This window comes from Narcine bancroftii, chromosome 2 (genome assembly GCF_036971445.1).
Source record: "Narcine bancroftii isolate sNarBan1 chromosome 2, sNarBan1.hap1, whole genome shotgun sequence".
NCBI classification, from domain to species: Eukaryota; Metazoa; Chordata; class Chondrichthyes; order Torpediniformes; family Narcinidae; genus Narcine; species Narcine bancroftii.
This window is the reverse complement of record NC_091470.1, coordinates 268006378-268078466: the sequence shown is the minus strand read 5'-3', so window position 1 is coordinate 268078466 and position 72089 is coordinate 268006378.

The following is a 72089-nucleotide window of genomic DNA, read 5'->3' as shown; positions in this document are numbered from 1 at the left end:
CTGATTCCCGGCCTCTGATTCCCCGCCTCTGATTCCCCGCCTCTGATTCCCTGCCTCTGATTCCCCATCTCCGATTCCCTGCCTCTGATTCCCAACCTCTGATTCCCCACCTCTGATTCCCCATATCTGATTCCCCGCCTCTGTTTCCCCGCCTCTGATTCCCCGCCTCTGATTCCCAACTCTGATTCCCCGCCTCTGATTCCCCAGCTCTGATTCCCCGTGTTTGATTCCCTGCCTCTGATTCCCTGCCTGATTCCCCATCTCTGTTTCACCGCCTTTGATTCGCCACCTCTGATTCCACATATCTGATTCCCTGCCTCTGATTACCCGCCTCTGATTCCAGGCCTCTGATTCCCTTCATCTGATTCCGGCCTCTGATTCCCGGCCTCTGATTCCCTGCTTCTGATTCTGATTCCCTGCCTCTGATTCCCCATCTCTGATTCCGCACATCTGATTCCCTGCCTCTGATTCCCCACCTCTGATTCCCCATATCTGATTCCCCGCCTCTGTTTCCCCGCCTCTGATTCCCCGCCTCTGTTTCCCAATATCTAAGTCCCCACCTCTGATTCCCCAAATCTGATTCCCCACCTCTGATTCCCCAGCTCTGATTCCCCGCCTCTGATTCCCCGCATCTGATTCCCTGCATCTGATTCCAAGCCTCTGATTCCCTGCCTCTGATTCCCAACCTCTGATTCCCCACCTCTGATTCCCCATATCTGATTCCCCGCCTCTGTTTCCCCGCCTCGGATTCCCCGCCTCAGTTTCCCCATATCTGATTCCCCACCTCTGATTCCCTGCCTCTGATTCCCTGCCTCTGATTCCCCATCTCCGATTCCCTTCCTCTGATTCCCAACCTCTGATTCCCCACCTCTGATTCCCCATATCTGATTCCCCGCCTCTGTTTCCCCGCCTCTGATTCCCCGCCTCTGATTCCCAACTCTGATTCCCCGCCTCTGATTCCCCAGCTCTGATTCCCCGTGTTTGATTCCCTGCCTCTGATTCCCTGCCCTGATTCCCCATCTCTGTTTCACCGCCTTTGATTCGCCACCTCTGATTCCACATATCTGATTCCCCGCCTCTGTTTCCCCGACTCTGATTCCCTTCCTCTGATTCCCAACCTCTGATTCCCCGCCTCTGATTCCCCGCCTCTGATTCCCCGTGTCTGATTCCCTGCCTCTGATTCCCCGCCTCTGATTCCCCGCCTCTGATTCCCTGACACTGAATCCCTGCCCCTGATTCCCCACCTCTGATTCCCCGCCTCTGATTCCCTGCCTCTGTTTCCCCATATCTGATTCCCCGCCTCTGATTCCCAACTATGATTCCCCGCCTCTGATTCCCCAGCTCTGATTCCCTGCGTCTGATTCCCTGCGTTCTATTCCCTGCCTCTGATTCCCCACCTGTGATTCCCCATCACTGATTCACCACCTCTGATTCCCCACCTCTGATTCCCCATATCTAATTCCCCGCCTCTGTTTGCCCGCCTCTGATTCCCCGCCTCTGTTTCCCCATATCTGATTCCCCGTCTCTGAATCCCCAACTCTGATTCCCTGCCTCTGATTCCCCAGCTCTGATTCCCCGCCTTTGATTCCCCCCGTCTGATTCCCAGCCTCTGAATCCCCGTGTCTGATTTCCTGCCTCTGATTCCCAGCCTCTGACTCCCCATCTCTGATTCCTCTGATTCCCCACATCTGATTCCCCATCTCTGATTCCGCACATCCGATTCCCTGCCTCTGATTCCCCAACTCTGATTCCCCACCTCTGATTCCCCAGCTCTGATTCCCCGCCTCAGATTCCCCGCGTCTGATTCCCTGCCTCTGATTCACCGCCTCTGATTCCCCATCTCTGATTCCCCACCTCTGATTCCCCGTTTCTGATTCCCTGCCTCTGATTCCCCGCCTCTGAATCCCAGCCTCTGATTTCCCATATCTGATTCCCCGCCTCTGATTCCCTGCCTCTGATTCCCCAGCTCTGATTCCCCGCCTTTGATTCCCCCCATCTGATTCCCAGCCTCTGAATCCCCGTGTCTGATTTCCTGCCTCTGATTCCCCATCTCTGATTCACCACCTCTGATTCCCCATCTCTGATTCCCCACCTCTGATTCCCCGTGTCTGATTCCCTGCCTCTGATTCCCCGCCTCTGAATCCCAGCCTCTGATTCCCCGCCTCTGTTTCCCCGCCTCTGATTCCCCGCCTCTGATTCCCCATATCTGATTCCCTGCCTCTGATTCCCCAACTCTGATTCACCGCCTCTGATTCCCCAGCTCTGAATCCCCGCCTCTGATTCCCCGCGTCTGATTCCCTGCCTCTGATTCCCCGCCTTGATTCCCCAGCTCTGATTCCCCGCCTCTGATTCCCCGCATCTGATTTCCTGCCTCTGATTCCCCGCCTCTGATTCCAGGCCTCTGATTCCCAGCATCTGATTCCGGCCTCTGATTCCCGGCCTCTGATTCCCTGCTTCTGATTCTGATTCCCTGCCTCTGATTCCCCATCTCTGATTCCGCACATCTGATTCCCAACCTCGGATTCCCCACCTCTGATTCCCCATATCTGATTCCCCGCCTCTGTTTCCCCGCCTCTGATTCCCCGCCTCTGATTCCCAACTCTGATTCCCCGCCTCTGATTCCCCAGCTCTGATTCCCCGTGTTTGATTCCCTGCCTCTGATTCCCTGCCCTGATTCCCCATCTCTGTTTCACCGCCTTTGATTCGCCACCTCTGATTCCCCATATCTGATTCCCCGACTCTGATTCCCTGCCTCTGATTCCCAACCTCTGATTCCACACCTCTGATTCCCCATATCTGATTCCCCGCCTCTATTTCCCCATATCTGATTCCCCGCCTCTGATTCCCCAGCTCTGATTCCCCGACTCTGATTCCCGGAGTCCGGTTCCCTGCCTCTGATTCCCCGCCTCTGATTCCCCATCTCTGATTCCCCGCCTCCGATTCCCCATGTCTGATTCCCTGCCTCTGATTCCCCGCCTCTGATTCCCCGCCTCTGATTCCCTGCCACTGATTCCCTGCCCCTGATTCCCCAATTCTGATTCCCCATATCTGATTCCCCGCCTCTGTTTCCCCGCCTCTGATTCCCCGCCTCTGAATCCCCATATCTGATTCCCTGCCTCTGATTCCCCAACTCTGATTCACCGCCTCTGATTCCCCAGCTCTGAATCCCCGCCTCTGATTCCCCGCGTCTGATTCCCTGCCTCTGATTCCCCGCCTTGATTCCCCATCTCTGATTCACAACCTCTGATTCCCCACCTCTGATTCCCTATATTTGATTCCCCGACTCTGTTTCCCCGCCTCTGATTCGCAACCTCTAATTCCCCACCTCTGATTCCCCATATCTGATTCCCCGCCTCTGTTACCCTGCCTCTGATTCCCGGCCTCTGCTTCCCCATATCTGATTCCCCTCCTCTGATTCCCCAACTCTGATTCCCCGCCTCTGATTCCCCAGCTCTGAATCCACGCCTTTTATTCCCGGCCTCTGATTCCCTGCCACTGATTCCCCGCCCCTGATTCCCCACCTCTGATTCCCCATATCTGATTCCCCGCCTCTGTTTCCCCAGCTCTGATTCTCCACCTCTGATTCCCCAGCTCTGATTCCCTGCCACTGATTCCCCGCCCCTGATTCCCCACCTCTGATTTCCCATATCTGATTCCCCGCCTCTGTTTCCCCAGCTCTGATTCCCTGCCTCTGATTCCCTGCCCTGATTCCCCATCTCTGTTTCACCGCCTTTGATTCGCCACCTCTGATTCCCCATATCTGATTCCCCGCCTCTGTTTCCCCGCCTCTGATTCCCTGCCTCTGATTCCCAACCTCTGATTCCACACCTCTGATTCCCCATATCTGATTCCCCGCCTCTATTTCCCCATATCTGATTCCCCGCCTCTGATTCCCCAACTCTGATTCCCCGCCTCTGATTCCCCAGCTCTGATTCCCCGCCTCTGATTCCCGGCGTCCGATTCCCTGCCTCTGATTCCCCGCCTCTGATTCCCCATCTCTGATTCTCCATATCTGATTCCCCGCCTCTGAATCCCCATCTCTGATTCCCGGACTCTGATTCCCCTCCTCTGATTCCCGGCCTCTTATTCCCAGCATCTGATTCCCGGCCTCTGATTCCCGGCCTCTGATTCCCCGCTTCTGATTCACTGCCTCTGATTCCCCATCTCTGATTCCGCACATCTGATTCCCTGCCTCTGATTCCCCACCTCTGATTCCCCATACCTGATTCCCGGACTCTGATTCCCCTCCTCTGATTCCCGGCCTCTTATTCCCAGCATCTGATTCCCGGCCTCTGATTCCCGGCCTCTGATTCCCCGCCTCTGTTTCCCCGACTCTGATTCCCTTCCTCTGATTCCCAACCTCTGATTCCCCGCCTCTGATTCCCCATCTCTGATTCCCCGCCTCTGATTCCCCGTGTCTGATTCCCTGCCTCTGATTCCCCGCCTCTGATTCCCCGCCTCTGATTCCCTGACACTGAATCCCTGCCCCTGATTCCCCACCTCTGATTCCCCGTGTCTGATTCCCTGCCTCTGATTCCCCGCCTCTGATTCCCCGCCTCTGATTCCCTGACACTGAATCCCTGCCCCTGATTCCCCACCTCTGATTCCCCATATCTGATTCCCCGCCTCTGTTTCCCCGCCTCTGATTCCCCGCCTCTTATTCCCCATATCTTATTCCCTGCCTCTGATTCCCCAACTCTGATTCCCCGCCTCTGATTCCCCAGCTCTGAATCTCCGCCTCTGATTCCCCGTGTCTGATTCCCTGCCTCTGATTCCCCGCATTGATTCCCCATCTCTGATTCACAACCTCTGATTCCCCACCTCTGATTCCCTATATTTGATTCCCCGCCTCTGTTTCCCCGCCTCTGATTCCCCGCCTCTGATTCCCCATATCTGATTCCCCGCCTCTGATTGCCCACCTCTGATTCCCCGCCTCTGATTCGCCAGCTCTGATTCCCCGCCTCTGATTCCCCGCATCTGATTCCCTGCCTCTGATTCCCCGCCTCTGATTCCCCATCTCTGATTCACCGCCTTTGATTCGCCACCTCTGATTCCCCATATCTGATTCCCCACCTCTGTTTCCCGGCCTCTGATTCCCCGCCTCTGATTCTCCATATCTCATTCCCCGCCTCTGAATCCCCATCTCTGATTCCCGGACTCTGATTCCCCAACTCTGATTCCCGGCCTCTTATTCCCAGCATCTGATTCCCGGCCTCTGATTCCCGGCCTCTGATTCCCCGCTTCTTATTCTGATTCCCTGCCTCTGATTCCCCATCTCTGATTCAGCACATCTGAATCCCTGCCTCTGATTCCCCACCTCTGATTCCTCATATCTGATTCCCCGCCTCTGTTTCCCCGCCTCTGATTCCCCGCCTCTGTTTCCCTATATCTAATTCCCCACCTCTGATGCCCCAACTCTGATTCCCCGCCTCTGATTCCCCAGCTCTGATTCCCCGCCTCTGATTCCCCGCATCCGATTCCCCATATCTGATTCCCCGCCTCTGTTTCCCCGCCTCTGATTCCCCGCCTCTGTTTCCCCATATCTGATTCCCCGCCTCTGATTCCCAACTATGATTCCCCGCCTCTGATTCCCCAGCTCTGATTCCCTGCGTCTGATTCCCTGTGTTCTATTCCCTGCCTCTGATTCCCCACCTGTGATTCCCCATCACTGATTCACCACCTCTGATTCCCCACCTCTGATTCCCCATATCTAATTCCCCGCCTCTGTTTGCCCGCCTCTGATTCCCCGCCTCTGTTTCCCCATATCTGATTCCCCGTCTCTGAATCCCCAACTCTGATTCCCTGCCTCTGATTCCCCAGCTCTGATTCCCCGCCTTTGATTCCCCCCGTCTGATTCCCAGCCTCTGAATCCCCGTGTCTGATTTCCTGCCTCTGATTCCCCGCCTCTGATTCCCCATCTCTGATTCCTCTGATTCCCCACATCTGATTCCCCATCTCTGATTCCGCACATCCGATTCCCTGCCTCTGATTCCCCAACTCTGATTCCCCACCTCTGATTCCCCAGCTCTGATTCCCCGCCTCAGATTCCCCGCGTCTGATTCCCTGCCTCTGATTCCCCGCCTCTGATTCCCTGCCTCTGATTCCCCATATCTGATTCCCCGCCTCTGATTCCCCAACTCTGATTCCCCGCTTCTGATTCCCCAGCTCTGAATCCCCGCCTCTGATTCCCCGCGTCTGATTCCCTGCCTCTGATTCCCCGCCTCTGATTCCCCATCTGTGATTCACAACCTCTGATGCCCCACCTCTGATTCCCCATATCTGATTCCCCGCCTCTGTTTCCCCGCCTCTGATTCCCCGCCTCTGATTCCCCATATCTGATTCCCCATCTCTGATTCCCCGCCTCTGATTCCCCGCATCTGAATCCCTGCCTCTGATTCCCCGCCTCTGATTCCAGGCTTCTGATTCCCATCATCTGATTCCGGCCTCTGATTCCCGGCCTCTGATTCCCTGCTTCTGATTCTGATTCCCTGCCTCTGATTCCCCATCTCTGATTCCGCACATCTGATTTCCTGCCTCTGATTCCCCACCTCTGATTCCCCATATCTGATTCCCCGCCTCTGTTTCCCCGCCTCTGATTCCCCGCCTCTGTTTCCCAATATCTAAGTCCCCACCTCTGATTCCCCAAATCTGATTCCCCACCTCTGATTCCCCAGCTCTGATTCCCCGCCTCTGATTCCCCGCATCTGATTCCCCATCTCTGATTCACCGCCTCTGATTCCCCATCTCTGATTCCCCACCTCTGATTCCCCGTGTCTGATTCCCTGCCTCTGATTCCCCGCCTCTGAATCCCAGCCTCTGATTCCCCATATCTGATTCCCCGCCTCTGATTCCCCGCCTCTGTTTCCCCATATCTGATTCCCCGTCTCTGAATCCCCAACTCTGATTCCCTGCCTCTGATTCCCCAGCTCTGATTCCCCGCCTTTGATTCCCCCCGTCTGATTCCCAGCCTCTGAATCCCCGTGTCTGATTTCCTGCCTCTGATTCCCCGCCTCTGATTCCCCATCTCTGATTCCTCTGATTCCCCACATCTGATTCCCCATCTCTGATTCCGCACATCCGATTCCCTGCCTCTGATTCCCCAACTCTGATTCCCCACCTCTGATTCCCCAGCTCTGATTCCCCGCCTCAGATTCCCCGCGTCTGATTCCCTGCCTCTGATTCCCCGCCTCTGATTCCCCATCTCTGATTCCCCACCTCTGATTCCCCGTGTCTGATTCCCTGCCTCTGATTCCCCGCCTCTGAATCCCAGCCTCTGATTCCCCATATCTGATTCCCCGCCTCTGATTCCCTGCCTCTGATTCCCCAGCTCTGATTCCCCGCCTTTGATTCCCCCCGTCTGATTCCCAGCCTCTGAATCCCCGTGTCTGATTTCCTGCCTCTGATTCCCCGCCTCTGATTCCCCATCTCTGATTGACCGCCTCTGATTCCCCATCTCTGATTCCCCACCTCTGATTCCCCGTGTCTGATTCCCTGCCTCTGATTCCCCGCCTCTGAATCCCAGCCTCTGATTCCCCATATCTGATTCCCCGCCTCTGATTCCCTGCCTCTGATTCCCCAGCTCTGATTCCCCGCCTTTGATTCCCCCCGTCTGATTCCCAGCCTCTGAATCCCCGTGTCTGATTTCCTGCCTCTGATTCCCCGCCTCTGATTCCCCATCTCTGATTCACCGCCTCTGATTCCCCATCTCTGATTCCCCACCTCTGATTCCCCATATCTGATTCCCTGCCTCTGTTTCCCCGCCTCTGATTCCCCACCTCTGTTTCCCCATATCTGATTCCCCGCCTCTGATTCCCCAACTCTAATACCCCGCCTCTGATTCCCCAGCTCTGATTCCCCGCCTCTGATTCCCCGCATCTGATTCCCTGCCTCTGATTCCCCGCCTCTGATTCCAGGCCTCTGATTCCCAGCATCTGATTCCGGCCTCTGATTCCCGGCCTCTGATTCCCTGCTTCTGATTCTGATTCCCTGCCTCTGATTCCCCATCTCTGATTCCGCACATCTGATTCCCAACCTCGGATTCCCCACCTCTGATTCCCCATATCTGATTCCCCGCCTCTGTTTCCCCGCCTCTGATTCCCCGCCTCTGATTCCCAACTCTTATTCCCCGCCTCTGATTCCCCAGCTCTGATTCCCCGTGTTTGATTCCCTGCCTCTGATTCCCTGCCCTGATTCCCCATCTCTGTTTCACCGCCTTTGATTCGCCACCTCTGATTCCCCATATCTGATTCCCCGCGTCTGATTCCCTGCCTCTGATTCCCCGCCTCTGATTCCCCATCTGTGATTCACAACCTCTGATGCCCCACCTCTGATTCCCCATATCTGATTCCCCGCCTCTGTTTCCCCACCTCTGATTCCCCGCCTCTGATTCCCCATATCTGATTCCCCGCCTCTGATTGCCCACCTCTGATTCCCCGCGTCTGATACCCTGCCTCTGATTCCCCGCCTCTGATTCCCCATCTCTGATTCACCACCTCTGATTCCCGGCCTCTGATTCCCCATCTCTGATTCCGCACATCCGATTCCCTGCCTATGATTCCCCACCTCTGATTCCCCGCCTCTGATTCCCCATATCTGATTCCCTGCCTCTGTTTCCCCGCCTCTGATTTCCTACCTCTGTTTCCCCATATCTGATTCCCCGCCTCTGATTCCCCAACTCTAATACCCCGCCTCTGATTCCCCAGCTCTGATTCCCCGCCTCTGATTCCCCGCATCTGAATCCCTGCCTCTGATTCCCCGCCTCTGATTCCAGGCCTCTGATTCCCATCATCTGATTCCGGCCTCTGATTCCCGGCCTCTGATTCCCTGCTTCTGATTCTGATTCCCTGCCTCTGATTCCCCATCTCTGATTCCACACATCTGATTCCCTGCCTCTGATTCCCCACCTCTGATTCCCCATATCTGATTCCCCGCCTCTGTTTCCCCGCCTCTGATTCCCCGCCTCAGTTTCCCAATATCTAAGTCCCCACCTCTGATTCCCCAAATCTGATTCCCCACCTCTGATTCCCCAGCTCTGATTCCCCGCCTCTGATTCCCCGCATCTGATTCCCTGCATCTGATTCCAAGCCTCTGATTCCCTGCCTCTGATTCCCAACCTCTGATTCCCCAACTCTGATTCCCCATATCTGATTCCCCGCCTCTGTTTCCCCGCCTCGGATTCCCCGCCTCAGTTTCCCCATATCTGATTCCCGGCCTCTGATTCCCCGCCTCTGATTCCCCGCCTCTGATTCCCTGCCTCTGATTCCCCATCTCCGATTCCCTGCCTCTGATTCCCAACCTCTGATTCCCCACCTCTGATTCCCCATATCTGATTCCCCGCCTCTGTTTCCCCGCCTCTGATTCCCCGCCTCTGATTCCCAACTCTGATTCCCCGCCTCTGATTCCCCAGCTCTGATTCCCCGTGTTTGATTCCCTGCCTCTGATTCCCTGCCTGATTCCCCATCTCTGTTTCACCGCCTTTGATTCGCCACCTCTGATTCCACATATCTGATTCCCTGCCTCTGATTACCTGCCTCTGATTCCAGGCCTCTGATTCCCATCATCTGATTCCGGCCTCTGATTCCCGGCCTCTGATTCCCTGCTTCTGATTCTGATTCCCTGCCTCTGATTCCCCATCTCTGATTCCGCACATCTGATTCCCTGCCTCTGATTCCCCACCTCTGATTGCCCATATCTGATTCCCCGCCTCTGTTTCCCCGCCTCTGATTCCCCGCCTCTGTTTCCCAATATCTAAGTCCCCACCTCTGATTCCCCAAATCTGATTCCCCACCTCTGATTCCCCAGCTCTGATTCCCCGCCTCTGATTCCCCGCATCTGATTCCCTGCATCTGATTCCAAGCCTCTGATTCCCTGCCTCTGATTCCCAACCTCTGATTCCCCACCTCTGATTCCCCATATCTGATTCCCCGCCTCTGTTTCCCCGCCTCGGATTCCCCGCCTCAGTTTCCCCATATCTGATTCCCGGCCTCTGATTCCCCGCCTCTCATTCCCCGCCTCTGATTCCCTGCCTCTGATTCCCCATCTCCGATTCCCTGCCTCTGATTCCCAACCTCTGATTCCCCACCTCTGATTCCCCATATCTGATTCCCCCCCTCTGTTTCCCCGCCTCTGATTCCCCGCCTCTGATTCCCAACTCTGATTCCCCGCCTCTGATTCCCCAGCTCTGATTCCCCGTGTTTGATTCCCTGCCTCTGATTCCCTGCCCTGATTCCCCATCTCTGTTTCACCGCCTTTGATTCGCCACCTCTGATTCCACATATCTGATTCCCCGCCTCTGTTTCCCCGACTCTGATTCCCTTCCTCTGATTCCCAACCTCTGATTCCCCGCCTCTGATTCCCCGCCTCTGATTCCCAGTGTCTGATTCCCTGCCTCTGATTCCCCGCCTCTGATTCCCCGCCTCTGATTCCCTGACACTGAATCCCTGCCCCTGATTCCCCACCTCTGATTCCCCGCCTCTGATTCCCTGCCTCTGATTCCCCATCTCCGATTCCCTGCCTCTGATTCCCAACCTCTGATTCCCCACCTCTGATTCCCCATATCTGATTCCCCGCCTCTGTTTCCCCGCCTCTGATTCCCCGCCTCTGATTCCCAACTCTGATTCCCCGCCTCTGATTCCCCAGCTCTGATTCCCCGTGTTTGATTCCCTGCCTCTGATTCCCTGCCCTGATTCCCCATCTCTGTTTCACCGCCTTTGATTCGCCACCTCTGATTCCACATATCTGATTCCCCGCCTCTGTTTCCCCGACTCTGATTCCCTTCCTCTGATTCCCAACCTCTGATTCCCTGACACTGAATCCCTGCCCCTGATTCCCCACCTCTGATTCCCCATATCTGATTCCCCGCCTCTGTTTCCCCGCCTCTGATTCCCCGCCTCTGATTCCCCATATCTTATTCCCTGCCTCTGATTCCCCAACTCTGATTCCCCGCCTCTGATTCCCCAGCTCTGAATCCCCGCCCCTGATTCCCCGTGTCTGATTCCCTGCCTCTGATTCCCCGCCTTGATTCCCCATCTCTGATTCACAACCTCTGATTCCCCACCTCTGATTCCCTATATTTGATTCCCCGCCTCTGTTTCCCCGCCTCTGATTCCCCGCCTCTGATTCCCCATATCTGATTCCCCGCCTCTGATTGCCCACCTCTGATTCCCCGCCTCTGATTCGCCAGCTCTGATTCCCCGCCTCTGATTCCCCTCCTCTGATTCCCGGCCTCTTATTCCCAGCATCTGATTCCCGGCCTCTGATTCCCGGCCTCTGATTCCCCGCTTCTGATTCCCTGCCTCTGATTCCCCATCTCTGATTCCGCACATCTGATTCCCTGCCTCTGATTCCCCACCTCTGATTCCCCATATCTGATTCCCGGACTCTGATTCCCCTCCTCTGATTCCCGGCCTCTTATTCCCAGCATCTGATTCCCGGCCTCTGATTCCCGGCCTCTGATTCCCCGCCTCTGTTTCCCCGACTCTGATTCCCTTCCTCTGATTCCCAACCTCTGATTCCCCGCCTCTGATTCCTCATCTCTGATTCACCGCCTCTGATTCACCGTGTCTGATTCCCTGCCTCTGATTCCCCGCCTCTGTTTCCCCGCCTCTGATTCCCCGCCTCTGATTCCCCATATCTTATTCCCTGCCTCTGATTCCCCAACTCTGATTCCCCGCCTCTGATTCCCCAGCTCTGAATCCCCGCCCCTGATTCCCCGTGTCTGATTCCCTGCCTCTGATTCCCCGCCTTGATTCCCCATCTCTGATTCACAACCTCTGATTCCCCACCTCTGATTCCCTATATTTGATTCCCCGCCTCTGTTTCCCCGCCTCTGATTCCCCGCCTCTGATTCCCCATATCTGATTCCCCGCCTCTGATTGCCCACCTCTGATTCCCCGCCTCTGATTCGCCAGCTCTGATTCCCCGCCTCTGATTCCCCGCATCTGATTCCCTGCCTCTGATTCCCCGCCTCTGATTCCCCATCTCTGATTCACCGCCTTTTATTCGCCACCTCTGATTCCTCATATCTGATTCCCCACCTCTGTTTCCCGGCCTCTGATTCCCCGCCTCTGATTCTCCATATCTGATTCCCCGCCTGTGATTCCCCGCCTCTGATTCCCCATCTCTGATTCACCGCCTTTGATTCGCCACCTCTGATTCCCCATATCTGATTCCCCGCCTCTGTTTCCCCGCCTCCGATTCCCCGCCTCTGATTCTCCATATCTCATTCCCCGCCTCTGAATCCACATCTCTGATTCCCGGACTCTGATTCCCCTCCTCTGATTCCCGGCCTCTTATTCCCAGCATCTGATTCCCGGCCTCTGATTCCCGGCCTCTGATTCCCCGCTTCTGATTCCCTGCCTCTGATTCCCCATCTCTGATTCCGCACATCTGATTCCCTGCCTCTGATTCCCCACCTCTGATTCCCCATACCTGATTCCCGGACTCTTATTCCCCTCCTCTGATTCCCGGCCTCTTATTCCCAGCATCTGATTCCCGGCCTCTGATTCCCGGCCTCTGATTCCCCGCCTCTGTTTCCCCGACTCTGATTCCCTTCCTCTGATTCCCAACCTCTGATTCCCCGCCTCTGATTCCCCATCTCTGATTCCCCGCCTCTGATTCCCCGTGTCTGATTCCCTGCCTCTGATTCCCCGCCTCTGATTCCCCGCCTCTGATTCCCTGACACTGAATCCCTGCCCCTGATTCCCCACCTCTGATTCCCCGTGTCTGATTCCCTGCCTCTGATTCCCCGCCTCTGATTCCCCGCCTCTGATTCCCTGACACTGAATCCCTGCCCCTGATTCCCCACCTCTGATTCCCCATATCTGATTCCCCGCCTCTGTTTCCCCGCCTCTGATTCCCCGCCTCTGATTCCCCATATCTTATTCCCTGCCTCTGATTCCCCAACTCTGATTCCCCGCCTCTGATTCCCCAGCTCTGAATCTCTGCCTCTGATTCCCCGTGTCTGATTCCCTGCCTCTGATTCCCCGCATTGATTCCCCATCTCTGATTCACAACCTCTGATTCCCCACCTCTGATTCCCTATATTTGATTCCCCGCCTCTGTTTCCCCGCCTCTGATTCCCCGCCTCTGATTCCCCATATCTGATTCCCCGCCTCTGATTGCCCACCTCTGATTCCCCGCCTCTGATTCGCCAGCTCTGATTCCCCGCCTCTGATTCCCCGCATCTGATTCCCTGCCTCTGATTCCCCGCCTCTGATTCCCCATCTCTGATTCACCGCCTTTGATTCGCCACCTCTGATTCCCCATATCTGTTTCCCCACCTCTGTTTCCCGGCCTCTGATTCCCCGCCTCTGATTCTCCATATCTCATTCCCCGCCTCTGAATCCCCATCTCTGATTCCCGGACTCTGATTCCCCAACTCTGATTCCCGGCCTCTTATTCCCAGCATCTGATTCCCGGCCTCTGATTCCCGGCCTCTGATTCCCCGCTTCTTATTCTGATTCCCTGCCTCTGATTCCCCATCTCTGATTCAGCACATCTGAATCCCTGCCTCTGATTCCCCACCTCTGATTCCTCATATCTGATTCCCCGCCTCTGTTTCCCCGCCTCTGATTCCCCGCCTCTGTTTCCCTATATCTAATTCCCCACCTCTGATGCCCCAACTCTGATTCCCCGCCTCTGATTCCCCAGCTCTGATTCCCCGCCTCTGATTCCCCGCATCCGATTCCCCATATCTGATTCCCCGCCTCTGTTTCCCCGCCTCTGATTCCCCGCCTCTGTTTCCCCATATCTTATTCCCCGCCTCTGATTCCCAACTATGATTCCCCGCCTCTGATTCCCCAGCTCTGATTCCCTGCGTCTGATTCCCTGTGTTCTATTCCCTGCCTCTGATTCCCCACCTGTGATTCCCCATCACTGATTCACCACCTCTGATTCCCCACCTCTGATTCCCCATATCTAATTCCCCGCCTCTGTTTGCCCGCCTCTGATTCCCCGCCTCTGTTTCCCCATATCTGATTCCCCGTCTCTGAATCCCCAACTCTGATTCCCTACCTCTGATTCCCCAGCTCTGATTCCCCGCCTTTGATTCCCCCCGTCTGATTCCCAGCCTCTGAATCGCCGTGTCTGATTTCCTGCCTCTGATTCCCCGCCTCTGATTCCCCATCTCTGATTCCTCTGATTCCCCACATCTGATTCCCCATCTCTGATTCCGCACATCCGATTCCCTGCCTCTGATTCCCCAACTCTGATTCCCCACCTCTGATTCCCCAGCTCTGATTCCCCGCCTCAGATTCCCCGCGTCTGATTCCCTGCCTCTGATTCCCCGCCTCTGATTCCCTGCCTCTGATTCCCCATATCTGATTCCCCGCCTCTGATTCCCCAACTCTGATTCCCCGCTTCTGATTCCCCAGCTCTGAATCCCCGCCTCTGATTCCCCGTGTCTGATTCCCTGCCTCTGATTCCCCGCCTCTGATTCCCCATCTGTGATTCACAACCTCTGATGCCCCACCTCTGATTCCCCATATCTGATTCCCCGCCTCTGTTTCCCCGCCTCTGATTCCCCTCCTCTGATTCCCCATATCTGATACCCCGCCTCTGATTGCCCACCTCTGATTCCCCGCGTCTGATACCCTGCCTCTGATTCCCCGCCTCTGATTCCCCATCTCTGATTCACCACCTCTGATTCCCGGCCTCTGATTCCCCATCTCTGATTCCGCACATCCGATTCCCTGCCTATGATTCCCCACCTCTGATTCCCCGCCTCTGATTCCCCATATCTGATTCCCTGCCTCTGTTTCCCCGCCTCTGATTTCCTACCTCTGTTTCCCCATATCTGATTCCCCGCCTCTGATTCCCCAACTCTAATACCCCGCCTCTGATTCCCCAGCTCTGATTCCCCGCCTCTGATTCCCCGCATCTGAATCCCTGCCTCTGATTCCCCGCCTCTGATTCCAGGCTTCTGATTCCCATCATCTGATTCCGGCCTCTGATTCCCGGCCTCTGATTCCCTGCTTCTGATTCTGATTCCCTGCCTCTGATTCCCCATCTCTGATTCCGCACATCTGATTCCCTGCCTCTGATTCCCCACCTCTGATTCCCCATATCTGATTCCCCGCCTCTGTTTCCCCGCCTCTGATTCCCCGCCTCTGTTTCCCAATATCTAAGTCCCCACCTCTGATTCCCCAAATCTGATTCCCCACCTCTGATTCCGCACATCCGATTCCCTGCCTCTGATTCCCCAACTCTGATTCCCCACCTCTGATTCCCCAGCTCTGATTCCCCGCCTCAGATTCCCCGCGTCTGATTCCCTGCCTCTGATTCCCCGCCTCTGATTCCCCATCTCTGATTCCCCACCTCTGATTCCCCGTGTCTGATTCCCTGCCTCTGATTCCCCGCCTCTGAATCCCAGCCTCTGATTCTCCATATCTGATTCCCCGCCTCTGATTCCCTGCCTCTGATTCCCCAGCTCTGATTCCCCGCCTTTGATTCCCCCCGTCTGATTCCCAGCCTCTGAATCCCCGTGTCTGATTTCCTGCCTCTGATTCCCCGCCTCTGATTCCCCATCTCTGATTCACCGCCTCTGATTCCCCATCTCTGATTCCCCACCTCTGATTCCCCGTGTCTGATTCCCTGCCTCTGATTCCCCGCCTCTGAATCCCAGCCTCTGATTCCCCATATCTGATTCCCCGCCTCTGATTCCCTGCCCCTGATTCCCCAGCTCTGATTCCCCGCCTTTGATTCCCCCCGTCTGATTCCCAGCCTCTGAATCCCCGTGTCTGATTTCCTGCCTCTGATTCCCCGCCTCTGATTCCCCATCTCTGATTCACCGCCTCTGATTCCCCATCTCTGATTCCCCACCTCTGATTCCCCATATCTGATTCCCTGCCTCTGTTTCCCCGCCTCTGATTCCCCACCTCTGTTTCCCCATATCTGATTCCCCGCCTCTGATTCCCCAACTCTAATACCCCGCCTCTGATTCCCCAGCTCTGATTCCCCGCCTCTGATTCCCCGCATCTGATTCCCTGCCTCTGATTCCCCGCCTCTGATTCAAGGCCTCTGATTCCCAGCATCTGATTCCGGCCTCTGATTCCCGGCCTCTGATTCCCTGCTTCTGATTCTGATTCCCTGCCTCTGATTCCCCATCTCTGATTCCGCACATCTGATTCCCAACCTCGGATTCCCCACCTCTGATTCCCCATATCTGATTCCCCGCCTCTGTTTCCCCGCCTCTGATTCCCCGCCTCTGATTCCCAACTCTTATTCCCCGCCTCTGATTCCCCAGCTCTGATTCCCCGTGTTTGATTCCCTGCCTCTGATTCCCTGCCCTGATTCCCCATCTCTGTTTCACCGCCTTTGATTCGCCACCTCTGATTCCCCATATCTGATTCCCCGCGTCTGATTCCCTGCCTCTGATTCCCCGCCTCTGATTCCCCATCTGTGATTCACAACCTCTGATGCCCCACCTCTGATTCCCCATATCTGATTCCCCGCCTCTGTTTCCCCACCTCTGATTCCCCGCCTCTGATTCCCCATATCTGATTCCCCGCCTCTGATTGCCCACCTCTGATTCCCCGCGTCTGATACCCTGCCTCTGATTCCCCGCCTCTGATTCCCCATCTCTGATTCACCACCTCTGATTCCCGGCCTCTGATTCCCCATCTCTGATTCCGCACATCCGATTCCCTGCCTATGATTCCCCACCTCTGATTCCCCGCCTCTGATTCCCCATATCTGATTCCCTGCCTCTGTTTCCCCGCCTCTGATTTCCTACCTCTGTTTCCCCATATCTGATTCCCCGCCTCTGATTCCCCAACTCTAATACCCCGCCTCTGATTCCCCAGCTCTGATTCCCCGCCTCTGATTCCCCGCATCTGAATCCCTGCCTCTGATTCCCCGCCTCTGATTCCAGGCCTCTGATTCCCATCATCTGATTCCGGCCTCTGATTCCCGGCCTCTGATTCCCTGCTTCTGATTCTGATTCCCTGCCTCTGATTCCCCATCTCTGATTCCGCACATCTGATTCCCTGCCTCTGATTCCCCACCTCTGATTCCCCATATCTGATTCCCCGCCTCTGTTTCCCCGCCTCTGATTCCCCGCCTCAGTTTCCCAATATCTAAGTCCCCACCTCTGATTCCCCAAATCTGATTCCCCACCTCTGATTCCCCAGCTCTGATTCCCCGCCTCTGATTCCCCGCATCTGATTCCCTGCATCTGATTCCAAGCCTCTGATTCCCTGCCTCTGATTCCCAACCTCTGATTCCCCAACTCTGATTCCCCATATCTGATTCCCCGCCTCTGTTTCCCCGCCTCGGATTCCCTTCCTCTGATTCCCAACCTCTGATTCCCTGACACTGAATCCCTGCCCCTGATTCCCCACCTCTGATTCCCCATATCTGATTCCCCGCCTCTGTTTCCCCGCCTCTGATTCCCCGCCTCTGATTCCGCATATCTTATTCCCTGCCTCTGATTCCCCAACTCTGATTCCCCGCCTCTGATTCCCCAGCTCTGAATCCCCGCCCCTGATTCCCCGTGTCTGATTCCCTGCCTCTGATTCCCCGCCTTGATTCCCCATCTCTGATTCAAACCTCTGATTCCCCACCTCTGATTCCCTATATTTGATTCCCCGCCTCTGTTTCCCCGCCTCTGATTCCCCGCCTCTGATTCCCCATATCTGATTCTCCGCCTCTGATTGCCCACCTCTGATTCCCCGCCTCTGATTCGCCAGCTCTGATTCCCCGCCTCTGATTCCCCTCCTCTGATTCCCGGCCTCTTATTCCCAGCATCTGATTCCCGGCCTCTGATTCCCGGCCTCTGATTCCCCGCTTCTGATTCCCTGCCTCTGATTCCCCATCTCTGATTCCGCACATCTGATTCCCTGCCTCTGATTCCCCACCTCTGATTCCCCATATCTGATTCCCGGACTCTGATTCCCCTCCTCTGATTCCCGGCCTCTTATTCCCAGCATCTGATTCCCGGCCTCTGATTCCCGGCCTCTGATTCCCCGCCTCTGTTTCCCCGACTCTGATTCCCTTCCTCTGATTCCCAACCTCTGATTCCCCGCCTCTGATTCCTCATCTCTGATTCACCGCCTCTGATTCACCGTGTCTGATTCCCTGCCTCTGATTCCCCGCCTCTGTTTCCCCGCCTCTGATTCCCCGCCTCTGATTCCCCATATCTTATTCCCTGCCTCTGATTCCCCAACTCTGATTCCCCGCCTCTGATTCCCCAGCTCTGAATCCCCGCCCCTGATTCCCCGTGTCTGATTCCCTGCCTCTGATTCCCCGCCTTGATTCCCCATCTCTGATTCACAACCTCTGATTCCCCACCTCTGATTCCCTATATTTGATTCCCCGCCTCTGTTTCCCCGCCTCTGATTCCCCGCCTCTGATTCCCCATATCTGATTCCCCGCCTCTGATTGCCCACCTCTGATTCCCCGCCTCTGATTCGCCAGCTCTGATTCCCCGCCTCTGATTCCCCGCATCTGATTCCCTGCCTCTGATTCCCCGCCTCTGATTCCCCATCTCTGATTCACCGCCTTTTATTCGCCACCTCTGATTCCCCATATCTGATTCCCCACCTCTGTTTCCCGGCCTCTGATTCCCCGCCTCTGATTCCCCGCCTCTGATTCCCCGCCTCTGATTCCCTGCCTCTGATTCCCCATCTCCGATTCCCTGCCTCTGATTCCCAACCTCTGATTCCCCACCTCTGATTCCCCATATCTGATTCCCCGCCTCTGTTTCCCCGCCTCTGATTCCCCGCCTCTGATTCCCAACTCTGATTCCCCGCCTCTGATTCCCCAGCTCTGATTCCCCGTGTTTGATTCCCTGCCTCTGATTCCCTGCCTGATTCCCCATCTCTGTTTCACCGCCTTTGATTCGCCACCTCTGATTCCACATATCTGATTCCCTGCCTCTTATTACCTGCCTCTGATTCCAGGCCTCTGATTCCCATCATCTGATTCCGGCCTCTGATTCCCGGCCTCTGATTCCCTGCTTCTGATTCTGATTCCCTGCCTCTGATTCCCCATCTCTGATTCCGCACATCTGATTCCCTGCCTCTGATTCCCCACCTCTGATTCCCCATATCTGATTCCCCGCCTCTGTTTCCCCGCCTCTGATTCCCCGCCTCTGTTTCCCAATATCTAAGTCCCCACCTCTGATTCCCCAAATCTGATTCCCCACCTCTGATTCCCCAGCTCTGATTCCCCGCCTCTGATTCCCCGCATCTGATTCCCTGCATCTGATTCCAAGCCTCTGATTCCCTGCCTCTGATTCCCAACCTCTGATTCCCCACCTCTGATTCCCCATATCTGATTCCCCGCCTCTGTTTCCCCGCCTCGGATTCCCCGCCTCAGTTTCCCCATATCTGATTCCCGGCCTCTGATTCCCCGCCTCTGATTCCCCGCCTCTGATTCCCTGCCTCTGATTCCCCATCTCCGATTCCCTGCCTCTGATTCCCAACCTCTGATTCCCCACCTCTGATTCCCCATATCTGATTCCCCCCCTCTGTTTCCCCGCCTCTGATTCCCCGCCTCTGATTCCCAACTCTGATTCCCCGCCTCTGATTCCCCAGCTCTGATTCCCCGTGTTTGATTCCCTGCCTCTGATTCCCTGCCCTGATTCCCCATCTCTGTTTCACCGCCTTTGATTCGCCACCTCTGATTCCACATATCTGATTCCCCGCCTCTGTTTCCCCGACTCTGATTCCCTTCCTCTGATTCCCAACCTCTGATTCCCCGCCTCTGATTCCCCGCCTCTGATTCCCCGTGTCTGATTCCCTGCCTCTGATTCCCCGCCTCTGATTCCCCGCCTCTGATTCCCTGACACTGAATCCCTGCCCCTGATTCCCCACCTCTGATTCCCCGCCTCTGATTCCCTGCCTCTGATTCCCCATCTCCGATTCCCTGCCTCTGATTCCCAACCTCTGATTCCCCACCTCTGATTCCCCATATCTGATTCCCCGCCTCTGTTTCCCCGCCTCTGATTCCCCGCCTCTGATTCCCAACTCTGATTCCCCGCCTCTGATTCCCCAGCTCTGATTCCCCGTGTTTGATTCCCTGCCTCTGATTCCCTGCCCTGATTCCCCATCTCTGTTTCACCGCCTTTGATTCGCCACCTCTGATTCCACATATCTGATTCCCCGCCTCTGTTTCCCCGACTCTGATTCCCTTCCTCTGATTCCCAACCTCTGATTCCCTGACACTGAATCCCTGCCCCTGATTCCCCACCTCTGATTCCCCATATCTGATTCCCCGCCTCTGTTTCCCCGCCTCTGATTCCCCGCCTCTGATTCCGCATATCTTATTCCCTGCCTCTGATTCCCCAACTCTGATTCCCCGCCTCTGATTCCCCAGCTCTGAATCCCCGCCCCTGATTCCCCGTGTCTGATTCCCTGCCTCTGATTCCCCGCCTTGATTCCCCATCTCTGATTCACAACCTCTGATTCCCCACCTCTGATTCCCTATATTTGATTCCCCGCCTCTGTTTCCCCGCCTCTGATTCCCCGCCTCTGATTCCCCATATCTGATTCTCCGCCTCTGATTGCCCACCTCTGATTCCCCGCCTCTGATTCGCCAGCTCTGATTCCCCGCCTCTGATTCCCCTCCTCTGATTCCCGGCCTCTTATTCCCAGCATCTGATTCCCGGCCTCTGATTCCCGGCCTCTGATTCCCCGCTTCTGATTCCCTGCCTCTGATTCCCCATCTCTGATTCCGCACATCTGATTCCCTGCCTCTGATTCCCCACCTCTGATTCCCCATATCTGATTCCCGGACTCTGATTCCCCTCCTCTGATTCCCGGCCTCTTATTCCCAGCATCTGATTCCCGGCCTCTGATTCCCGGCCTCTGATTCCCCGCCTCTGTTTCCCCGACTCTGATTCCCTTCCTCTGATTCCCAACCTCTGATTCCCCGCCTCTGATTCCTCATCTCTGATTCACCGCCTCTGATTCACCGTGTCTGATTCCCTGCCTCTGATTCCCCGCCTCTGTTTCCCCGCCTCTGATTCCCCGCCTCTGATTCCCCATATCTTATTCCCTGCCTCTGATTCCCCAACTCTGATTCCCCGCCTCTGATTCCCCAGCTCTGAATCCCCGCCCCTGATTCCCCGTGTCTGATTCCCTGCCTCTGATTCCCCGCCTTGATTCCCCATCTCTGATTCACAACCTCTGATTCCCCACCTCTGATTCCCTATATTTGATTCCCCGCCTGTTTCCCCGCCTCTGATTCCCCGCCTCTGATTCCCCATATCTGATTCCCCGCCTCTGATTGCCCACCTCTGATTCCCCGCCTCTGATTCGCCAGCTCTGATTCCCCGCCTCTGATTCCCCGCATCTGATTCCCTGCCTCTGATTCCCCGCCTCTGATTCCCCATCTCTGATTCACCGCCTTTTATTCGCCACCTCTGATTCCCCATATCTGATTCCCCACCTCTGTTTCCCGGCCTCTGATTCCCCGCCTCTGATTCTCCATATCTGATTCCCCGCCTGTGATTCCCCGCCTCTGATTCCCCATCTCTGATTCACCGCCTTTGATTCGCCACCTCTGATTCCCCATATCTGATTCCCCGCCTCTGTTTCCCCGCCTCTGATTCCCCGCCTCTGATTCTCCATATCTCATTCCCCGCCTCTGAATCCCCATCTCTGATTCCCGGACTCTGATTCCCCTCCTCTGATTCCCGGCCTCTTATTCCCAGCATCTGATTCCCGGCCTCTGATTCCCGGCCTCTGATTCCCCGCTTCTGATTCCCTGCCTCTGATTCCCCATCTCTGATTCCGCACATCTGATTCCCTGCCTTTGATTCCCCACCTCTGATTCCCCATACCTGATTCCCGGACTCTTATTCCCCTCCTCTGATTCCCGGCCTCTTATTCCCAGCATCTGATTCCCGGCCTCTGATTCCCGGCCTCTGATTCCCCGCCTCTGTTTCCCCGACTCTGATTCCCTTCCTCTGATTCCCAACCTCTGATTCCCCGCCTCTGATTCCCCATCTCTGATTCCCCGCCTCTGATTCCCCGTGTCTGATTCCCTGCCTCTGATTCCCCGCCTCTGATTCCCCGCCTCTGATTCCCTGACACTGAATCCCTGCCCCTGATTCCCCACCTCTGATTCCCCGTGTCTGATTCCCTGCCTCTGATTCCCCGCCTCTGATTCCCCGCCTCTGATTCCCTGACACTGAATCCTTGCCCCTGATTCCCCACCTCTGATTCCCCATATCTGATTCCCCGCCTCTGTTTCCCCGCCTCTGATTCCCCGCCTCTGATTCCCCATATCTTATTCCCTGCCTCTGATTCCCCAACTCTGATTCCCCGCCTCTGATTCCCCAGCTCTGAATCTCCGCCTCTGATTCCCCGTGTCTGATTCCCTGCCTCTGATTCCCCGCATTGATTCCCCATCTCTGATTCACAACCTCTGATTCCCCACCTCTGATTCCCTATATTTGATTCCCCGCCTCTGTTTCCCCGCCTCTGATTCCCCGCCTCTGATTCCCCATATCTGATTCCCCGCCTCTGATTGCCCACCTCTGATTCCCCGCCTCTTATTCCCAGCATCTGATTCCCGGCCTCTGATTCCCGGCCTCTGATTCCCCGCTTCTTATTCTGATTCCCTGCCTCTGATTCCCCATCTCTGATTCAGCACATCTGAATCCCTGCCTCTGATTCCCCACCTCTGATTCCTCATATCTGATTCCCCGCCTCTGTTTCCCCGCCTCTGATTCCCCGCCTCTGTTTCCCTATATCTAATTCCCCACCTCTGATGCCCCAACTCTGATTCCCCGCCTCTGATTCCCCAGCTCTGATTCCCCGCCTCTGATTCCCCGCATCCGATTCCCCATATCTGATTCCCCGCCTCTGTTTCCCCGCCTCTGATTCCCCGCCTCTGTTTCCCCATATCTGATTCCCCGCCTCTGATTCCCAACTATGATTCCCCGCCTCTGATTCCCCAGCTCTGATTCCCTGCGTCTGATTCCCTGTGTTCTATTCCCTGCCTCTGATTCCCCACCTGTGATTCCCCATCACTGATTCACCACCTCTGATTCCCCACCTCTGATTCCCCATATCTAATTCCCCGCCTCTGTTTGCCCGCCTCTGATTCCCCGCCTCTGTTTCCCCATATCTGATTCCCCGTCTCTGAATCCCCAACTCTGATTCCCTGCCTCTGATTCCCCAGCTCTGATTCCCCGCCTTTGATTCCCCCCGTCTGATTCCCAGCCTCTGAATCCCCGTGTCTGATTTCCTGCCTCTGATTCCCCGCCTCTGATTCCCCATCTCTGATTCCTCTGATTCCCCACATCTGATTCCCCATCTCTGATTCCGCACATCCGATTCCCTGCCTCTGATTCCCCAACTCTGATTCCCCACCTCTGATTCCCCAGCTCTGATTCCCCGCCTCAGATTCCCCGCGTCTGATTCCCTGCCTCTGATTCCCCGCCTCTGATTCCCTGCCTCTGATTCCCCATATCTGATTCCCCGCCTCTGATTCCCCAACTCTGATTCCCCGCTTCTGATTCCCCAGCTCTGAATCCCCGCCTCTGATTCCCCGCGTCTGATTCCCTGCCTCTGATTCCCCGCCTCTGATTCCCCATCTGTGATTCACAACCTCTGATGCCCCACCTCTGATTCCCCATATCTGATTCCCCGCCTCTGTTTCCCCGCCTCTGATTCCCCGCCTCTGATTCCCCATATCTGATTCCCCATCTCTGATTCACCACCTCTGATTCCCGGCCTCTGATTCCCCATCTCTGATTCCGCACATCCGATTCCCTGCCTATGATTCCCCACCTCTGATTCCCCGCCTCTGATTCCCCATATCTGATTCCCTGCCTCTGTTTCCCCGCCTCTGATTTCCTACCTCTGTTTCCCCATATCTGATTCCCCGCCTCTGATTCCCCAACTCTAATACCCCGCCTCTGATTCCCCAGCTCTGATTCCCCGCCTCTGATTCCCCGCATCTGAATCCCTGCCTCTGATTCCCCGCCTCTGATTCCAGGCTTCTGATTCCCATCATCTGATTCCGGCCTCTGATTCCCGGCCTCTGATTCCCTGCTTCTGATTCTGATTCCCTGCCTCTGATTCCCCATCTCTGATTCCGCACATCTGATTTCCTGCCTCTGATTCCCCACCTCTGATTCCCCATATCTGATTCCCCGCCTCTGTTTCCCCGCCTCTGATTCCCCGCCTCTGTTTCCCAATATCTAAGTCCCCACCTCTGATTCCCCAAATCTGATTCCCCACCTCTGATTCCCCAGCTCTGATTCCCCGCCTCTGATTCCCCGCATCTGATTCCCCATCTCTGATTCACCGCCTCTGATTCCCCATCTCTGATTCCCCACCTCTGATTCCCCGTGTCTGATTCCCTGCCTCTGATTCCCCGCCTCTGAATCCCAGCCTCTGATTCCCCATATCTGATTCCCCGCCTCTGATTCCCCGCCTCTGTTTCCCCATATCTGATTCCCCGTCTCTGAATCCCCAACTCTGATTCCCTGCCTCTGATTCCCCAGCTCTGATTCCCCGCCTTTGATTCCCCCCGTCTGATTCCCAGCCTCTGAATCCCCGTGTCTGATTTCCTGCCTCTGATTCCCCGCCTCTGATTCCCCATCTCTGATTCCTCTGATTCCCCACATCTGATTCCCCATCTCTGATTCCGCACATCCGATTCCCTGCCTCTGATTCCCCAACTCTGATTCCCCACCTCTGATTCCCCAGCTCTGATTCCCCGCCTCAGATTCCCCGCGTCTGATTCCCTGCCTCTGATTCCCCGCCTCTGATTCCCCATCTCTGATTCCCCACCTCTGATTCCCCGTGTCTGATTCCCTGCCTCTGATTCCCCGCCTCTGAATCCCAGCCTCTGATTCCCCATATCTGATTCCCCGCCTCTGATTCCCTGCCTCTGATTCCCCAGCTCTGATTCCCCGCCTTTGATTCCCCCCGTCTGATTCCCAGCCTCTGAATCCCCGTGTCTGATTTCCTGCCTCTGATTCCCCGCCTCTGATTCCCCATCTCTGATTGACCGCCTCTGATTCCCCATCTCTGATTCCCCACCTCTGATTCCCCGTGTCTGATTCCCTGCCTCTGATTCCCCGCCTCTGAATCCCAGCCTCTGATTCCCCATATCTGATTCCCCGCCTCTGATTCCCTGCCTCTGATTCCCCAGCTCTGATTCCCCGCCTTTGATTCCCCCCGTCTGATTCCCAGCCTCTGAATCCCCGTGTCTGATTTCCTGCCTCTGATTCCCCGCCTCTGATTCCCCATCTCTGATTCACCGCCTCTGATTCCCCATCTCTGATTCCCCACCTCTGATTCCCCATATCTGATTCCCTGCCTCTGTTTCCCCGCCTCTGATTCCCCACCTCTGTTTCCCCATATCTGATTCCCCGCCTCTGATTCCCCAACTCTAATACCCCGCCTCTGATTCCCCAGCTCTGATTCCCCGCCTCTGATTCCCCGCATCTGATTCCCTGCCTCTGATTCCCCGCCTCTGATTCCAGGCCTCTGATTCCCAGCATCTGATTCCGGCCTCTGATTCCCGGCCTCTGATTCCCTGCTTCTGATTCTGATTCCCTGCCTCTGATTCCCCATCTCTGATTCCGCACATCTGATTCCCAACCTCGGATTCCCCACCTCTGATTCCCCATATCTGATTCCCCGCCTCTGTTTCCCCGCCTCTGATTCCCCGCCTCTGATTCCCAACTCTTATTCCCCGCCTCTGATTCCCCAGCTCTGATTCCCCGTGTTTGATTCCCTGCCTCTGATTCCCTGCCCTGATTCCCCATCTCTGTTTCACCGCCTTTGATTCGCCACCTCTGATTCCCCATATCTGATTCCCCGCGTCTGATTCCCTGCCTCTGATTCCCCGCCTCTGATTCCCCATCTGTGATTCACAACCTCTGATGCCCCACCTCTGATTCCCCATATCTGATTCCCCGCCTCTGTTTCCCCACCTCTGATTCCCCGCCTCTGATTCCCCATATCTGATTCCCCGCCTCTGATTGCCCACCTCTGATTCCCCGCGTCTGATACCCTGCCTCTGATTCCCCGCCTCTGATTCCCCATCTCTGATTCACCACCTCTGATTCCCGGCCTCTGATTCCCCATCTCTGATTCCGCACATCCGATTCCCTGCCTATGATTCCCCACCTCTGATTCCCCGCCTCTGATTCCCCATATCTGATTCCCTGCCTCTGTTTCCCCGCCTCTGATTTCCTACCTCTGTTTCCCCATATCTGATTCCCCGCCTCTGATTCCCCAACTCTAATACCCCGCCTCTGATTCCCCAGCTCTGATTCCCCGCCTCTGATTCCCCGCATCTGAATCCCTGCCTCTGATTCCCCGCCTCTGATTCCAGGCCTCTGATTCCCATCATCTGATTCCGGCCTCTGATTCCCGGCCTCTGATTCCCTGCTTCTGATTCTGATTCCCTGCCTCTGATTCCCCATCTCTGATTCCACACATCTGATTCCCTGCCTCTGATTCCCCACCTCTGATTCCCCATATCTGATTCCCCGCCTCTGTTTCCCCGCCTCTGATTCCCCGCCTCAGTTTCCCAATATCTAAGTCCCCACCTCTGATTCCCCAAATCTGATTCCCCACCTCTGATTCCCCAGCTCTGATTCCCCGCCTCTGATTCCCCGCATCTGATTCCCTGCATCTGATTCCAAGCCTCTGATTCCCTGCCTCTGATTCCCAACCTCTGATTCCCCAACTCTGATTCCCCATATCTGATTCCCCGCCTCTGTTTCCCCGCCTCGGATTCCCCGCCTCAGTTTCCCCATATCTGATTCCCGGCCTCTGATTCCCCGCCTCTGATTCCCCGCCTCTGATTCCCTGCCTCTGATTCCCCATCTCCGATTCCCTGCCTCTGATTCCCAACCTCTGATTCCCCACCTCTGATTCCCCATATCTGATTCCCCGCCTCTGTTTCCCCGCCTCTGATTCCCCGCCTCTGATTCCCAACTCTGATTCCCCGCCTCTGATTCCCCAGCTCTGATTCCCCGTGTTTGATTCCCTGCCTCTGATTCCCTGCCTGATTCCCCATCTCTGTTTCACCGCCTTTGATTCGCCACCTCTGATTCCACATATCTGATTCCCTGCCTCTGATTACCTGCCTCTGATTCCAGGCCTCTGATTCCCATCATCTGATTCCGGCCTCTGATTCCCGGCCTCTGATTCCCTGCTTCTGATTCTGATTCCCTGCCTCTGATTCCCCATCTCTGATTCCGCACATCTGATTCCCTGCCTCTGATTCCCCACCTCTGATTGCCCATATCTGATTCCCCGCCTCTGTTTCCCCGCCTCTGATTCCCCGCCTCTGTTTCCCAATATCTAAGTCCCCACCTCTGATTCCCCAAATCTGATTCCCCACCTCTGATTCCCCAGCTCTGATTCCCCGCCTCTGATTCCCCGCATCTGATTCCCTGCATCTGATTCCAAGCCTCTGATTCCCTGCCTCTGATTCCCAACCTCTGATTCCCCACCTCTGATTCCCCATATCTGATTCCCCGCCTCTGTTTCCCCGCCTCGGATTCCCCGCCTCAGTTTCCCCATATCTGATTCCCGGCCTCTGATTCCCCGCCTCTCATTCCCCGCCTCTGATTCCCTGCCTCTGATTCCCCATCTCCGATTCCCTGCCTCTGATTCCCAACCTCTGATTCCCCACCTCTGATTCCCCATATCTGATTCCCCCCCTCTGTTTCCCCGCCTCTGATTCCCCGCCTCTGATTCCCAACTCTGATTCCCCGCCTCTGATTCCCCAGCTCTGATTCCCCGTGTTTGATTCCCTGCCTCTGATTCCCTGCCCTGATTCCCCATCTCTGTTTCACCGCCTTTGATTCGCCACCTCTGATTCCACATATCTGATTCCCCGCCTCTGTTTCCCCGACTCTGATTCCCTTCCTCTGATTCCCAACCTCTGATTCCCCGCCTCTGATTCCCCGCCTCTGATTCCCAGTGTCTGATTCCCTGCCTCTGATTCCCCGCCTCTGATTCCCCGCCTCTGATTCCCTGACACTGAATCCCTGCCCCTGATTCCCCACCTCTGATTCCCCGCCTCTGATTCCCTGCCTCTGATTCCCCATCTCCGATTCCCTGCCTCTGATTCCCAACCTCTGATTCCCCACCTCTGATTCCCCATATCTGATTCCCCGCCTCTGTTTCCCCGCCTCTGATTCCCCGCCTCTGATTCCCAACTCTGATTCCCCGCCTCTGATTCCCCAGCTCTGATTCCCCGTGTTTGATTCCCTGCCTCTGATTCCCTGCCCTGATTCCCCATCTCTGTTTCACCGCCTTTGATTCGCCACCTCTGATTCCACATATCTGATTCCCCGCCTCTGTTTCCCCGACTCTGATTCCCTTCCTCTGATTCCCAACCTCTGATTCCCTGACACTGAATCCCTGCCCCTGATTCCCCACCTCTGATTCCCCATATCTGATTCCCCGCCTCTGTTTCCCCGCCTCTGATTCCCCGCCTCTGATTCCCCATATCTTATTCCCTGCCTCTGATTCCCCAACTCTGATTCCCCGCCTCTGATTCCCCAGCTCTGAATCCCCGCCCCTGATTCCCCGTGTCTGATTCCCTGCCTCTGATTCCCCGCCTTGATTCCCCATCTCTGATTCACAACCTCTGATTCCCCACCTCTGATTCCCTATATTTGATTCCCCGCCTCTGTTTCCCCGCCTCTGATTCCCCGCCTCTGATTCCCCATATCTGATTCCCCGCCTCTGATTGCCCACCTCTGATTCCCCGCCTCTGATTCGCCAGCTCTGATTCCCCGCCTCTGATTCCCCTCCTCTGATTCCCGGCCTCTTATTCCCAGCATCTGATTCCCGGCCTCTGATTCCCGGCCTCTGATTCCCCGCTTCTGATTCCCTGCCTCTGATTCCCCATCTCTGATTCCGCACATCTGATTCCCTGCCTCTGATTCCCCACCTCTGATTCCCCATATCTGATTCCCGGACTCTGATTCCCCTCCTCTGATTCCCGGCCTCTTATTCCCAGCATCTGATTCCCGGCCTCTGATTCCCGGCCTCTGATTCCCCGCCTCTGTTTCCCCGACTCTGATTCCCTTCCTCTGATTCCCAACCTCTGATTCCCCGCCTCTGATTCCTCATCTCTGATTCACCGCCTCTGATTCACCGTGTCTGATTCCCTGCCTCTGATTCCCCGCCTCTGTTTCCCCGCCTCTGATTCCCCGCCTCTGATTCCCCATATCTTATTCCCTGCCTCTGATTCCCCAACTCTGATTCCCCGCCTCTGATTCCCCAGCTCTGAATCCCCGCCCCTGATTCCCCGTGTCTGATTCCCTGCCTCTGATTCCCCGCCTTGATTCCCCATCTCTGATTCACAACCTCTGATTCCCCACCTCTGATTCCCTATATTTGATTCCCCGCCTCTGTTTCCCCGCCTCTGATTCCCCGCCTCTGATTCCCCATATCTGATTCCCCGCCTCTGATTGCCCACCTCTGATTCCCCGCCTCTGATTCGCCAGCTCTGATTCCCCGCCTCTGATTCCCCGCATCTGATTCCCTGCCTCTGATTCCCCGCCTCTGATTCCCCATCTCTGATTCACCGCCTTTTATTCGCCACCTCTGATTCCTCATATCTGATTCCCCACCTCTGTTTCCCGGCCTCTGATTCCCCGCCTCTGATTCTCCATATCTGATTCCCCGCCTGTGATTCCCCGCCTCTGATTCCCCATCTCTGATTCACCGCCTTTGATTCGCCACCTCTGATTCCCCATATCTGATTCCCCGCCTCTGTTTCCCCGCCTCCGATTCCCCGCCTCTGATTCTCCATATCTCATTCCCCGCCTCTGAATCCACATCTCTGATTCCCGGACTCTGATTCCCCTCCTCTGATTCCCGGCCTCTTATTCCCAGCATCTGATTCCCGGCCTCTGATTCCCGGCCTCTGATTCCCCGCTTCTGATTCCCTGCCTCTGATTCCCCATCTCTGATTCCGCACATCTGATTCCCTGCCTCTGATTCCCCACCTCTGATTCCCCATACCTGATTCCCGGACTCTTATTCCCCTCCTCTGATTCCCGGCCTCTTATTCCCAGCATCTGATTCCCGGCCTCTGATTCCCGGCCTCTGATTCCCCGCCTCTGTTTCCCCGACTCTGATTCCCTTCCTCTGATTCCCAACCTCTGATTCCCCGCCTCTGATTCCCCATCTCTGATTCCCCGCCTCTGATTCCCCGTGTCTGATTCCCTGCCTCTGATTCCCCGCCTCTGATTCCCCGCCTCTGATTCCCTGACACTGAATCCCTGCCCCTGATTCCCCACCTCTGATTCCCCGTGTCTGATTCCCTGCCTCTGATTCCCCGCCTCTGATTCCCCGCCTCTGATTCCCTGACACTGAATCCCTGCCCCTGATTCCCCACCTCTGATTCCCCATATCTGATTCCCCGCCTCTGTTTCCCCGCCTCTGATTCCCCGCCTCTGATTCCCCATATCTTATTCCCTGCCTCTGATTCCCCAACTCTGATTCCCCGCCTCTGATTCCCCAGCTCTGAATCTCTGCCTCTGATTCCCCGTGTCTGATTCCCTGCCTCTGATTCCCCGCATTGATTCCCCATCTCTGATTCACAACCTCTGATTCCCCACCTCTGATTCCCTATATTTGATTCCCCGCCTCTGTTTCCCCGCCTCTGATTCCCCGCCTCTGATTCCCCATATCTGATTCCCCGCCTCTGATTGCCCACCTCTGATTCCCCGCCTCTGATTCGCCAGCTCTGATTCCCCGCCTCTGATTCCCCGCATCTGATTCCCTGCCTCTGATTCCCCGCCTCTGATTCCCCATCTCTGATTCACCGCCTTTGATTCGCCACCTCTGATTCCCCATATCTGTTTCCCCACCTCTGTTTCCCGGCCTCTGATTCCCCGCCTCTGATTCTCCATATCTCATTCCCCGCCTCTGAATCCCCATCTCTGATTCCCGGACTCTGATTCCCCAACTCTGATTCCCGGCCTCTTATTCCCAGCATCTGATTCCCGGCCTCTGATTCCCGGCCTCTGATTCCCCGCTTCTTATTCTGATTCCCTGCCTCTGATTCCCCATCTCTGATTCAGCACATCTGAATCCCTGCCTCTGATTCCCCACCTCTGATTCCTCATATCTGATTCCCCGCCTCTGTTTCCCCGCCTCTGATTCCCCGCCTCTGTTTCCCTATATCTAATTCCCCACCTCTGATGCCCCAACTCTGATTCCCCGCCTCTGATTCCCCAGCTCTGATTCCCCGCCTCTGATTCCCCGCATCCGATTCCCCATATCTGATTCCCCGCCTCTGTTTCCCCGCCTCTGATTCCCCGCCTCTGTTTCCCCATATCTTATTCCCCGCCTCTGATTCCCAACTATGATTCCCCGCCTCTGATTCCCCAGCTCTGATTCCCTGCGTCTGATTCCCTGTGTTCTATTCCCTGCCTCTGATTCCCCACCTGTGATTCCCCATCACTGATTCACCACCTCTGATTCCCCACCTCTGATTCCCCATATCTAATTCCCCGCCTCTGTTTGCCCGCCTCTGATTCCCCGCCTCTGTTTCCCCATATCTGATTCCCCGTCTCTGAATCCCCAACTCTGATTCCCTACCTCTGATTCCCCAGCTCTGATTCCCCGCCTTTGATTCCCCCCGTCTGATTCCCAGCCTCTGAATCGCCGTGTCTGATTTCCTGCCTCTGATTCCCCGCCTCTGATTCCCCATCTCTGATTCCTCTGATTCCCCACATCTGATTCCCCATCTCTGATTCCGCACATCCGATTCCCTGCCTCTGATTCCCCAACTCTGATTCCCCACCTCTGATTCCCCAGCTCTGATTCCCCGCCTCAGATTCCCCGCGTCTGATTCCCTGCCTCTGATTCCCCGCCTCTGATTCCCTGCCTCTGATTCCCCATATCTGATTCCCCGCCTCTGATTCCCCAACTCTGATTCCCCGCTTCTGATTCCCCAGCTCTGAATCCCCGCCTCTGATTCCCCGTGTCTGATTCCCTGCCTCTGATTCCCCGCCTCTGATTCCCCATCTGTGATTCACAACCTCTGATGCCCCACCTCTGATTCCCCATATCTGATTCCCCGCCTCTGTTTCCCCGCCTCTGATTCCCCTCCTCTGATTCCCCATATCTGATACCCCGCCTCTGATTGCCCACCTCTGATTCCCCGCGTCTGATACCCTGCCTCTGATTCCCCGCCTCTGATTCCCCATCTCTGATTCACCACCTCTGATTCCCGGCCTCTGATTCCCCATCTCTGATTCCGCACATCCGATTCCCTGCCTATGATTCCCCACCTCTGATTCCCCGCCTCTGATTCCCCATATCTGATTCCCTGCCTCTGTTTCCCCGCCTCTGATTTCCTACCTCTGTTTCCCCATATCTGATTCCCCGCCTCTGATTCCCCAACTCTAATACCCCGCCTCTGATTCCCCAGCTCTGATTCCCCGCCTCTGATTCCCCGCATCTGAATCCCTGCCTCTGATTCCCCGCCTCTGATTCCAGGCTTCTGATTCCCATCATCTGATTCCGGCCTCTGATTCCCGGCCTCTGATTCCCTGCTTCTGATTCTGATTCCCTGCCTCTGATTCCCCATCTCTGATTCCGCACATCTGATTCCCTGCCTCTGATTCCCCACCTCTGATTCCCCATATCTGATTCCCCGCCTCTGTTTCCCCGCCTCTGATTCCCCGCCTCTGTTTCCCAATATCTAAGTCCCCACCTCTGATTCCCCAAATCTGATTCCCCACCTCTGATTCCGCACATCCGATTCCCTGCCTCTGATTCCCCAACTCTGATTCCCCACCTCTGATTCCCCAGCTCTGATTCCCCGCCTCAGATTCCCCGCGTCTGATTCCCTGCCTCTGATTCCCCGCCTCTGATTCCCCATCTCTGATTCCCCACCTCTGATTCCCCGTGTCTGATTCCCTGCCTCTGATTCCCCGCCTCTGAATCCCAGCCTCTGATTCCCCATATCTGATTCCCCGCCTCTGATTCCCTGCCTCTGATTCCCCAGCTCTGATTCCCCGCCTTTGATTCCCCCCGTCTGATTCCCAGCCTCTGAATCCCCGTGTCTGATTTCCTGCCTCTGATTCCCCGCCTCTGATTCCCCATCTCTGATTCACCGCCTCTGATTCCCCATCTCTGATTCCCCACCTCTGATTCCCCGTGTCTGATTCCCTGCCTCTGATTCCCCGCCTCTGAATCCCAGCCTCTGATTCCCCATATCTGATTCCCCGCCTCTGATTCCCTGCCCCTGATTCCCCAGCTCTGATTCCCCGCCTTTGATTCCCCCCGTCTGATTCCCAGCCTCTGAATCCCCGTGTCTGATTTCCTGCCTCTGATTCCCCGCCTCTGATTCCCCATCTCTGATTCACCGCCTCTGATTCCCCATCTCTGATTCCCCACCTCTGATTCCCCATATCTGATTCCCTGCCTCTGTTTCCCCGCCTCTGATTCCCCACCTCTGTTTCCCCATATCTGATTCCCCGCCTCTGATTCCCCAACTCTAATACCCCGCCTCTGATTCCCCAGCTCTGATTCCCCGCCTCTGATTCCCCGCATCTGATTCCCTGCCTCTGATTCCCCGCCTCTGATTCAAGGCCTCTGATTCCCAGCATCTGATTCCGGCCTCTGATTCCCGGCCTCTGATTCCCTGCTTCTGATTCTGATTCCCTGCCTCTGATTCCCCATCTCTGATTCCGCACATCTGATTCCCAACCTCGGATTCCCCACCTCTGATTCCCCATATCTGATTCCCCGCCTCTGTTTCCCCGCCTCTGATTCCCCGCCTCTGATTCCCAACTCTTATTCCCCGCCTCTGATTCCCCAGCTCTGATTCCCCGTGTTTGATTCCCTGCCTCTGATTCCCTGCCCTGATTCCCCATCTCTGTTTCACCGCCTTTGATTCGCCACCTCTGATTCCCCATATCTGATTCCCCGCGTCTGATTCCCTGCCTCTGATTCCCCGCCTCTGATTCCCCATCTGTGATTCACAACCTCTGATGCCCCACCTCTGATTCCCCATATCTGATTCCCCGCCTCTGTTTCCCCACCTCTGATTCCCCGCCTCTGATTCCCCATATCTGATTCCCCGCCTCTGATTGCCCACCTCTGATTCCCCGCGTCTGATACCCTGCCTCTGATTCCCCGCCTCTGATTCCCCATCTCTGATTCACCACCTCTGATTCCCGGCCTCTGATTCCCCATCTCTGATTCCGCACATCCGATTCCCTGCCTATGATTCCCCACCTCTGATTCCCCGCCTCTGATTCCCCATATCTGATTCCCTGCCTCTGTTTCCCCGCCTCTGATTTCCTACCTCTGTTTCCCCATATCTGATTCCCCGCCTCTGATTCCCCAACTCTAATACCCCGCCTCTGATTCCCCAGCTCTGATTCCCCGCCTCTGATTCCCCGCATCTGAATCCCTGCCTCTGATTCCCCGCCTCTGATTCCAGGCCTCTGATTCCCATCATCTGATTCCGGCCTCTGATTCCCGGCCTCTGATTCCCTGCTTCTGATTCTGATTCCCTGCCTCTGATTCCCCATCTCTGATTCCGCACATCTGATTCCCTGCCTCTGATTCCCCACCTCTGATTCCCCATATCTGATTCCCCGCCTCTGTTTCCCCGCCTCTGATTCCCCGCCTCAGTTTCCCAATATCTAAGTCCCCACCTCTGATTCCCCAAATCTGATTCCCCACCTCTGATTCCCCAGCTCTGATTCCCCGCCTCTGATTCCCCGCATCTGATTCCCTGCATCTGATTCCAAGCCTCTGATTCCCTGCCTCTGATTCCCAACCTCTGATTCCCCAACTCTGATTCCCCATATCTGATTCCCCGCCTCTGTTTCCCCGCCTCGGATTCCCTTCCTCTGATTCCCAACCTCTGATTCCCTGACACTGAATCCCTGCCCCTGATTCCCCACCTCTGATTCCCCATATCTGATTCCCCGCCTCTGTTTCCCCGCCTCTGATTCCCCGCCTCTGATTCCGCATATCTTATTCCCTGCCTCTGATTCCCCAACTCTGATTCCCCGCCTCTGATTCCCCAGCTCTGAATCCCCGCCCCTGATTCCCCGTGTCTGATTCCCTGCCTCTGATTCCCCGCCTTGATTCCCCATCTCTGATTCAAACCTCTGATTCCCCACCTCTGATTCCCTATATTTGATTCCCCGCCTCTGTTTCCCCGCCTCTGATTCCCCGCCTCTGATTCCCCATATCTGATTCTCCGCCTCTGATTGCCCACCTCTGATTCCCCGCCTCTGATTCGCCAGCTCTGATTCCCCGCCTCTGATTCCCCTCCTCTGATTCCCGGCCTCTTATTCCCAGCATCTGATTCCCGGCCTCTGATTCCCGGCCTCTGATTCCCCGCTTCTGATTCCCTGCCTCTGATTCCCCATCTCTGATTCCGCACATCTGATTCCCTGCCTCTGATTCCCCACCTCTGATTCCCCATATCTGATTCCCGGACTCTGATTCCCCTCCTCTGATTCCCGGCCTCTTATTCCCAGCATCTGATTCCCGGCCTCTGATTCCCGGCCTCTGATTCCCCGCCTCTGTTTCCCCGACTCTGATTCCCTTCCTCTGATTCCCAACCTCTGATTCCCCGCCTCTGATTCCTCATCTCTGATTCACCGCCTCTGATTCACCGTGTCTGATTCCCTGCCTCTGATTCCCCGCCTCTGTTTCCCCGCCTCTGATTCCCCGCCTCTGATTCCCCATATCTTATTCCCTGCCTCTGATTCCCCAACTCTGATTCCCCGCCTCTGATTCCCCAGCTCTGAATCCCCGCCCCTGATTCCCCGTGTCTGATTCCCTGCCTCTGATTCCCCGCCTTGATTCCCCATCTCTGATTCACAACCTCTGATTCCCCACCTCTGATTCCCTATATTTGATTCCCCGCCTCTGTTTCCCCGCCTCTGATTCCCCGCCTCTGATTCCCCATATCTGATTCCCCGCCTCTGATTGCCCACCTCTGATTCCCCGCCTCTGATTCGCCAGCTCTGATTCCCCGCCTCTGATTCCCCGCATCTGATTCCCTGCCTCTGATTCCCCGCCTCTGATTCCCCATCTCTGATTCACCGCCTTTTATTCGCCACCTCTGATTCCCCATATCTGATTCCCCACCTCTGTTTCCCGGCCTCTGATTCCCCGCCTCTGATTCCCCGCCTCTGATTCCCCGCCTCTGATTCCCTGCCTCTGATTCCCCATCTCCGATTCCCTGCCTCTGATTCCCAACCTCTGATTCCCCACCTCTGATTCCCCATATCTGATTCCCCGCCTCTGTTTCCCCGCCTCTGATTCCCCGCCTCTGATTCCCAACTCTGATTCCCCGCCTCTGATTCCCCAGCTCTGATTCCCCATGTTTGATTCCCTGCCTCTGATTCCCTGCCTGATTCCCCATCTCTGTTTCACCGCCTTTGATTCGCCACCTCTGATTCCACATATCTGATTCCCTGCCTCTTATTACCTGCCTCTGATTCCAGGCCTCTGATTCCCATCATCTGATTCCGGCCTCTGATTCCCGGCCTCTGATTCCCTGCTTCTGATTCTGATTCCCTGCCTCTGATTCCCCATCTCTGATTCCGCACATCTGATTCCCTGCCTCTGATTCCCCACCTCTGATTCCCCATATCTGATTCCCCGCCTCTGTTTCCCCGCCTCTGATTCCCCGCCTCTGTTTCCCAATATCTAAGTCCCCACCTCTGATTCCCCAAATCTGATTCCCCACCTCTGATTCCCCAGCTCTGATTCCCCGCCTCTGATTCCCCGCATCTGATTCCCTGCATCTGATTCCAAGCCTCTGATTCCCTGCCTCTGATTCCCAACCTCTGATTCCCCACCTCTGATTCCCCATATCTGATTCCCCGCCTCTGTTTCCCCGCCTCGGATTCCCCGCCTCAGTTTCCCCATATCTGATTCCCGGCCTCTGATTCCCCGCCTCTGATTCCCCGCCTCTGATTCCCTGCCTCTGATTCCCCATCTCCGATTCCCTGCCTCTGATTCCCAACCTCTGATTCCCCACCTCTGATTCCCCATATCTGATTCCCCCCCTCTGTTTCCCCGCCTCTGATTCCCCGCCTCTGATTCCCAACTCTGATTCCCCGCCTCTGATTCCCCAGCTCTGATTCCCCGTGTTTGATTCCCTGCCTCTGATTCCCTGCCCTGATTCCCCATCTCTGTTTCACCGCCTTTGATTCGCCACCTCTGATTCCACATATCTGATTCCCCGCCTCTGTTTCCCCGACTCTGATTCCCTTCCTCTGATTCCCAACCTCTGATTCCCCGCCTCTGATTCCCCGCCTCTGATTCCCCGTGTCTGATTCCCTGCCTCTGATTCCCCGCCTCTGATTCCCCGCCTCTGATTCCCTGACACTGAATCCCTGCCCCTGATTCCCCACCTCTGATTCCCCGCCTCTGATTCCCTGCCTCTGATTCCCCATCTCCGATTCCCTGCCTCTGATTCCCAACCTCTGATTCCCCACCTCTGATTCCCCATATCTGATTCCCCGCCTCTGTTTCCCCGCCTCTGATTCCCCGCCTCTGATTCCCAACTCTGATTCCCCGCCTCTGATTCCCCAGCTCTGATTCCCCGTGTTTGATTCCCTGCCTCTGATTCCCTGCCCTGATTCCCCATCTCTGTTTCACCGCCTTTGATTCGCCACCTCTGATTCCACATATCTGATTCCCCGCCTCTGTTTCCCCGACTCTGATTCCCTTCCTCTGATTCCCAACCTCTGATTCCCTGACACTGAATCCCTGCCCCTGATTCCCCACCTCTGATTCCCCATATCTGATTCCCCGCCTCTGTTTCCCCGCCTCTGATTCCCCGCCTCTGATTCCGCATATCTTATTCCCTGCCTCTGATTCCCCAACTCTGATTCCCCGCCTCTGATTCCCCAGCTCTGAATCCCCGCCCCTGATTCCCCGTGTCTGATTCCCTGCCTCTGATTCCCCGCCTTGATTCCCCATCTCTGATTCACAACCTCTGATTCCCCACCTCTGATTCCCTATATTTGATTCCCCGCCTCTGTTTCCCCGCCTCTGATTCCCCGCCTCTGATTCCCCATATCTGATTCTCCGCCTCTGATTGCCCACCTCTGATTCCCCGCCTCTGATTCGCCAGCTCTGATTCCCCGCCTCTGATTCCCCTCCTCTGATTCCCGGCCTCTTATTCCCAGCATCTGATTCCCGGCCTCTGATTCCCGGCCTCTGATTCCCCGCTTCTGATTCCCTGCCTCTGATTCCCCATCTCTGATTCCGCACATCTGATTCCCTGCCTCTGATTCCCCACCTCTGATTCCCCATATCTGATTCCCGGACTCTGATTCCCCTCCTCTGATTCCCGGCCTCTTATTCCCAGCATCTGATTCCCGGCCTCTGATTCCCGGCCTCTGATTCCCCGCCTCTGTTTCCCCGACTCTGATTCCCTTCCTCTGATTCCCAACCTCTGATTCCCCGCCTCTGATTCCTCATCTCTGATTCACCGCCTCTGATTCACCGTGTCTGATTCCCTGCCTCTGATTCCCCGCCTCTGTTTCCCCGCCTCTGATTCCCCGCCTCTGATTCCCCATATCTTATTCCCTGCCTCTGATTCCCCAACTCTGATTCCCCGCCTCTGATTCCCCAGCTCTGAATCCCCGCCCCTGATTCCCCGTGTCTGATTCCCTGCCTCTGATTCCCCGCCTTGATTCCCCATCTCTGATTCACAACCTCTGATTCCCCACCTCTGATTCCCTATATTTGATTCCCCGCCTGTTTCCCCGCCTCTGATTCCCCGCCTCTGATTCCCCATATCTGATTCCCCGCCTCTGATTGCCCACCTCTGATTCCCCGCCTCTGATTCGCCAGCTCTGATTCCCCGCCTCTGATTCCCCGCATCTGATTCCCTGCCTCTGATTCCCCGCCTCTGATTCCCCATCTCTGATTCACCGCCTTTTATTCGCCACCTCTGATTCCCCATATCTGATTCCCCACCTCTGTTTCCCGGCCTCTGATTCCCCGCCTCTGATTCTCCATATCTGATTCCCCGCCTGTGATTCCCCGCCTCTGATTCCCCATCTCTGATTCACCGCCTTTGATTCGCCACCTCTGATTCCCCATATCTGATTCCCCGCCTCTGTTTCCCCGCCTCTGATTCCCCGCCTCTGATTCTCCATATCTCATTCCCCGCCTCTGAATCCCCATCTCTGATTCCCGGACTCTGATTCCCCTCCTCTGATTCCCGGCCTCTTATTCCCAGCATCTGATTCCCGGCCTCTGATTCCCGGCCTCTGATTCCCCGCTTCTGATTCCCTGCCTCTGATTCCCCATCTCTGATTCCGCACATCTGATTCCCTGCCTTTGATTCCCCACCTCTGATTCCCCATACCTGATTCCCGGACTCTTATTCCCCTCCTCTGATTCCCGGCCTCTTATTCCCAGCATCTGATTCCCGGCCTCTGATTCCCGGCCTCTGATTCCCCGCCTCTGTTTCCCCGACTCTGATTCCCTTCCTCTGATTCCCAACCTCTGATTCCCCGCCTCTGATTCCCCATCTCTGATTCCCCGCCTCTGATTCCCCGTGTCTGATTCCCTGCCTCTGATTCCCCGCCTCTGATTCCCCGCCTCTGATTCCCTGACACTGAATCCCTGCCCCTGATTCCCCACCTCTGATTCCCCGTGTCTGATTCCCTGCCTCTGATTCCCCGCCTCTGATTCCCCGCCTCTGATTCCCTGACACTGAATCCTTGCCCCTGATTCCCCACCTCTGATTCCCCATATCTGATTCCCCGCCTCTGTTTCCCCGCCTCTGATTCCCCGCCTCTGATTCCCCATATCTTATTCCCTGCCTCTGATTCCCCAACTCTGATTCCCCGCCTCTGATTCCCCAGCTCTGAATCTCCGCCTCTGATTCCCCGTGTCTGATTCCCTGCCTCTGATTCCCCGCATTGATTCCCCATCTCTGATTCACAACCTCTGATTCCCCACCTCTGATTCCCTATATTTGATTCCCCGCCTCTGTTTCCCCGCCTCTGATTCCCCGCCTCTGATTCCCCATATCTGATTCCCCGCCTCTGATTGCCCACCTCTGATTCCCCGCCTCTGATTCGCCAGCTCTGATTCCCCGCCTCTGATTCCCCGCATCTGATTCCCTGCCTCTGATTCCCCGCCTCTGATTCCCCATCTCTGATTCACCGCCTTTGATTCGCCACCTCTGATTCCCCATATCTGTTTCCCCACCTCTGTTTCCTGGCCTCTGATTCCCCGCCTCTGATTCTCCATATCTCATTCCCCGCCTCTGAATCCCCATCTCTGATTCCCGGACTCTGATTCCCCAACTCTGATTCCCGGCCTCTTATTCCCAGCATCTGATTCCCGGCCTCTGATTCCCGGCCTCTGATTCCCCGCTTCTTATTCTGATTCCCTGCCTCTGATTCCCCATCTCTGATTCAGCACATCTGAATCCCTGCCTCTGATTCCCCACCTCTGATTCCTCATATCTGATTCCCCGCCTCTGTTTCCCCGCCTCTGATTCCCCGCCTCTGTTTCCCTATATCTAATTCCCCACCTCTGATGCCCCAACTCTGATTCCCCGCCTCTGATTCCCCAGCTCTGATTCCCCGCCTCTGATTCCCCGCATCCGATTCCCCATATCTGATTCCCCGCCTCTGTTTCCCCGCCTCTGATTCCCCGCCTCTGTTTCCCCATATCTTATTCCCCGCCTCTGATTCCCAACTATGATTCCCCGCCTCTGATTCCCCAGCTCTGATTCCCTGCGTCTGATTCCCTGTGTTCTATTCCCTGCCTCTGATTCCCCACCTGTGATTCCCCATCACTGATTCACCACCTCTGATTCCCCACCTCTGATTCCCCATATCTAATTCCCCGCCTCTGTTTGCCCGCCTCTGATTCCCCGCCTCTGTTTCCCCATATCTGATTCCCCGTCTCTGAATCCCCAACTCTGATTCCCTACCTCTGATTCCCCAGCTCTGATTCCCCGCCTTTGATTCCCCCCGTCTGATTCCCAGCCTCTGAATCCCCGTGTCTGATTTCCTGCCTTTGATTCCCCGCCTCTGATTCCCCATCTCTGATTCCTCTGATTCCCCACATCTGATTCCCCATCTCTGATTCCGCACATCCGATTCCCTGCCTCTGATTCCCCAACTCTGATTCCCCACCTCTGATTCCCCAGCTCTGATTCCCCGCCTCAGATTCCCCGCGTCTGATTCCCTGCCTCTGATTCCCCGCCTCTGATTCCCTGCCTCTGATTCCCCATATCTGATTCCCCGCCTCTGATTCCCCAACTCTGATTCCCCGCTTCTGATTCCCCAGCTCTGAATCCCCGCCTCTGATTCCCCGTGTCTGATTCCCTGCCTCTGATTCCCCGCCTCTGATTCCCCATCTGTGATTCACAACCTCTGATGCCCCACCTCTGATTCCCCATATCTGATTCCCCGCCTCTGTTTCCCCGCCTCTGATTCCCCTCCTCTGATTCCCCATATCTGATTCCCCGCCTCTGATTGCCCACCTCTGATTCCCCGCGTCTGATACCCTGCCTCTGATTCCCCGCCTCTGATTCCCCATCTCTGATTCACCACCTCTGATTCCCGGCCTCTGATTCCCCATCTCTGATTCCGCACATCCGATTCCCTGCCTATGATTCCCCACCTCTGATTCCCCGCCTCTGATTCCCCATATCTGATTCCCTGCCTCTGTTTCCCCGCCTCTGATTTCCTACCTCTGTTTCCCCATATCTGATTCCCCGCCTCTGATTCCCCAACTCTAATACCCCGCCTCTGATTCCCCAGCTCTGATTCCCCGCCTCTGATTCCCCGCATCTGAATCCCTGCCTCTGATTCCCCGCCTCTGATTCCAGGCTTCTGATTCCCATCATCTGATTCCGGCCTCTGATTCCCGGCCTCTGATTCCCTGCTTCTGATTCTGATTCCCTGCCTCTGATTCCCCATCTCTGATTCCGCACATCTGATTCCCTGCCTCTGATTCCCCACCTCTGATTCCCCATATCTGATTCCCCGCCTCTGTTTCCCCGCCTCTGATTCCCCGCCTCTGTTTCCCAATATCTAAGTCCCCACCTCTGATTCCCCAAATCTGATTCCCCACCTCTGATTCCCCAGCTCTGATTCCCCGCCTCTGATTCCCCGCATCTGATTCTCCATCTCTGATTCACCGCCTCTGATTCCCCATCTCTGATTCCCCACCTCTGATTCCCCGTGTCTGATTCCCTGCCTCTGATTCCCCGCCTCTGAATCCCAGCCTCTGATTCCCCATATCTGATTCCCCGCCTCTGATTCCCCGCCTCTGTTTCCCCATATCTGATTCCCCGTCTCTGAATCCCCAACTCTGATTCCCTGCCTCTGATTCCCCAGCTCTGATTCCCCGCCTTTGATTCCCCCCGTCTGATTCCCAGCCTCTGAATCCCCGTGTCTGATTTCCTGCCTCTGATTCCCCGCCTCTGATTCCCCATCTCTGATTCCTCTGATTCCCCACATCTGATTCCCCATCTCTGATTCCGCACATCCGATTCCCTGCCTCTGATTCCCCAACTCTGATTCCCCACCTCTGATTCCCCAGCTCTGATTCCCCGCCTCAGATTCCCCGCGTCTGATTCCCTGCCTCTGATTCCCCGCCTCTGATTCCCCATCTCTGATTCCCCACCTCTGATTCCCCGTGTCTGATTCCCTGCCTCTGATTCCCCGCCTCTGAATCCCAGCCTCTGATTCCCCATATCTGATTCCCCGCCTCTGATTCCCTGCCTCTGATTCCCCAGCTCTGATTCCCCGCCTTTGATTCCCCCCGTCTGATTCCCAGCCTCTGAATCCCCGTGTCTGATTTCCTGCCTCTGATTCCCCGCCTCTGATTCCCCATCTCTGATTCACCGCCTCTGATTCCCCATCTCTGATTCCCCACCTCTGATTCCCCGTGTCTGATTCCCTGCTTCTGATTCCCCGCCTCTGAATCCCAGCCTCTGATTCCCCATATCTGATTCCCCGCCTCTGATTCCCTGCCTCTGATTCCCCAGCTCTGATTCCCCGCCTTTGATTCCCCCCGTCTGATTCCCAGCCTCTGAATCCCCGTGTCTGATTTCCTGCCTCTGATTCCCCGCCTCTGATTCCCCATCTCTGATTCACCGCCTCTGATTCCCCATCTCTGATTCCCCACCTCTGATTCCCCATATCTGATTCCCTGCCTCTGTTTCCCCGCCTCTGATTCCCCACCTCTGTTTCCCCATATCTGATTCCCCGCCTCTGATTCCCCAACTCTAATACCCCGCCTCTGATTCCCCAGCTCTGATTCCCCGCCTCTGATTCCCCGCATCTGATTCCCTGCCTCTGATTCCCCGCCTCTGATTCCAGGCCTCTGATTCCCAGCATCTGATTCCGGCCTCTGATTCCCGGCCTCTGATTCCCTGCTTCTGATTCTGATTCCCTGCCTCTGATTCCCCATCTCTGATTCCGCACATCTGATTCCCAACCTCGGATTCCCCACCTCTGATTCCCCATATCTGATTCCCCGCCTCTGTTTCCCCGCCTCTGATTCCCCGCCTCTGATTCCCAACTCTTATTCCCCGCCTCTGATTCCCCAGCTCTGATTCCCCGTGTTTGATTCCCTGCCTCTGATTCCCTGCCCTGATTCCCCATCTCTGTTTCACCGCCTTTGATTCGCCACCTCTGATTCCCCATATCTGATTCCCCGCGTCTGATTCCCTGCCTCTGATTCCCCGCCTCTGATTCCCCATCTGTGATTCACAACCTCTGATGCCCCACCTCTGATTCCCCATATCTGATTCCCCGCCTCTGTTTCCCCGCCTCTGATTCCCCGCCTCTGATTCCCCATATCTGATTCCCCGCCTCTGATTGCCCACCTCTGATTCCCCGCGTCTGATACCCTGCCTCTGATTCCCCGCCTCTGATTCCCCATCTCTGATTCACCACCTCTGATTCCCGGCCTCTGATTCCCCATCTCTGATTCCGCACATCCGATTCCCTGCCTATGATTCCCCACCTCTGATTCCCCGCCTCTGATTCCCCATATCTGATTCCCTGCCTCTGTTTCCCCGCCTCTGATTTCCTACCTCTGTTTCCCCATATCTGATTCCCCGCCTCTGATTCCCCAACTCTAATACCCCGCCTCTGATTCCCCAGCTCTGATTCCCCGCCTCTGATTCCCCGCATCTGAATCCCTGCCTCTGATTCCCCGCCTCTGATTCCCTGCTTCTGATTCTGATTCCCTGCCTCTGATTCCCCATCTCTGATTCCGCACATCTGATTCCCTGCCTCTGATTCCCCACCTCTGATTGCCCATATCTGATTCCCCGCCTCTGTTTCCCCGCCTCTGATTCCCCGCCTCTGTTTCCCAATATCTAAGTCCCCACCTCTGATTCCCCAAATCTGATTCCCCACCTCTGATTCCCCAGCTCTGATTCCCCGCCTCTGATTCCCCGCATCTGATTCCCTGCATCTGATTCCAAGCCTCTGATTCCCTGCCTCTGATTCCCAACCTCTGATTCCCCACCTCTGATTCCCCATATCTGATTCCCCGCCTCTGTTTCCCCGCCTCGGATTCCCCGCCTCAGTTTCCCCATATCTGATTCCCGGCCTCTGATTCCCCGCCTCTCATTCCCCGCCTCTGATTCCCTGCCTCTGATTCCCCATCTCCGATTCCCTGCCTCTGATTCCCAACCTCTGATTCCCCACCTCTGATTCCCCATATCTGATTCCCCCCCTCTGTTTCCCCGCCTCTGATTCCCCGCCTCTGATTCCCAACTCTGATTCCCCGCCTCTGATTCCCCAGCTCTGATTCCCCGTGTTTGATTCCCTGCCTCTGATTCCCTGCCCTGATTCCCCATCTCTGTTTCACCGCCTTTGATTCGCCACCTCTGATTCCACATATCTGATTCCCCGCCTCTGTTTCCCCGACTCTGATTCCCTTCCTCTGATTCCCAACCTCTGATTCCCCGCCTCTGATTCCCCGCCTCTGATTCCCAGTGTCTGATTCCCTGCCTCTGATTCCCCGCCTCTGATTCCCCGCCTCTGATTCCCTGACACTGAATCCCTGCCCCTGATTCCCCACCTCTGATTCCCCGCCTCTGATTCCCTGCCTCTGATTCCCCATCTCCGATTCCCTGCCTCTGATTCCCAACCTCTGATTCCCCACCTCTGATTCCCCATATCTGATTCCCCGCCTCTGTTTCCCCGCCTCTGATTCCCCGCCTCTGATTCCCAACTCTGATTCCCCGCCTCTGATTCCCCAGCTCTGATTCCCCGTGTTTGATTCCCTGCCTCTGATTCCCTGCCCTGATTCCCCATCTCTGTTTCACCGCCTTTGATTCGCCACCTCTGATTCCACATATCTGATTCCCCGCCTCTGTTTCCCCGACTCTGATTCCCTTCCTCTGATTCCCAACCTCTGATTCCCTGACACTGAATCCCTGCCCCTGATTCCCCACCTCTGATTCCCCATATCTGATTCCCCGCCTCTGTTTCCCCGCCTCTGATTCCCCGCCTCTGATTCCCCATATCTTATTCCCTGCCTCTGATTCCCCAACTCTGATTCCCCGCCTCTGATTCCCCAGCTCTGAATCCCCGCCCCTGATTCCCCGTGTCTGATTCCCTGCCTCTGATTCCCCGCCTTGATTCCCCATCTCTGATTCACAACCTCTGATTCCCCACCTCTGATTCCCTATATTTGATTCCCCGCCTCTGTTTCCCCGCCTCTGATTCCCCGCCTCTGATTCCCCATATCTGATTCCCCGCCTCTGATTGCCCACCTCTGATTCCCCGCCTCTGATTCGCCAGCTCTGATTCCCCGCCTCTGATTCCCCTCCTCTGATTCCCGGCCTCTTATTCCCAGCATCTGATTCCCGGCCTCTGATTCCCGGCCTCTGATTCCCCGCTTCTGATTCCCTGCCTCTGATTCCCCATCTCTGATTCCGCACATCTGATTCCCTGCCTCTGATTCCCCACCTCTGATTCCCCATATCTGATTCCCGGACTCTGATTCCCCTCCTCTGATTCCCGGCCTCTTATTCCCAGCATCTGATTCCCGGCCTCTGATTCCCGGCCTCTGATTCCCCGCCTCTGTTTCCCCGACTCTGATTCCCTTCCTCTGATTCCCAACCTCTGATTCCCCGCCTCTGATTCCTCATCTCTGATTCACCGCCTCTGATTCACCGTGTCTGATTCCCTGCCTCTGATTCCCCGCCTCTGTTTCCCCGCCTCTGATTCCCCGCCTCTGATTCCCCATATCTTATTCCCTGCCTCTGATTCCCCAACTCTGATTCCCCGCCTCTGATTCCCCAGCTCTGAATCCCCGCCCCTGATTCCCCGTGTCTGATTCCCTGCCTCTGATTCCCCGCCTTGATTCCCCATCTCTGATTCACAACCTCTGATTCCCCACCTCTGATTCCCTATATTTGATTCCCCGCCTCTGTTTCCCCGCCTCTGATTCCCCGCCTCTGATTCCCCATATCTGATTCCCCGCCTCTGATTGCCCACCTCTGATTCCCCGCCTCTGATTCGCCAGCTCTGATTCCCCGCCTCTGATTCCCCGCATCTGATTCCCTGCCTCTGATTCCCCGCCTCTGATTCCCCATCTCTGATTCACCGCCTTTTATTCGCCACCTCTGATTCCTCATATCTGATTCCCCACCTCTGTTTCCCGGCCTCTGATTCCCCGCCTCTGATTCTCCATATCTGATTCCCCGCCTGTGATTCCCCGCCTCTGATTCCCCATCTCTGATTCACCGCCTTTGATTCGCCACCTCTGATTCCCCATATCTGATTCCCCGCCTCTGTTTCCCCGCCTCCGATTCCCCGCCTCTGATTCTCCATATCTCATTCCCCGCCTCTGAATCCACATCTCTGATTCCCGGACTCTGATTCCCCTCCTCTGATTCCCGGCCTCTTATTCCCAGCATCTGATTCCCGGCCTCTGATTCCCGGCCTCTGATTCCCCGCTTCTGATTCCCTGCCTCTGATTCCCCATCTCTGATTCCGCACATCTGATTCCCTGCCTCTGATTCCCCACCTCTGATTCCCCATACCTGATTCCCGGACTCTTATTCCCCTCCTCTGATTCCCGGCCTCTTATTCCCAGCATCTGATTCCCGGCCTCTGATTCCCGGCCTCTGATTCCCCGCCTCTGTTTCCCCGACTCTGATTCCCTTCCTCTGATTCCCAACCTCTGATTCCCCGCCTCTGATTCCCCATCTCTGATTCCCCGCCTCTGATTCCCCGTGTCTGATTCCCTGCCTCTGATTCCCCGCCTCTGATTCCCCGCCTCTGATTCCCTGACACTGAATCCCTGCCCCTGATTCCCCACCTCTGATTCCCCGTGTCTGATTCCCTGCCTCTGATTCCCCGCCTCTGATTCCCCGCCTCTGATTCCCTGACACTGAATCCCTGCCCCTGATTCCCCACCTCTGATTCCCCATATCTGATTCCCCGCCTCTGTTTCCCCGCCTCTGATTCCCCGCCTCTGATTCCCCATATCTTATTCCCTGCCTCTGATTCCCCAACTCTGATTCCCCGCCTCTGATTCCCCAGCTCTGAATCTCTGCCTCTGATTCCCCGTGTCTGATTCCCTGCCTCTGATTCCCCGCATTGATTCCCCATCTCTGATTCACAACCTCTGATTCCCCACCTCTGATTCCCTATATTTGATTCCCCGCCTCTGTTTCCCCGCCTCTGATTCCCCGCCTCTGATTCCCCATATCTGATTCCCCGCCTCTGATTGCCCACCTCTGATTCCCCGCCTCTGATTCGCCAGCTCTGATTCCCCGCCTCTGATTCCCCGCATCTGATTCCCTGCCTCTGATTCCCCGCCTCTGATTCCCCATCTCTGATTCACCGCCTTTGATTCGCCACCTCTGATTCCCCATATCTGTTTCCCCACCTCTGTTTCCCGGCCTCTGATTCCCCGCCTCTGATTCTCCATATCTCATTCCCCGCCTCTGAATCCCCATCTCTGATTCCCGGACTCTGATTCCCCAACTCTGATTCCCGGCCTCTTATTCCCAGCATCTGATTCCCGGCCTCTGATTCCCGGCCTCTGATTCCCCGCTTCTTATTCTGATTCCCTGCCTCTGATTCCCCATCTCTGATTCAGCACATCTGAATCCCTGCCTCTGATTCCCCACCTCTGATTCCTCATATCTGATTCCCCGCCTCTGTTTCCCCGCCTCTGATTCCCCGCCTCTGTTTCCCTATATCTAATTCCCCACCTCTGATGCCCCAACTCTGATTCCCCGCCTCTGATTCCCCAGCTCTGATTCCCCGCCTCTGATTCCCCGCATCCGATTCCCCATATCTGATTCCCCGCCTCTGTTTCCCCGCCTCTGATTCCCCGCCTCTGTTTCCCCATATCTTATTCCCCGCCTCTGATTCCCAACTATGATTCCCCGCCTCTGATTCCCCAGCTCTGATTCCCTGCGTCTGATTCCCTGTGTTCTATTCCCTGCCTCTGATTCCCCACCTGTGATTCCCCATCACTGATTCACCACCTCTGATTCCCCACCTCTGATTCCCCATATCTAATTCCCCGCCTCTGTTTGCCCGCCTCTGATTCCCCGCCTCTGTTTCCCCATATCTGATTCCCCGTCTCTGAATCCCCAACTCTGATTCCCTACCTCTGATTCCCCAGCTCTGATTCCCCGCCTTTGATTCCCCCCGTCTGATTCCCAGCCTCTGAATCGCCGTGTCTGATTTCCTGCCTCTGATTCCCCGCCTCTGATTCCCCATCTCTGATTCCTCTGATTCCCCACATCTGATTCCCCATCTCTGATTCCGCACATCCGATTCCCTGCCTCTGATTCCCCAACTCTGATTCCCCACCTCTGATTCCCCAGCTCTGATTCCCCGCCTCAGATTCCCCGCGTCTGATTCCCTGCCTCTGATTCCCCGCCTCTGATTCCCTGCCTCTGATTCCCCATATCTGATTCCCCGCCTCTGATTCCCCAACTCTGATTCCCCGCTTCTGATTCCCCAGCTCTGAATCCCCGCCTCTGATTCCCCGTGTCTGATTCCCTGCCTCTGATTCCCCGCCTCTGATTCCCCATCTGTGATTCACAACCTCTGATGCCCCACCTCTGATTCCCCATATCTGATTCCCCGCCTCTGTTTCCCCGCCTCTGATTCCCCTCCTCTGATTCCCCATATCTGATACCCCGCCTCTGATTGCCCACCTCTGATTCCCCGCGTCTGATACCCTGCCTCTGATTCCCCGCCTCTGATTCCCCATCTCTGATTCACCACCTCTGATTCCCGGCCTCTGATTCCCCATCTCTGATTCCGCACATCCGATTCCCTGCCTATGATTCCCCACCTCTGATTCCCCGCCTCTGATTCCCCATATCTGATTCCCTGCCTCTGTTTCCCCGCCTCTGATTTCCTACCTCTGTTTCCCCATATCTGATTCCCCGCCTCTGATTCCCCAACTCTAATACCCCGCCTCTGATTCCCCAGCTCTGATTCCCCGCCTCTGATTCCCCGCATCTGAATCCCTGCCTCTGATTCCCCGCCTCTGATTCCAGGCTTCTGATTCCCATCATCTGATTCCGGCCTCTGATTCCCGGCCTCTGATTCCCTGCTTCTGATTCTGATTCCCTGCCTCTGATTCCCCATCTCTGATTCCGCACATCTGATTCCCTGCCTCTGATTCCCCACCTCTGATTCCCCATATCTGATTCCCCGCCTCTGTTTCCCCGCCTCTGATTCCCCGCCTCTGTTTCCCAATATCTAAGTCCCCACCTCTGATTCCCCAAATCTGATTCCCCACCTCTGATTCCGCACATCCGATTCCCTGCCTCTGATTCCCCAACTCTGATTCCCCACCTCTGATTCCCCAGCTCTGATTCCCCGCCTCAGATTCCCCGCGTCTGATTCCCTGCCTCTGATTCCCCGCCTCTGATTCCCCATCTCTGATTCCCCACCTCTGATTCCCCGTGTCTGATTCCCTGCCTCTGATTCCCCGCCTCTGAATCCCAGCCTCTGATTCCCCATATCTGATTCCCCGCCTCTGATTCCCTGCCTCTGATTCCCCAGCTCTGATTCCCCGCCTTTGATTCCCCCCGTCTGATTCCCAGCCTCTGAATCCCCGTGTCTGATTTCCTGCCTCTGATTCCCCGCCTCTGATTCCCCATCTCTGATTCACCGCCTCTGATTCCCCATCTCTGATTCCCCACCTCTGATTCCCCGTGTCTGATTCCCTGCCTCTGATTCCCCGCCTCTGAATCCCAGCCTCTGATTCCCCATATCTGATTCCCCGCCTCTGATTCCCTGCCTCTGATTCCCCAGCTCTGATTCCCCGCCTTTGATTCCCCCCGTCTGATTCCCAGCCTCTGAATCCCCGTGTCTGATTTCCTGCCTCTGATTCCCCGCCTCTGATTCCCCATCTCTGATTCACCGCCTCTGATTCCCCATCTCTGATTCCCCACCTCTGATTCCCCATATCTGATTCCCTGCCTCTGTTTCCCCGCCTCTGATTCCCCACCTCTGTTTCCCCATATCTGATTCCCCGCCTCTGATTCCCCAACTCTAATACCCCGCCTCTGATTCCCCAGCTCTGATTCCCCGCCTCTGATTCCCCGCATCTGATTCCCTGCCTCTGATTCCCCGCCTCTGATTCAAGGCCTCTGATTCCCAGCATCTGATTCCGGCCTCTGATTCCCGGCCTCTGATTCCCTGCTTCTGATTCTGATTCCCTGCCTCTGATTCCCCATCTCTGATTCCGCACATCTGATTCCCAACCTCGGATTCCCCACCTCTGATTCCCCATATCTGATTCCCCGCCTCTGTTTCCCCGCCTCTGATTCCCCGCCTCTGATTCCCAACTCTTATTCCCCGCCTCTGATTCCCCAGCTCTGATTCCCCGTGTTTGATTCCCTGCCTCTGATTCCCTGCCCTGATTCCCCATCTCTGTTTCACCGCCTTTGATTCGCCACCTCTGATTCCCCATATCTGATTCCCCGCGTCTGATTCCCTGCCTCTGATTCCCCGCCTCTGATTCCCCATCTGTGATTCACAACCTCTGATGCCCCACCTCTGATTCCCCATATCTGATTCCCCGCCTCTGTTTCCCCACCTCTGATTCCCCGCCTCTGATTCCCCATATCTGATTCCCCGCCTCTGATTGCCCACCTCTGATTCCCCGCGTCTGATACCCTGCCTCTGATTCCCCGCCTCTGATTCCCCATCTCTGATTCACCACCTCTGATTCCCGGCCTCTGATTCCCCATCTCTGATTCCGCACATCCGATTCCCTGCCTATGATTCCCCACCTCTGATTCCCCGCCTCTGATTCCCCATATCTGATTCCCTGCCTCTGTTTCCCCGCCTCTGATTTCCTACCTCTGTTTCCCCATATCTGATTCCCCGCCTCTGATTCCCCAACTCTAATACCCCGCCTCTGATTCCCCAGCTCTGATTCCCCGCCTCTGATTCCCCGCATCTGAATCCCTGCCTCTGATTCCCCGCCTCTGATTCCAGGCCTCTGATTCCCATCATCTGATTCCGGCCTCTGATTCCCGGCCTCTGATTCCCTGCTTCTGATTCTGATTCCCTGCCTCTGATTCCCCATCTCTGATTCCGCACATCTGATTCCCTGCCTCTGATTCCCCACCTCTGATTCCCCATATCTGATTCCCCGCCTCTGTTTCCCCGCCTCTGATTCCCCGCCTCAGTTTCCCAATATCTAAGTCCCCACCTCTGATTCCCCAAATCTGATTCCCCACCTCTGATTCCCCAGCTCTGATTCCCCGCCTCTGATTCCCCGCATCTGATTCCCTGCATCTGATTCCAAGCCTCTGATTCCCTGCCTCTGATTCCCAACCTCTGATTCCCCAACTCTGATTCCCCATATCTGATTCCCCGCCTCTGTTTCCCCGCCTCGGATTCCCTTCCTCTGATTCCCAACCTCTGATTCCCTGACACTGAATCCCTGCCCCTGATTCCCCACCTCTGATTCCCCATATCTGATTCCCCGCCTCTGTTTCCCCGCCTCTGATTCCCCGCCTCTGATTCCGCATATCTTATTCCCTGCCTCTGATTCCCCAACTCTGATTCCCCGCCTCTGATTCCCCAGCTCTGAATCCCCGCCCCTGATTCCCCGTGTCTGATTCCCTGCCTCTGATTCCCCGCCTTGATTCCCCATCTCTGATTCACAACCTCTGATTCCCCACCTCTGATTCCCTATATTTGATTCCCCGCCTCTGTTTCCCCGCCTCTGATTCCCCGCCTCTGATTCCCCATATCTGATTCTCCGCCTCTGATTGCCCACCTCTGATTCCCCGCCTCTGATTCGCCAGCTCTGATTCCCCGCCTCTGATTCCCCTCCTCTGATTCCCGGCCTCTTATTCCCAGCATCTGATTCCCGGCCTCTGATTCCCGGCCTCTGATTCCCCGCTTCTGATTCCCTGCCTCTGATTCCCCATCTCTGATTCCGCACATCTGATTCCCTGCCTCTGATTCCCCACCTCTGATTCCCCATATCTGATTCCCGGACTCTGATTCCCCTCCTCTGATTCCCGGCCTCTTATTCCCAGCATCTGATTCCCGGCCTCTGATTCCCGGCCTCTGATTCCCCGCCTCTGTTTCCCCGACTCTGATTCCCTTCCTCTGATTCCCAACCTCTGATTCCCCGCCTCTGATTCCTCATCTCTGATTCACCGCCTCTGATTCACCGTGTCTGATTCCCTGCCTCTGATTCCCCGCCTCTGTTTCCCCGCCTCTGATTCCCCGCCTCTGATTCCCCATATCTTATTCCCTGCCTCTGATTCCCCAACTCTGATTCCCCGCCTCTGATTCCCCAGCTCTGAATCCCCGCCCCTGATTCCCCGTGTCTGATTCCCTGCCTCTGATTCCCCGCCTTGATTCCCCATCTCTGATTCACAACCTCTGATTCCCCACCTCTGATTCCCTATATTTGATTCCCCGCCTCTGTTTCCCCGCCTCTGATTCCCCGCCTCTGATTCCCCATATCTGATTCCCCGCCTCTGATTGCCCACCTCTGATTCCCCGCCTCTGATTCGCCAGCTCTGATTCCCCGCCTCTGATTCCCCGCATCTGATTCCCTGCCTCTGATTCCCCGCCTCTGATTCCCCATCTCTGATTCACCGCCTTTTATTCGCCACCTCTGATTCCCCATATCTGATTCCCCACCTCTGTTTCCCGGCCTCTGATTCCCCGCCTCTGATTCCCCGCCTCTGATTCCCCGCCTCTGATTCCCTGCCTCTGATTCCCCATCTCCGATTCCCTGCCTCTGATTCCCAACCTCTGATTCCCCACCTCTGATTCCCCATATCTGATTCCCCGCCTCTGTTTCCCCGCCTCTGATTCCCCGCCTCTGATTCCCAACTCTGATTCCCCGCCTCTGATTCCCCAGCTCTGATTCCCCGTGTTTGATTCCCTGCCTCTGATTCCCTGCCTGATTCCCCATCTCTGTTTCACCGCCTTTGATTCGCCACCTCTGATTCCACATATCTGATTCCCTGCCTCTTATTACCTGCCTCTGAATCCAGGCCTCTGATTCCCATCATCTGATTCCGGCCTCTGATTCCCGGCCTCTGATTCCCTGCTTCTGATTCTGATTCCCTGCCTCTGATTCCCCATCTCTGATTCCGCACATCTGATTCCCTGCCTCTGATTCCCCACCTCTGATTCCCCATATCTGATTCCCCGCCTCTGTTTCCCCGCCTCTGATTCCCCGCCTCTGTTTCCCAATATCTAAGTCCCCACCTCTGATTCCCCAAATCTGATTCCCCACCTCTGATTCCCCAGCTCTGATTCCCCGCCTCTGATTCCCCGCATCTGATTCCCTGCATCTGATTCCAAGCCTCTGATTCCCTGCCTCTGATTCCCAACCTCTGATTCCCCACCTCTGATTCCCCATATCTGATTCCCCGCCTCTGTTTCCCCGCCTCGGATTCCCCGCCTCAGTTTCCCCATATCTGATTCCCGGCCTCTGATTCCCCGCCTCTGATTCCCCGCCTCTGATTCCCTGCCTCTGATTCCCCATCTCCGATTCCCTGCCTCTGATTCCCAACCTCTGATTCCCCACCTCTGATTCCCCATATCTGATTCCCCCCCTCTGTTTCCCCGCCTCTGATTCCCCGCCTCTGATTCCCAACTCTGATTCCCCGCCTCTGATTCCCCAGCTCTGATTCCCCGTGTTTGATTCCCTCCCTCTGATTCCCTGCCCTGATTCCCCATCTCTGTTTCACCGCCTTTGATTCGCCACCTCTGATTCCACATATCTGATTCCCCGCCTCTTTTTCCCCGACTCTGATTCCCTTCCTCTGATTCCCAACCTCTGATTCCCCGCCTCTGATTCCCCGCCTCTGATTCCCCGTGTCTGATTCCCTGCCTCTGATTCCCCGCCTCTGATTCCCCGCCTCTGATTCCCTGACACTGAATCCCTGCCCCTGATTCCCCACCTCTGATTCCCCGCCTCTGATTCCCTGCCTCTGATTCCCCATCTCCGATTCCCTGCCTCTGATTCCCAACCTCTGATTCCCCACCTCTGATTCCCCATATCTGATTCCCCGCCTCTGTTTCCCCGCCTCTGATTCCCCGCCTCTGATTCCCAACTCTGATTCCCCGCCTCTGATTCCCCAGCTCTGATTCCCCGTGTTTGATTCCCTGCCTCTGATTCCCTGCCCTGATTCCCCATCTCTGTTTCACCGCCTTTGATTCGCCACCTCTGATTCCACATATCTGATTCCCCGCCTCTGTTTCCCCGACTCTGATTCCCTTCCTCTGATTCCCAACCTCTGATTCCCTGACACTGAATCCCTGCCCCTGATTCCCCACCTCTGATTCCCCATATCTGATTCCCCGCCTCTGTTTCCCCGCCTCTGATTCCCCGCCTCTGATTCCGCATATCTTATTCCCTGCCTCTGATTCCCCAACTCTGATTCCCCGCCTCTGATTCCCCAGCTCTGAATCCCCGCCCCTGATTCCCCGTGTCTGATTCCCTGCCTCTGATTCCCCGCCTTGATTCCCCATCTCTGATTCACAACCTCTGATTCCCCACCTCTGATTCCCTATATTTGATTCCCCGCCTCTGTTTCCCCGCCTCTGATTCCCCGCCTCTGATTCCCCATATCTGATTCTCCGCCTCTGATTGCCCACCTCTGATTCCCCGCCTCTGATTCGCCAGCTCTGATTCCCCGCCTCTGATTCCCCTCCTCTGATTCCCGGCCTCTTATTCCCAGCATCTGATTCCCGGCCTCTGATTCCCGGCCTCTGATTCCCCGCTTCTGATTCCCTGCCTCTGATTCCCCATCTCTGATTCCGCACATCTGATTCCCTGCCTCTGATTCCCCACCTCTGATTCCCCATATCTGATTCCCGGACTCTGATTCCCCTCCTCTGATTCCCGGCCTCTTATTCCCAGCATCTGATTCCCGGCCTCTGATTCCCGGCCTCTGATTCCCCGCCTCTGTTTCCCCGACTCTGATTCCCTTCCTCTGATTCCCAACCTCTGATTCCCCGCCTCTGATTCCTCATCTCTGATTCACCGCCTCTGATTCACCGTGTCTGATTCCCTGCCTCTGATTCCCCGCCTCTGTTTCCCCGCCTCTGATTCCCCGCCTCTGATTCCCCATATCTTATTCCCTGCCTCTGATTCCCCAACTCTGATTCCCCGCCTCTGATTCCCCAGCTCTGAATCCCCGCCCCTGATTCCCCGTGTCTGATTCCCTGCCTCTGATTCCCCGCCTTGATTCCCCATCTCTGATTCACAACCTCTGATTCCCCACCTCTGATTCCCTATATTTGATTCCCCGCCTCTGTTTCCCCGCCTCTGATTCCCCGCCTCTGATTCCCCATATCTGATTCCCCGCCTCTGATTGCCCACCTCTGATTCCCCGCCTCTGATTCGCCAGCTCTGATTCCCCGCCTCTGATTCCCCGCATCTGATTCCCTGCCTCTGATTCCCCGCCTCTGATTCCCCATCTCTGATTCACCGCCTTTTATTCGCCACCTCTGATTCCCCATATCTGATTCCCCACCTCTGTTTCCCGGCCTCTGATTCCCCGCCTCTGATTCTCCATATCTGATTCCCCGCCTGTGATTCCCCGCCTCTGATTCCCCATCTCTGATTCACCGCCTTTGATTCGCCACCTCTGATTCCCCATATCTGATTCCCCGCCTCTGTTTCCCCGCCTCTGATTCCCCGCCTCTGATTCTCCATATCTCATTCCCCGCCTCTGAATCCCCATCTCTGATTCCCGGACTCTGATTCCCCTCCTCTGATTCCCGGCCTCTTATTCCCAGCATCTGATTCCCGGCCTCTGATTCCCGGCCTCTGATTCCCCGCTTCTGATTCCCTGCCTCTGATTCCCCATCTCTGATTCCGCACATCTGATTCCCTGCCTTTGATTCCCCACCTCTGATTCCCCATACCTGATTCCCGGACTCTTATTCCCCTCCTCTGATTCCCGGCCTCTTATTCCCAGCATCTGATTCCCGGCCTCTGATTCCCGGCCTCTGATTCCCCGCCTCTGTTTCCCCGACTCTGATTCCCTTCCTCTGATTCCCAACCTCTGATTCCCCGCCTCTGATTCCCCATCTCTGATTCCCCGCCTCTGATTCCCCGTGTCTGATTCCCTGCCTCTGATTCCCCGCCTCTGATTCCCCGCCTCTGATTCCCTGACACTGAATCCCTGCCCCTGATTCCCCACCTCTGATTCCCCGTGTCTGATTCCCTGCCTCTGATTCCCCGCCTCTGATTCCCCGCCTCTGATTCCCTGACACTGAATCCTTGCCCCTGATTCCCCACCTCTGATTCCCCATATCTGATTCCCCGCCTCTGTTTCCCCGCCTCTGATTCCCCGCCTCTGATTCCCCATATCTTATTCCCTGCCTCTGATTCCCCAACTCTGATTCCCCGCCTCTGATTCCCCAGCTCTGAATCTCCGCCTCTGATTCCCCGTGTCTGATTCCCTGCCTCTGATTCCCCGCATTGATTCCCCATCTCTGATTCACAACCTCTGATTCCCCACCTCTGATTCCCTATATTTGATTCCCCGCCTCTGTTTCCCCGCCTCTGATTCCCCGCCTCTGATTCCCCATATCTGATTCCCCGCCTCTGATTGCCCACCTCTGATTCCCCGCCTCTGATTCGCCAGCTCTGATTCCCCGCCTCTGATTCCCCGCATCTGATTCCCTGCCTCTGATTCCCCGACTCTGATTCCCCATCTCTGATTCACCGCCTTTGATTCGCCACCTCTGATTCCCCATATCTGTTTCCCCACCTCTGTTTCCCGGCCTCTGATTCCCCGCCTCTGATTCTCCATATCTCATTCCCCGCCTCTGAATCCCCATCTCTGATTCCCGGACTCTGATTCCCCAACTCTGATTCCCGGCCTCTTATTCCCAGCATCTGATTCCCGGCCTCTGATTCCCGGCCTCTGATTCCCCGCTTCTTATTCTGATTCCCTGCCTCTGATTCCCCATCTCTGATTCAGCACATCTGAATCCCTGCCTCTGATTCCCCACCTCTGATTCCTCATATCTGATTCCCCGCCTCTGTTTCCCCGCCTCTGATTCCCCGCCTCTGTTTCCCTATATCTAATTCCCCACCTCTGATGCCCCAACTCTGATTCCCCGCCTCTGATTCCCCAGCTCTGATTCCCCGCCTCTGATTCCCCGCATCCGATTCCCCATATCTGATTCCCCGCCTCTGTTTCCCCACCTCTGATTCCCCGCCTCTGTTTCCCCATATCTTATTCCCCGCCTCTGATTCCCAACTATGATTCCCCGCCTCTGATTCCCCAGCTCTGATTCCCTGCGTCTGATTCCCTGTGTTCTATTCCCTGCCTCTGATTCCCCACCTGTGATTCCCCATCACTGATTCACCACCTCTGATTCCCCACCTCTGATTCCCCATATCTAATTCCCCGCCTCTGTTTGCCCGCCTCTGATTCCCCGCCTCTGTTTCCCCATATCTGATTCCCCGTCTCTGAATCCCCAACTCTGATTCCCTACCTCTGATTCCCCAGCTCTGATTCCCCGCCTTTGATTCCCCCCGTCTGATTCCCAGCCTCTGAATCGCCGTGTCTGATTTCCTGCCTCTGATTCCCCGCCTCTGATTCCCCATCTCTGATTCCTCTGATTCCCCACATCTGATTCCCCATCTCTGATTCCGCACATCCGATTCCCTGCCTCTGATTCCCCAACTCTGATTCCCCACCTCTGATTCCCCAGCTCTGATTCCCCGCCTCAGATTCCCCGCGTCTGATTCCCTGCCTCTGATTCCCCGCCTCTGATTCCCTGCCTCTGATTCCCCATATCTGATTCCCCGCCTCTGATTCCCCAACTCTGATTCCCCGCTTCTGATTCCCCAGCTCTGAATCCCCGCCTCTGATTCCCCGTGTCTGATTCCCTGCCTCTGATTCCCCGCCTCTGATTCCCCATCTGTGATTCACAACCTCTGATGCCCCACCTCTGATTCCCCATATCTGATTCCCCGCCTCTGTTTCCCCGCCTCTGATTCCCCTCCTCTGATTCCCCATATCTGATTCCCCGCCTCTGATTGCCCACCTCTGATTCCCCGCGTCTGATACCCTGCCTCTGATTCCCCGCCTCTGATTCCCCATCTCTGATTCACCACCTCTGATTCCCGGCCTCTGATTCCCCATCTCTGATTCCGCACATCCGATTCCCTGCCTATGATTCCCCACCTCTGATTCCCCGCCTCTGATTCCCCATATCTGATTCCCTGCCTCTGTTTCCCCGCCTCTGATTTCCTACCTCTGTTTCCCCATATCTGATTCCCCGCCTCTGATTCCCCAACTCTAATACCCCGCCTCTGATTCCCCAGCTCTGATTCCCCGCCTCTGATTCCCCGCATCTGAATCCCTGCCTCTGATTCCCCGCCTCTGATTCCAGGCTTCTGATTCCCATCATCTGATTCCGGCCTCTGATTCCCGGCCTCTGATTCCCTGCTTCTGATTCTGATTCCCTGCCTCTGATTCCCCATCTCTGATTCCGCACATCTGATTCCCTGCCTCTGATTCCCCACCTCTGATTCCCCATATCTGATTCCCCGCCTCTGTTTCCCCGCCTCTGATTCCCCGCCTCTGTTTCCCAATATCTAAGTCCCCACCTCTGATTCCCCAAATCTGATTCCCCACCTCTGATTCCCCAGCTCTGATTCCCCGCCTCTGATTCCCCGCATCTGATTCCCCATCTCTGATTCACCGCCTCTGATTCCCCATCTCTGATTCCCCACCTCTGATTCCCCGTGTCTGATTCCCTGCCTCTGATTCCCCGCCTCTGAATCCCAGCCTCTGATTCCCCATATCTGATTCCCCGCCTCTGATTCCCCGCCTCTGTTTCCCCATATCTGATTCCCCGTCTCTGAATCCCCAACTCTGATTCCCTGCCTCTGATTCCCCAGCTCTGATTCCCCGCCTTTGATTCCCCCCGTCTGATTCCCAGCCTCTGAATCCCCGTGTCTGATTTCCTGCCTCTGATTCCCCGCCTCTGATTCCCCATCTCTGATTCCTCTGATTCCCCACATCTGATTCCCCATCTCTGATTCCGCACATCCGATTCCCTGCCTCTGATTCCCCAACTCTGATTCCCCACCTCTGATTCCCCAGCTCTGATTCCCCGCCTCAGATTCCCCGCGTCTGATTCCCTGCCTCTGATTCCCCGCCTCTGATTCCCCATCTCTGATTCCCCACCTCTGATTCCCCGTGTCTGATTCCCTGCCTCTGATTCCCCGCCTCTGAATCCCAGCCTCTGATTCCCCATATCTGATTCCCCGCCTCTGATTCCCTGCCTCTGATTCCCCAGCTCTGATTCCCCGCCTTTGATTCCCCCCGTCTGATTCCCAGCCTCTGAATCCCCGTGTCTGATTTCCTGCCTCTGATTCCCCGCCTCTGATTCCCCATCTCTGATTCACCGCCTCTGATTCCCCATCTCTGATTCCCCACCTCTGATTCCCCGTGTCTGATTCCCTGCTTCTGATTCCCCGCCTCTGAATCCCAGCCTCTGATTCCCCATATCTGATTCCCCGCCTCTGATTCCCTGCCTCTGATTCCCCAGCTCTGATTCCCCGCCTTTGATTCCCCCCGTCTGATTCCCAGCCTCTGAATCCCCGTGTCTGATTTCCTGCCTCTGATTCCCCGCCTCTGATTCCCCATCTCTGATTCACCGCCTCTGATTCCCCATCTCTGATTCCCCACCTCTGATTCCCCATATCTGATTCCCTGCCTCTGTTTCCCCGCCTCTGATTCCCCACCTCTGTTTCCCCATATCTGATTCCCCGCCTCTGATTCCCCAACTCTAATACCCCGCCTCTGATTCCCCAGCTCTGATTCCCCGCCTCTGATTCCCCGCATCTGATTCCCTGCCTCTGATTCCCCGCCTCTGATTCCAGGCCTCTGATTCCCAGCATCTGATTCCGGCCTCTGATTCCCGGCCTCTGATTCCCTGCTTCTGATTCTGATTCCCTGCCTCTGATTCCCCATCTCTGATTCCGCACATCTGATTCCCAACCTCGGATTCCCCACCTCTGATTCCCCATATCTGATTCCCCGCCTCTGTTTCCCCGCCTCTGATTCCCCGCCTCTGATTCCCAACTCTTATTCCCCGCCTCTGATTCCCCAGCTCTGATTCCCCGTGTTTGATTCCCTGCCTCTGATTCCCTGCCCTGATTCCCCATCTCTGTTTCACCGCCTTTGATTCGCCACCTCTGATTCCCCATATCTGATTCCCCGCGTCTGATTCCCTGCCTCTGATTCCCCGCCTCTGATTCCCCATCTGTGATTCACAACCTCTGATGCCCCACCTCTGATTCCCCATATCTGATTCCCCGCCTCTGTTTCCCCGCCTCTGATTCCCCGCCTCTGATTCCCCATATCTGATTCCCCGCCTCTGATTGCCCACCTCTGATTCCCCGCGTCTGATACCCTGCCTCTGATTCCCCGCCTCTGATTCCCCATCTCTGATTCACCACCTCTGATTCCCGGCCTCTGATTCCCCATCTCTGATTCCGCACATCCGATTCCCTGCCTATGATTCCCCACCTCTGATTCCCCGCCTCTGATTCCCCATATCTGATTCCCTGCCTCTGTTTCCCCGCCTCTGATTTCCTACCTCTGTTTCCCCATATCTGATTCCCCGCCTCTGATTCCCCAACTCTAATACCCCGCCTCTGATTCCCCAGCTCTGATTCCCCGCCTCTGATTCCCCATCTCTGATTCCCCATATCTGATTCCCCGCCTCTGTTTCCCCGCCTCGGATTCCCTTCCTCTGATTCCCAACCTCTGATTCCCTGACACTGAATCCCTGCCCCTGATTCCCCACCTCTGATTCCCCATATCTGATTCCCCGCCTCTGTTTCCCCGCCTCTGATTCCCCGCCTCTGATTCCGCATATCTTATTCCCTGCCTCTGATTCCCCAACTCTGATTCCCCGCCTCTGATTCCCCAGCTCTGAATCCCCGCCCCTGATTCCCCGTGTCTGATTCCCTGCCTCTGATTCCCCGCCTTGATTCCCCATCTCTGATTCACAACCTCTGATTCCCCACCTCTGATTCCCTATATTTGATTCCCCGCCTCTGTTTCCCCGCCTCTGATTCCCCGCCTCTGATTCCCCATATCTGATTCTCCGCCTCTGATTGCCCACCTCTGATTCCCCGCCTCTGATTCGCCAGCTCTGATTCCCCGCCTCTGATTCCCCTCCTCTGATTCCCGGCCTCTTATTCCCAGCATCTGATTCCCGGCCTCTGATTCCCGGCCTCTGATTCCCCGCTTCTGATTCCCTGCCTCTGATTCCCCATCTCTGATTCCGCACATCTGATTCCCTGCCTCTGATTCCCCACCTCTGATTCCCCATATCTGATTCCCGGACTCTGATTCCCCTCCTCTGATTCCCGGCCTCTTATTCCCAGCATCTGATTCCCGGCCTCTGATTCCCGGCCTCTGATTCCCCGCCTCTGTTTCCCCGACTCTGATTCCCTTCCTCTGATTCCCAACCTCTGATTCCCCGCCTCTGATTCCTCATCTCTGATTCACCGCCTCTGATTCACCGTGTCTGATTCCCTGCCTCTGATTCCCCGCCTCTGTTTCCCCGCCTCTGATTCCCCGCCTCTGATTCCCCATATCTTATTCCCTGCCTCTGATTCCCCAACTCTGATTCCCCGCCTCTGATTCCCCAGCTCTGAATCCCCGCCCCTGATTCCCCGTGTCTGATTCCCTGCCTCTGATTCCCCGCCTTGATTCCCCATCTCTGATTCACAACCTCTGATTCCCCACCTCTGATTCCCTATATTTGATTCCCCGCCTCTGTTTCCCCGCCTCTGATTCCCCGCCTCTGATTCCCCATATCTGATTCCCCGCCTCTGATTGCCCACCTCTGATTCCCCGCCTCTGATTCGCCAGCTCTGATTCCCCGCCTCTGATTCCCCGCATCTGATTCCCTGCCTCTGATTCCCCGCCTCTGATTCCCCATCTCTGATTCACCGCCTTTTATTCGCCACCTCTGATTCCCCATATCTGATTCCCCACCTCTGTTTCCCGGCCTCTGATTCCCCGCCTCTGATTCCCCGCCTCTGATTCCCCGCCTCTGATTCCCTGCCTCTGATTCCCCATCTCCGATTCCCTGCCTCTGATTCCCAACCTCTGATTCCCCACCTCTGATTCCCCATATCTGATTCCCCGCCTCTGTTTCCCCGCCTCTGATTCCCCGCCTCTGATTCCCAACTCTGATTCCCCGCCTCTGATTCCCCAGCTCTGATTCCCCGTGTTTGATTCCCTGCCTCTGATTCCCTGCCTGATTCCCCATCTCTGTTTCACCGCCTTTGATTCGCCACCTCTGATTCCACATATCTGATTCCCTGCCTCTTATTACCTGCCTCTGATTCCAGGCCTCTGATTCCCATCATCTGATTCCGGCCTCTGATTCCCGGCCTCTGATTCCCTGCTTCTGATTCTGATTCCCTGCCTCTGATTCCCCATCTCTGATTCCGCACATCTGATTCCCTGCCTCTGATTCCCCACCTCTGATTCCCCATATCTGATTCCCCGCCTCTGTTTCCCCGCCTCTGATTCCCCGCCTCTGTTTCCCAATATCTAAGTCCCCACCTCTGATTCCCCAAATCTGATTCCCCACCTCTGATTCCCCAGCTCTGATTCCCCGCCTCTGATTCCCCGCATCTGATTCCCTGCATCTGATTCCAAGCCTCTGATTCCCTGCCTCTGATTCCCAACCTCTGATTCCCCACCTCTGATTCCCCATATCTGATTCCCCGCCTCTGTTTCCCCGCCTCGGATTCCCCGCCTCAGTTTCCCCATATCTGATTCCCGGCCTCTGATTCCCCGCCTCTGATTCCCCGCCTCTGATTCCCTGCCTCTGATTCCCCATCTCCGATTCCCTGCCTCTGATTCCCAACCTCTGATTCCCCACCTCTGATTCCCCATATCTGATTCCCCCCCTCTGTTTCCCCGCCTCTGATTCCCCGCCTCTGATTCCCAACTCTGATTCCCCGCCTCTGATTCCCCAGCTCTGATTCCCCGTGTTTGATTCCCTGCCTCTGATTCCCTGCCCTGATTCCCCATCTCTGTTTCACCGCCTTTGATTCGCCACCTCTGATTCCACATATCTGATTCCCCGCCTCTGTTTCCCCGACTCTGATTCCCTTCCTCTGATTCCCAACCTCTGATTCCCCGCCTCTGATTCCCCGCCTCTGATTCCCCGTGTCTGATTCCCTGCCTCTGATTCCCCGCCTCTGATTCCCCGCCTCTGATTCCCTGACACTGAATCCCTGCCCCTGATTCCCCACCTCTGATTCCCCGCCTCTGATTCCCTGCCTCTGATTCCCCATCTCCGATTCCCTGCCTCTGATTCCCAACCTCTGATTCCCCACCTCTGATTCCCCATATCTGATTCCCCGCCTCTGTTTCCCCGCCTCTGATTCCCCGCCTCTGATTCCCAACTCTGATTCCCCGCCTCTGATTCCCCAGCTCTGATTCCCCGTGTTTGATTCCCTGCCTCTGATTCCCTGCCCTGATTCCCCATCTCTGTTTCACCGCCTTTGATTCGCCACCTCTGATTCCACATATCTGATTCCCCGCCTCTGTTTCCCCGACTCTGATTCCCTTCCTCTGATTCCCAACCTCTGATTCCCTGACACTGAATCCCTGCCCCTGATTCCCCACCTCTGATTCCCCATATCTGATTCCCCGCCTCTGTTTCCCCGCCTCTGATTCCCCGCCTCTGATTCCGCATATCTTATTCCCTGCCTCTGATTCCCCAACTCTGATTCCCCGCCTCTGATTCCCCAGCTCTGAATCCCCGCCCCTGATTCCCCGTGTCTGATTCCCTGCCTCTGATTCCCCGCCTTGATTCCCCATCTCTGATTCACAACCTCTGATTCCCCACCTCTGATTCCCTATATTTGATTCCCCGCCTCTGTTTCCCCGCCTCTGATTCCCCGCCTCTGATTCCCCATATCTGATTCTCCGCCTCTGATTGCCCACCTCTGATTCCCCGCCTCTGATTCGCCAGCTCTGATTCCCCGCCTCTGATTCCCCTCCTCTGATTCCCGGCCTCTTATTCCCAGCATCTGATTCCCGGCCTCTGATTCCCGGCCTCTGATTCCCCGCTTCTGATTCCCTGCCTCTGATTCCCCATCTCTGATTCCGCACATCTGATTCCCTGCCTCTGATTCCCCACCTCTGATTCCCCATATCTGATTCCCGGACTCTGATTCCCCTCCTCTGATTCCCGGCCTCTTATTCCCAGCATCTGATTCCCGGCCTCTGATTCCCGGCCTCTGATTCCCCGCCTCTGTTTCCCCGACTCTGATTCCCTTCCTCTGATTCCCAACCTCTGATTCCCCGCCTCTGATTCCTCATCTCTGATTCACCGCCTCTGATTCACCGTGTCTGATTCCCTGCCTCTGATTCCCCGCCTCTGTTTCCCCGCCTCTGATTCCCCGCCTCTGATTCCCCATATCTTATTCCCTGCCTCTGATTCCCCAACTCTGATTCCCCGCCTCTGATTCCCCAGCTCTGAATCCCCGCCCCTGATTCCCCGTGTCTGATTCCCTGCCTCTGATTCCCCGCCTTGATTCCCCATCTCTGATTCACAACCTCTGATTCCCCACCTCTGATTCCCTATATTTGATTCCCCGCCTCTGTTTCCCCGCCTCTGATTCCCCGCCTCTGATTCCCCATATCTGATTCCCCGCCTCTGATTGCCCACCTCTGATTCCCCGCCTCTGATTCGCCAGCTCTGATTCCCCGCCTCTGATTCCCCGCATCTGATTCCCTGCCTCTGATTCCCCGCCTCTGATTCCCCATCTCTGATTCACCGCCTTTTATTCGCCACCTCTGATTCCCCATATCTGATTCCCCACCTCTGTTTCCCGGCCTCTGATTCCCCGCCTCTGATTCTCCATATCTGATTCCCCGCCTGTGATTCCCCGCCTCTGATTCCCCATCTCTGATTCACCGCCTTTGATTCGCCACCTCTGATTCCCCATATCTGATTCCCCGCCTCTGTTTCCCCGCCTCTGATTCCCCGCCTCTGATTCTCCATATCTCATTCCCCGCCTCTGAATCCCCATCTCTGATTCCCGGACTCTGATTCCCCTCCTCTGATTCCCGGCCTCTTATTCCCAGCATCTGATTCCCGGCCTCTGATTCCCGGCCTCTGATTCCCCGCTTCTGATTCCCTGCCTCTGATTCCCCATCTCTGATTCCGCACATCTGATTCCCTGCCTTTGATTCCCCACCTCTGATTCCCCATACCTGATTCCCGGACTCTTATTCCCCTCCTCTGATTCCCGGCCTCTTATTCCCAGCATCTGATTCCCGGCCTCTGATTCCCGGCCTCTGATTCCCCGCCTCTGTTTCCCCGACTCTGATTCCCTTCCTCTGATTCCCAACCTCTGATTCCCCGCCTCTGATTCCCCATCTCTGATTCCCCGCCTCTGATTCCCCGTGTCTGATTCCCTGCCTCTGATTCCCCGCCTCTGATTCCCCGCCTCTGATTCCCTGACACTGAATCCCTGCCCCTGATTCCCCACCTCTGATTCCCCGTGTCTGATTCCCTGCCTCTGATTCCCCGCCTCTGATTCCCCGCCTCTGATTCCCTGACACTGAATCCTTGCCCCTGATTCCCCACCTCTGATTCCCCATATCTGATTCCCCGCCTCTGTTTCCCCGCCTCTGATTCCCCGCCTCTGATTCCCCATATCTTATTCCCTGCCTCTGATTCCCCAACTCTGATTCCCCGCCTCTGATTCCCCAGCTCTGAATCTCCGCCTCTGATTCCCCGTGTCTGATTCCCTGCCTCTGATTCCCCGCATTGATTCCCCATCTCTGATTCACAACCTCTGATTCCCCACCTCTGATTCCCTATATTTGATTCCCCGCCTCTGTTTCCCCGCCTCTGATTCCCCGCCTCTGATTCCCCATATCTGATTCCCCGCCTCTGATTGCCCACCTCTGATTCCCCGCCTCTGATTCGCCAGCTCTGATTCCCCGCCTCTGATTCCCCGCATCTGATTCCCTGCCTCTGATTCCCCGCCTCTGATTCCCCATCTCTGATTCACCGCCTTTGATTCGCCACCTCTGATTCCCCATATCTGTTTCCCCACCTCTGTTTCCCGGCCTCTGATTCCCCGCCTCTGATTCTCCATATCTCATTCCCCGCCTCTGAATCCCCATCTCTGATTCCCGGACTCTGATTCCCCAACTCTGATTCCCGGCCTCTTATTCCCAGCATCTGATTCCCGGCCTCTGATTCCCGGCCTCTGATTCCCCGCTTCTTATTCTGATTCCCTGCCTCTGATTCCCCATCTCTGATTCAGCACATCTGAATCCCTGCCTCTGATTCCCCACCTCTGATTCCTCATATCTGATTCCCCGCCTCTGTTTCCCCGCCTCTGATTCCCCGCCTCTGTTTCCCTATATCTAATTCCCCACCTCTGATGCCCCAACTCTGATTCCCCGCCTCTGATTCCCCAGCTCTGATTCCCCGCCTCTGATTCCCCGCATCCGATTCCCCATATCTGATTCCCCGCCTCTGTTTCCCCGCCTCTGATTCCCCGCCTCTGTTTCCCCATATCTTATTCCCCGCCTCTGATTCCCAACTATGATTCCCCGCCTCTGATTCCCCAGCTCTGATTCCCTGCGTCTGATTCCCTGTGTTCTATTCCCTGCCTCTGATTCCCCACCTGTGATTCCCCATCACTGATTCACCACCTCTGATTCCCCACCTCTGATTCCCCATATCTAATTCCCCGCCTCTGTTTGCCCGCCTCTGATTCCCCGCCTCTGTTTCCCCATATCTGATTCCCCGTCTCTGAATCCCCAACTCTGATTCCCTACCTCTGATTCCCCAGCTCTGATTCCCCGCCTTTGATTCCCCCCGTCTGATTCCCAGCCTCTGAATCCCCGTGTCTGATTTCCTGCCTCTGATTCCCCGCCTCTGATTCCCCATCTCTGATTCCTCTGATTCCCCACATCTGATTCCCCATCTCTGATTCCGCACATCCGATTCCCTGCCTCTGATTCCCCAACTCTGATTCCCCACCTCTGATTCCCCAGCTCTGATTCCCCGCCTCAGATTCCCCGCGTCTGATTCCCTGCCTCTGATTCCCCGCCTCTGATTCCCTGCCTCTGATTCCCCATATCTGATTCCCCGCCTCTGATTCCCCAACTCTGATTCCCCGCTTCTGATTCCCCAGCTCTGAATCCCCGCCTCTGATTCCCCGTGTCTGATTCCCTGCCTCTGATTCCCCGCCTCTGATTCCCCATCTGTGATTCACAACCTCTGATGCCCCACCTCTGATTCCCCATATCTGATTCCCCGCCTCTGTTTCCCCGCCTCTGATTCCCCTCCTCTGATTCCCCATATCTGATTCCCCGCCTCTGATTGCCCACCTCTGATTCCCCGCGTCTGATACCCTGCCTCTGATTCCCCGCCTCTGATTCCCCATCTCTGATTCACCACCTCTGATTCCCGGCCTCTGATTCCCCATCTCTGATTCCGCACATCCGATTCCCTGCCTATGATTCCCCACCTCTGATTCCCCGCCTCTGATTCCCCATATCTGATTCCCTGCCTCTGTTTCCCCGCCTCTGATTTCCTACCTCTGTTTCCCCATATCTGATTCCCCGCCTCTGATTCCCCAACTCTAATACCCCGCCTCTGATTCCCCAGCTCTGATTCCCCGCCTCTGATTCCCCGCATCTGAATCCCTGCCTCTGATTCCCCGCCTCTGATTCCAGGCTTCTGATTCCCATCATCTGATTCCGGCCTCTGATTCCCGGCCTCTGATTCCCTGCTTCTGATTCTGATTCCCTGCCTCTGATTCCCCATCTCTGATTCCGCACATCTGATTCCCTGCCTCTGATTCCCCACCTCTGATTCCCCATATCTGATTCCCCGCCTCTGTTTCCCCGCCTCTGATTCCCCGCCTCTGTTTCCCAATATCTAAGTCCCCACCTCTGATTCCCCAAATCTGATTCCCCACCTCTGATTCCCCAGCTCTGATTCCCCGCCTCTGATTCCCCGCATCTGATTCCCCATCTCTGATTCACCGCCTCTGATTCCCCATCTCTGATTCCCCACCTCTGATTCCCCGTGTCTGATTCCCTGCCTCTGATTCCCCGCCTCTGAATCCCAGCCTCTGATTCCCCATATCTGATTCCCCGCCTCTGATTCCCCGCCTCTGTTTCCCCATATCTGATTCCCCGTCTCTGAATCCCCAACTCTGATTCCCTGCCTCTGATTCCCCAGCTCTGATTCCCCGCCTTTGATTCCCCCCGTCTGATTCCCAGCCTCTGAATCCCCGTGTCTGATTTCCTGCCTCTGATTCCCCGCCTCTGATTCCCCATCTCTGATTCCTCTGATTCCCCACATCTGATTCCCCATCTCTGATTCCGCACATCCGATTCCCTGCCTCTGATTCCCCAACTCTGATTCCCCACCTCTGATTCCCCAGCTCTGATTCCCCGCCTCAGATTCCCCGCGTCTGATTCCCTGCCTCTGATTCCCCGCCTCTGATTCCCCATCTCTGATTCCCCACCTCTGATTCCCCGTGTCTGATTCCCTGCCTCTGATTCCCCGCCTCTGAATCCCAGCCTCTGATTCCCCATATCTGATTCCCCGCCTCTGATTCCCTGCCTCTGATTCCCCAGCTCTGATTCCCCGCCTTTGATTCCCCCCGTCTGATTCCCAGCCTCTGAATCCCCGTGTCTGATTTCCTGCCTCTGATTCCCCGCCTCTGATTCCCCATCTCTGATTCACCGCCTCTGATTCCTCATCTCTGATTCCCCACCTCTGATTCCCCGTGTCTGATTCCCTGCTTCTGATTCCCCGCCTCTGAATCCCAGCCTCTGATTCCCCATATCTGATTCCCCGCCTCTGATTCCCTGCCTCTGATTCCCCAGCTCTGATTCCCCGCCTTTGATTCCCCCCGTCTGATTCCCAGCCTCTGAATCCCCGTGTCTGATTTCCTGCCTCTGATTCCCCGCCTCTGATTCCCCATCTCTGATTCACCGCCTCTGATTCCCCATCTCTGATTCCCCACCTCTGATTCCCCATATCTGATTCCCTGCCTCTGTTTCCCCGCCTCTGAATCCCCACCTCTGTTTCCCCATATCTGATTCCCCGCCTCTGATTCCCCAACTCTAATACCCCGCCTCTGATTCCCCAGCTCTGATTCCCCGCCTCTGATTCCCCGCATCTGATTCCCTGCCTCTGATTCCCCGCCTCTGATTCCAGGCCTCTGATTCCCAGCATCTGATTCCGGCCTCTGATTCCCGGCCTCTGATTCCCTGCTTCTGATTCTGATTCCCTGCCTCTGATTCCCCATCTCTGATTCCGCACATCTGATTCCCAACCTCGGATTCCCCACCTCTGATTCCCCATATCTGATTCCCCGCCTCTGTTTCCCCGCCTCTGATTCCCCGCCTCTGATTCCCAACTCTTATTCCCCGCCTCTGATTCCCCAGCTCTGATTCCCCGTGTTTGATTCCCTGCCTCTGATTCCCTGCCCTGATTCCCCATCTCTGTTTCACCGCCTTTGATTCGCCACCTCTGATTCCCCATATCTGATTCCCCGCGTCTGATTCCCTGCCTCTGATTCCCCGCCTCTGATTCCCCATCTGTGATTCACAACCTCTGATGCCCCACCTCTGATTCCCCATATCTGATTCCCCGCCTCTGTTTCCCCGCCTCTGATTCCCCGCCTCTGATTCCCCATATCTGATTCCCCGCCTCTGATTGCCCACCTCTGATTCCCCGCGTCTGATACCCTGCCTCTGATTCCCCGCCTCTGATTCCCCATCTCTGATTCACCACCTCTGATTCCCGGCCTCTGATTCCCCATCTCTGATTCCGCACATCCGATTCCCTGCCTATGATTCCCCACCTCTGATTCCCCGCCTCTGATTCCCCATATCTGATTCCCTGCCTCTGTTTCCCCGCCTCTGATTTCCTACCTCTGTTTCCCCATATCTGATTCCCCGCCTCTGATTCCCCAACTCTAATACCCCGCCTCTGATTCCCCAGCTCTGATTCCCCGCCTCTGATTCCCCGCATCTGAATCCCTGCCTCTGATTCCCCGCCTCTGATTCCAGGCCTCTGATTCCCATCATCTGATTCCGGCCTCTGATTCCCGGCCTCTGATTCCCTGCTTCTGATTCTGATTCCCTGCCTCTGATTCCCCATCTCTGATTCCGCACATCTGATTCCCTGCCTCTGATTCCCCACCTCTGATTCCCCATATCTGATTCACCGCCTCTGTTTCCCCGCCTCTGATTCCCCGCCTCAGTTTCCCAATATCTAAGTCCCCACCTCTGATTCCCCAAATCTGATTCCCCACCTCTGATTCCCCAGCTCTGATTCCCCGCCTCTGATTCCCCGCATCTGATTCCCTGCATCTGATTCCAAGCCTCTGATTCCCTGCCTCTGATTCCCAACCTCTGATTCCCCAACTCTGATTCCCCATATCTGATTCCCCGCCTCTGTTTCCCCGCCTCGGATTCCCCGCCTCAGTTTCCCCATATCTGATTCCCGGCCTCTGATTCCCCGCCTCTGATTCCCCGCCTCTGATTCCCTGCCTCTGATTCCCCATCTCCGATTCCCTGCCTCTGATTCCCAACCTCTGATTCCCCACCTCTGATTCCCCATATCTGATTCCCCGCCTCTGTTTCCCCGCCTCTGATTCCCCGCCTCTGATTCCCAACTCTGATTCCCCGCCTCTGATTCCCCAGCTCTGATTCCCCGTGTTTGATTCCCTGCCTCTGATTCCCTGCCTGATTCCCCATCTCTGTTTCACCGCCTTTGATTCGCCACCTCTGATTCCACATATCTGATTCCCTGCCTCTGATTCCCCGCCTCTGATTCCAGGCCTCTGATTCCCATCATCTGATTCCGGCCTCTGATTCCCGGCCTCTGATTCCCTGCTTCTGATTCTGATTCCCTGCCTCTGATTCCCCATCTCTGATTCCGCACATCTGATTCCCTGCCTCTGATTCCCCACCTCTGATTCCCCATATCTGATTCCCCGCCTCTGTTTCCCCGCCTCTGATTCCCCGCCTCTGCTTCCCAATATCTAAGTCCCCACCTCTGATTCCCCAAATCTGATTCCCCACCTCTGATTCCCCAGCTCTGATTCCCCGCCTCTGATTCCCCGCATCTGATTCCCTGCATCTGATTCCAAGCCTCTGATTCCCTGCCTCTGATTCCCAACCTCTGATTCCCCACCTCTGATTCCCCATATCTGATTCCCCGCCTCTGTTTCCCCGCCTCGGATTCCCCGCCTCAGTTTCCCCATATCTGATTCCCGGCCTCTGATTCCCCGCCTCTGATTCCCCGCCTCTGATTCCCTGCCTCTGATTCCCCATCTCCGATTCCCTGCCTCTGATTCCCAACCTCTGATTCCCCACCTCTGATTCCCCATATCTGATTCCCCGCCTCTGTTTCCCCGCCTCTGATTCCCCGCCTCTGATTCCCAACTCTGATTCCCCGCCTCTGATTCCCCAGCTCTGATTCCCCGTGTTTGATTCCCTGCCTCTGATTCCCTGCCCTGATTCCCCATCTCTGTTTCACCGCCTTTGATTCGCCACCTCTGATTCCACATATCTGATTCCCCGCCTCTGTTTCCCCGACT